Source organism: Leopardus geoffroyi, chromosome D2 (genome assembly GCF_018350155.1).
Source record: "Leopardus geoffroyi isolate Oge1 chromosome D2, O.geoffroyi_Oge1_pat1.0, whole genome shotgun sequence".
In the NCBI taxonomy this organism is placed as follows: domain Eukaryota; kingdom Metazoa; phylum Chordata; class Mammalia; order Carnivora; family Felidae; genus Leopardus; species Leopardus geoffroyi.
The window spans coordinates 88,087,150-88,138,427 of record NC_059334.1 but is presented as its reverse complement, the minus strand read 5'-3'; the positions used below and the strand labels follow the sequence as shown (position 1 = coordinate 88,138,427).

Genomic DNA, 51,278 nt, shown 5'->3' with positions numbered 1-51,278 from the left:
CTTCTTATAGGGTTCCGCGGGCGGGGGTGCCGCCAAGCCCGGGTCGATCGCACCGCGAGCCACCTTCTCGGCGCGCCGGCCGGGCCTCGCCAGCCCTGCGCCCGCCTGACGGCGCATGGCCCCGGCGTCGCTCGGCATGAACCCCGCTGGGCTCCAGACGTTCGGCGGGGGGCGCGCGGGGCCCGGCCCGCTGCCCTTCAGCGTCGAGTCGCTGCTGGAGGCGGAGCGTGGGCTGGACGCGGGGCCCACCGAGCCCCGGGAGGAGAGGCCACGGGGCACCGCGGAGCCCTGGGCCTGGTTCCCGCCGGCCGCCCGCTCGTCCTCCCCACGTAAGTGCCCTGTCTCTCGGTCCCAGGCAGCCAGGAGAGCCCCCGCCCCGGCCCGCGCTGGGAGGACGAGGGCGGAAAGGCCGCCGGCACCCCTAACTTCGCCAAGTAGCCACTAACGCGCCTGACCTGCGCGCAAAGAAAAGACCGAACCCACCCGGGCCCCCTCGCGCGCGCCAATCCGGACGCGGAGCCCGAAGCCCTTGAACCCGCGGCTTCTTGGCTCAGAGCTTTTCCGGCGCCAGCGCCCCCCGCCCCCGTCCGTCCCCGCGACGGTTAATTCCCGCTTCGCCAACTCCTCGCCCCAGTGCTCGCCGCTCAGCTCTTGCGGCCGCCTCCCGCCCAAGCCCCTCGCTTCTCGGAGTGAGCACGGTCCCCCCTCCCTGGAGGGCAGACCCCGAGTCCAGGGCCCCCCGCCCCGTCCCCCTGAGGCCTGCCTCTCTTACCCCAGGGCTTTCTGGGTCTCGTCGTGCCTCAGGGCCGCGACCGGCACGCGTAACCGGGCTCTGCCGGGGTTCGGAAGCGTGGGCAAGGGGCGCGCGCTGCTGGCGTCGGGGCATCCGCTTTGTGCTTGTCTCTCCTCCCAGGCGCCCCCAGCCCTCCGCCCTGCGCCCTCCGAAAGCACAGGACCAACCGCAAGCCGCGGACGCCCTTCACCACCGCGCAGCTGCTGGCGCTGGAGCGCAAGTTCCGCCAGAAGCAGTACCTGTCGGTGGCCGAGCGCGCCGAGTTCTCCAGCAGCCTGAGCCTCAGCGAGACGCAGGTCAAGATCTGGTTCCAGAACCGCCGCGCCAAGGCCAAGCGGCTGCAGGAGGCCGAGCTGGAGAAGCTGAAGCTGGCGGCCAAGCCGCTGCTGCCCTCCTTCGCCCTGGGCGCGCCCCTGCCCGGCCCCCCGGCCGCGTACGCGGGCGCAGCGGGCTCCCCGCCGCAGGCGCCAGGACTCGTCGCCGCGCCCGTCGCTGCCTACCGCATGTATTACCTGTCCTAGGGCAACGGGGGGCTGCGACGTGGGTCCCAGCGCCAGCGCGCCGGCCGCGTCCGTCCGGGCGCGGAACTCGGCCCTGGGTGGCCTTCCGGTGCCTTTGTGTCTCATTTTTCCGTTTTTGTGTTTCCGCCGTCGTCGATACACGTGATGACCGATGCCTCGAGCGCACTCGTGGGCACCTTACGCACATTTTAAAACGGGGGTGAAAAACCCCGTGCCTCCCACACTTCCGTGAAAAGCGGTGAATGGTTTCGTGCGGCGCCCTCGGAGCTTCCCGTTTTGTGCAAACCGTGAGGCGTCGTGGGGTTTACTCCGTGGCGCGCTCCTGCGCCCCTAACCCGGCCAGCAGGGCGCTCAGAACTGGCTACGAGACTGAGGCCCGAACCGCGGGGGAGACAGTTTGGAGCCAGGGCCTTCAGGTGAAACTCCCCAGCTACGTCCCCGGATGAGGTCTGGTGCCGTCCCGACCACATGGAAACCCGCACGCCCACTTTAGGGACCCCCCACACTTACGGTTTTCGTAGGGCGCGCCCAGCAGCCTGCAGTGAACTACTGTCTGGGGGCGTGCGTGGGGTCCACGTGTGGGGGTGGGTGCGCGCGAGGGCGCTCGGCCGGAGTGGGGGAGCCCGCGGGGCGCGTCTGAGGAGGCGGGATGAGAGGGACCCGCGCGGCCCAGCCTGCTGCTTTCCCACCAGCAGGGTTAACTCGGGAATCGGGCGCCGAGTGAACGCAAGAGGACGGTCCCCCGTTTGGACGGACTGCGCGGCGTCCCCAACACTCCGCTTCGCCTGGTGGTGGCGCGAAAACCCACAGGGCCCGCTTTCCGCTCGCTGCGGCGGGGCGGGGGGGGGGGAGGGGGGGGGCCGCGGGGGCAGCCCCCCGCCCGCCCCCCCCAACCCGCCCTGCAGCCCGTGGGGCCCAGACCGCGGGCGGGGCTCCAAGCCCTGCCCCCTGCGAAGGCTGCCCTGGAAACAGCGCAGGAACCTGCCCAAAGTCCCTTTACCTGAACCTGCCTGTCAGTAGCCATCATCCTCCCTAGGTTTCTGGGAAAACGAGAACTCACGATGGATTGAAAACAAAAAAAATTTTTTTTTACATTTATTTATTTTTGAAAGACACAGAGACAGAGTGTGAGTGGGGGAGGGGCAGACACACACACACACACACACACACACACACACAGAATCCGAAGCAGGCTCCAGGCTCCAAGCTGTCAGCACAGAGCCCGTCGTGGGGCTTGAACCCACCAACCATGAGATCGTGACCTGGGCCGAACGAAGTGGGACACCTGACCGACTGAGCCACCCAGGTGCCCCACAATGGATTTTAAAGGGACACCAACCCAGTTCCTGAAGTGCCAGCTGCTGAGGTGACCAGTGGCGACCAGACAGGGCCAGGAAGCCCCTTCCCCTTCCACCTTCCCCGTGTGCACCACTGCCCCTGCAGTGTGCTGTTTACACTCACAACCCAACTCCAGGCACCATCCGCAAGGACACGGGTCTGTAAATACACCGGAGAGGGTGGCTGGGGGCCATGGCACCCAGGGAGCTCACTGAGGGGCCGAGGGGCCATGCCCCCCAGTCTGGACACTCCCTGCGGGCCAGCACTTCGATCTGCTCAAATCTGAAGTACAAGCCAAATCGTACAGCCAGACGAGGCTCACTTAGCAAACAGTCTGAGGATCGTGGTGGTCATTTGAGATACTCCAAGGCAAAGCTGACCAAGACACCAACACAAGGAAAACCACCACGAGGTGCCCACCGCCTGGCGTCTGTCCACCGTCCCCCGGTCTCCACTCCAACGGCGCTCTCGCCACAGAGCACGGCTCTGCACACGCAGCTCCCAACACCACCCACACGGTCTGGCTGAGCAGCCCCAACCCGGTCAGGAATGCTCAGTCGGCTTGCTAAGGTGTCTCTCCGTAACCATTTCCGACCCAAGATGCCTACCTGGGAGGTTCTCTGCCCAGGTCCCCTCACTGAGCTGGTCGACGGCCCTTTCATCTGACCAGGGCTTGGCACACAGACCACCCAAAAGTGAGCAAAGCTCTGTGGCTCCCCCCGGCCCCAGCCAGGTGGCCTTGTTCCCGGGCAAGGCTGAAGCCAGCTTGTGGAGACCAAGACTTTCTGCCCTTCTGGAAAGGGGTACTGCCCCGGGGCAGACATCTGTCCCTCCTCGAGACTTCTGCTGCCTGTCTGCATGCCCAGGGAGGACTCGGGTCCCTGCATGTCCTGGCCCGGACCCCAGCTGTGTGGACCTGAGGCCCTCCTCCAGCCAGTGTGTCCCCCATAGGAGGTCTTGAGCTTGCCAGAGCAACTTGGAAGGGCTCATCCGTCGGGAACACGCACAGAGGCCTAGGGCTCAGGACCCACATCCCCGAACTCCAGAGTCGTGCCCCACCCCTGTCTGTGCCCTCTCCGTGCTTCACACCCAGGCGCTGCTGGCGGACTCAGAGACAGCAGCCCTGCCTCTGGGAGGCCAACTGGACCAGGGGGACATGCCCCTTTGAGGGTGCAGGGGACAAAGAGAGGGTCGAACTGTGCAATGGCATGGACTGTGGGTGACCCCTGGTAGGGCCAAACCAGGGGGTGGGACCATGGAGACCGCAGACGGTGACCCAGCCACCAAGCCTGGGTGTCTCATCAGTGTCATTAAACAAGTGACATAACAAATAGGCCTGGCGGTCTGGGTGACGCGAAGCCCTCTGAGCCCCGGGAGCCAACCCTGAGGCTCCGAAGTCAGGGTCCTGCTGGCGCAGTGACGAGGTTCCGGCCCAGGCGCTCTCAGAGCCCCTGCTGGGCACCTACAGCAGCTGCAGGCACCCCTGCAACAGCAGCGCCTGCTGGGGTCAGAGGGCGCTGCTCCGGCCCGGCCCCCAGGTCCTGTGTCCGTGACCCCCAGGGTGGAGCGGGTCAGATCCCAAGGATCACAAGGAAGCAGTCTGGAGGGCAGAGGTCCCTCGTGGGCTTCCGAAAAGGCAACACTGGGCACTTCTCAGGCTGGGTCATGGGCCTGGTGTCCACTGTCCCTTCCAGGACATGCGATCTCACATGTGCTTTTGTCCCTATGAGCTGGTTCCTAACAAGGAAATGCTATTTTCTGTCAAGTAAAACGATGGACATGTAAATACTAACACAACTTCTGCATCGCCTGAATTGCCCTGTGACCTGCTCCGTGGACCCATCCTGGTGCCGGGCAGGCTCTCCTGGACCGGGGCACGGCCCCAGCACGGCCCCCAGGCTCCGATCTGCGCGTGCTCCCCGGCTCCAGGATAGTATTTCCGAGGATGTGGGCTGTGCTGGTTTTCTGATGTGATAACACACAATGCTAGTCAGATGGTCTAAAAGTTCTGGGACTTTCATTTTGACTTTTACTGTTTATTTATTTATTTTGAGAGGGAGAGCACAAGCTGGGGAGGGGCAGAGAGAGAGACTCCCGAGGAGGCTCCCTACTGTCAGCTAGAGCCTGACATGGGGCTCGATCTCATGAACTGTGAGATCAAATCCTGAGCTGAAATCGAGTTGGACGCTCAACTGACCGAGCCACCCGGGTGCCCCTTCATTTTGACTTTAAAAGAAGTGTCGTCTCCTTCACCAAAATACGGGGTTTTGGTATTTCTGATATTCTCCATTATGTGCTGTATTCCGTGGATGAGGCCATTCAGAAAAATAAGTGTGTAGCAATTCGCCTGACGTGACCAGCACTGCAGGACAGCACGGGAAGCAAGGGGGAGGGAAGCGTGTCTGGGGTGCGTGTATGAAAACCACACCAAACAGCTACACTCTTCCTTGAAACACTGAAGGTGCTATTTGTTCTGAAGGTTGTACTTTGAAAATTTGTAGACTGCGGAACGATGCACTCACCCTGCCCTCGCTGAAGCCATTTTTGCAACTCGGGATGGTGCGTGCAGCTCCCGGAGGGAGGGCCCCACGACCCCAGGAGGCCACGGAGGCCACGGAGGCCACGGGGCACGAGCCGTTCCTACTTTGTTGAAGCAAATGTTTGGGCTTTCTGCTAAACGGAGCTGAAACTAAACACCGCACACACCTGACCCTTTTCTTGTTTCACTGGGCAGGTGACCACCTCCAGCATAAGGGTGCACAGAAGTTGCCAGAAGGGGTATCTTTGCCTCATTCTTGATTTAAAAAAAAAAATTTAACGTTTGTTTATTTTTTGAGAGACAGAGACAGAGCATGAGCTGGGAAGGGGGCAGAGAGAGGGGGGATGTCACAGATTCTGAAGTGGGCTCCAGGCTCCCAGCTGTCAGCACAGAGCCCGACGTGGGGCTTGAACCCTCCAACTGTGAGATCGTGACCTGAGCCAAAGCCGGCCGCCTAACCGACTGAGCCACCCAGGCACCCCCACCTCATTCTTGATTTTTAAAGGAAGTATTTTTTTTAATTTTTTAAATTTTTTTTTTTTTTTTTTTTTTTGAGACAGAGAGAGACAGAGCATGAACGGGGGAGGGTCAGAGAGAGAGGGAGACACAGAATCCAAAGCAGGCTCCAGGCTCCGAGCCGTCAGCATAGAGCCCGACGCAGGGCTCGAACTCACGGACCGCGAGATCATGACCTGAGCCAAAGTCAGAGGCTTAACCGACTGAGCCACCCAGGCGCCCCTGAAGGAAGTATTTTTAACCCCACCACAAGCATGCTAGGTGTGGTGGGTGTCTCGAAATACCTCTTCCAGGTGACTGTGGTTCCATTCCGCAACTAGTTAATACGAAGTTTTTTCCTCCATGAGTGTTGTCTTTTGTCAGATGCTTTTTCTGCACATATTGAAATGATGATATGATTTTCCCTTCAGGCTGTTAACGTGGTGTATTACAGTAACAGATTCTCCAGTGTTGAGACAAGTGTGAACTCCTAGAATAAACCCGTGGAGGGGGGAGCTTTTGACACTTTAAATTAAAAAAAAATCATAAAGATAATAAAAGACTGACCACATAACTGTAAAGAACTTACGTACAGCAAAATACCGTAACATGAAGTCCACAGCAAACCAGGAGAAACACGTCAGGTGATCTGCTTGGGGAGAGGCGGCAGGGTGATGTCCTGTCCTCTGGAAGCCTGGCCTGCTTTGCGGTGCCGCAGGAAGCCTCTGGGGCACGCCCCCCCCCCCATCTGCCTGCCCACTGCCCACCTGCTGTGGTCTAACCGGACCACTTCATGGAGAGGCTGCCTCATCATCTCTCCAGGGTCGGTGCTGCTCCCTCCCACTCGCCCGGGGGCTCAGTGCACTTCCCCTGTAAGCACTCACTATGCCCGCCCAAGGGCCTGATCTCGGTTCTGTCTTTCAGAGTCCAGAAAGAAAGCTGTTTGCCTCATGCTCCTTCCAAGCAGCCGGGGACAAGGTTTGGGTGGGTGTGAGCTTCTCACCAGTTGCTGTGCTTGCGGGAGTGTGAGGGGCTGCCCTCGGGACACGATGACCCGGAGCTCTGGTCCTTGAGGCTGGTCCTGGCCACACCTGCCTTGGCTTCCTTTTCCTCCTTTTTACTTTACTTGTCGAAGGGGGCGAGTGCGTGTGCACGGTTAGGGTCATCGTGCCCCTGGCTCCTGGTTTCGGCAGCCATCTACCCAGGGTCAGCCTGGTTTCATCTCAGCCCCAAAGAGTCCTCCCTCCCAGATCATTCTGAAGCAGACCCCAGACATCCTGTCATTGCCTTCACGAATGTTTCGGGAAGCACCTTCTAAAGACTACTTAGGAAAACAGCCGCAGCACGACCACCACGGAAGAGCGCTGGTGCCTGTCGAGTGTCCAGCAGCGTCCAGGTTTCCCGGATCGCCTCGCGATTTCTTTGTTTTACTTACTTGTAAGACTTTTAATTCTTCTACTTAAATCTCTATACCCAATGTGGGACTTGAACTCACAACCAGGGATCAAGAGTCGTAGGCTCTCCTGCCTGAGCCAGCCGGGTACGTGTTTGTTCTTTCAAACAGCTTTATGGAGACAAACTCACACACCATACGGTTCACCCATCTAAAGGGTAGGATTCAACGCTTTTCAGCAGATTCACAGATGTGTGCAGCCTTCACCATGGGCAACTTCAGAGCCTTTCCATCATCTCAGAAAAAAGCCCTGTATTTTCTGGCTATTCCCCCATTTCCGCATAATCCCCAGCCCTAAGAAGCAGTAACCTCCTTGCTCTGTACATGTCCGCACACTGGGCATTTCTAGAAATGGAATCATAGAATACAGGCCGTGTGTGTGTGTGTCCTTTGTTCACTCAGCATGATGCTTTCAAGGTTCGTCCACGTTGTAGTAAGTGTCAGTGGTTCATTCCCTTTTCTGGCCAGTGTTTCATTTTATGAATACACCACGTTTTGCTCATGCGTTCCTCACTTGAGGGACGTGTGGGTTCTTTCCATCTTTTGGCCATTGTGAATGATGCTGCTGCAGGCGTTGGTGCACAAGTTTTTGGGGGGCGTGTATTTTCAGCTCTTCCGCGTATACCACTTTCTTTTGCGTGTGGATGTCCAGTCATCTCGGTTCCATTTGTTGAAAAGACTACTCTTTCCCCGCCAGTTGCGCACAAGTATGTGGGTTAATTTCCAGATTCTCAATTCACGGGGAGGCCAGCCCTGGCCGCAGGGTTCTCCCAGCGCCTGACACCCCACCTGCGGCGCAGGAGCCCCTCGGCTTCTCACCCCACCATCAGCTCTGAGCTGATGGCCACTGGGGAAGGCGGCCCTGGGACCCCTTGCCGAGCCAGGAGCGTCGGCGACTCAGGTGCCACATCCTCACCCCCCAGAGGTTCTGTGGCTTTGTAAATCTTTCCGAAAACCGAGCCCTGCAAACAGATTCCCCACGGAGAGCTGCTGCCCGTTTCCCTACGCAGCTCGACCACAGAGAAGTCACGGCTGGAGACCGTTACGGCAAATGTCTACGTATTTATATGGCACATCCTCGGGACGGCCCTGCACAGGGAGGTGGCATGGCGGGCCATCTCATTCACCAGAGCGTGTGTCGGGAATCCGTGGGTCTGTCACCGCTTCTGCTGTCACACAGTTGTTCGGCGACACGGAGCTGGGCTGAGATGGAGGGTGGCAAAGGCCTGAGTCTGAGGGCGGCCGCACCAGAAGGCGACAGAAAGTGCAACACTGACGCCCCATCCTGCGAAAGGCCACCGCTCGCTCAGAGTCGGCTCAGAGTTCTGTGGCTCTCCGTCCACGTTGTCACTGGTGTCCCTTTTTTTTCTTGGTGCTTTTAAATCCTCGTGATGCACCTTGACCGAAACAGATGGTAGAAGGTATTCTGAAAGAGAAGAGTCGTCTCCGTACTAAACCATTTTTTTTCCCAACAAAAACCCAACTCATAAAACAGCGTCGTGAGTTTATTCTGGCGAGCTCCTTCTCTTCCACTTTGAGGAACATTTAGGACAGCGCTGTCCCTTCCCAAGATGCCCTGGGCCCCGGGGTCAGCTCCCTTCCTACACCTGGCCATCCACCTCAGACCCGCTTCTACCAACACACTCTCGCCTGGGAGACTCAGCCAAGAGGGCCGCTCCTGACACGGGTTCCAGGCCCAGGCTTCCTGTGACCCACCATCTGGAAGGAACCCTGACTGCCACGGCATCCGGGACCCACTTGCAGGCCAAAGGCTGGGCGGCTGCGCGAGGGCAGCTGGGGGTAAGAGTCTACCTTCTTATCGGTTTGCACTTGGCAATTTCTTTCCTTCTGTCCTGTGTCCTTCCCAAAATTAGACTCGAAAACAAGTTTAGCCCAATAAGAACACAATTAGCAACGGAAAAACAGATCAGTAGATTGTAACTTCGGCAACGACAGCCAACGTTCCTTCCATCCCAGTTTAGGCCACGATGCAAGGGGGGCGATGGTGCCTTCCCTTCCTGTGCCTCGGGGCCCAAAACAGGGTGTGCGCAAGACACAAAGTGACTCAGTCGGGCTCTCAACTCCTGCTGAAGCCAACACTCCAACCCCGCATCCCCTTCTCTCACGGAGTCTACTGCCCAGGGCCCAGCCCAGCATTCTCCTCACAAAGCACACGCTCACAACCTGCCTCAGAAGGATGCCAGGCACTGACCTGTGGCTGGAGGTCCGCCGCTCGCCCACAGGCTCTGGGAGGGAGGCCGCGTGTTCAGAGCAGACTTCCATGGCATCCCCTCCTGATTGCTCCCCGTCATCCCCCGGAGCTTCTGCGGATGCTCGTACAGCGGCCCCGGGTGTGGCTGGGCTGTGGAGACAGGGTGAGTGGTGGCTCCCGTGGCCCTGTCTTCCCCCCCAAGACTGACCACAAAAACACTACTTTTCTTGCAAAAAAACGTTTTTTAACTGTTTTGGCAAAGCGTACTTTCCAGACTATTGGGACAAGCACAAAGGTTACAACAAAACCTTAAGTGAATGGTCACATGACAGATGCCACGTTTGCAAATTTAGTGACAGTTACACCTCATGTTTTGAAAAAAGTATTTTTGTGGTGCCACGTGGTAAATGCCTCCCAAGGGTGCCCACTGTCTTTCCACAACCAAAAAAAGTTTGCTAACGTTAACCTTGCTATCGAGTCTCGTCCCCAATCCCTACGCAATCCAGCATTGTAGGACTCCTTTCCTTGAAATGGCCCCTCCGAGAGGAGAGAGTCACCTTACACTCAGAACCTCGTGACTCTCCTGTGTTGCAGTGGGCTCTCAGACTCACAGTACTTTAAGAGCAAAGTCCTGCTGAGGACTACTAGCCTGGTAATACTTCGACACGATTCCCAGGATGTTCTGACGGACTCTGCAAAGGAACCGGTTGCAAAAGGCAAAGAGATACAAGTTTGAGACTGACTCCTGATGCATTTCCCCAGGCTGTTCTGAGCAGCGGTGTGTAACAAAATGGCTTTACTGTCCAAGTTACCAACCAGACGAAGAGTTGGAGGGTCTGCGTGAGGGGAGGGCCTCCCAGCCTGGGACAGATTCCCAGAGGGCCAGGTCAGCAAAGCAAGTGGGGCTGCAGCCCCCAGGAGGAGATACAGGTAGAGCAGAGAATCAGGTGACATTCCTCGGTGCCCCAGGGCAGACACCAAGATGAGATCCCAGTCGTTCCCAACAGGGCCAGCAAAACCATCCCCTACTGGTTTCACTCCTCCTGCCTGAGAACTCCCCACCCGACAGCACCCTTAAAGTCCACACACTCAACACGCTTTTCTAAATTCAGGGGCCACATCCTGAAGCTTGGCACATGCACCACCTCGCGTACCCTCTGCTTTTCTTTGGCTTATCAAATCGGAAGTCCGCAGGGTAGAGGTGACATCTCACCAGGTGATCTTTCCTGTCTTTGCTGGTCTTGAACTTCTCTGCACAGCCTTCCACCAGGCACTGATACTGAAACAGAAACAGCGTCACCTCCATCCTGACCCACAGAGTCCCCCCACACCTTGCCCCTGACCTCCAGCTGGGAGCAGTGTGCTGACCCCCCCCCCCCCGCCAGCTAGGCAAACAGCTTGCGGACAAACCCCTCCTCCGCCCGAGATGACTGCCCTTGGCCCCAAGGAACATGGACGCATCACCCACCATGTCCTGCCTTTCGGACAGGATCTGGAACAGTGAGTCATGCCACTCCAGGATGTGGACGTCCAGCAGGTGTACTGAGGGGAAGGCCCGTCTGCAGAAGGAGCAGACGTTTCTGTGCAGAGTGTGGTAGTGGTGCTCATAGTCCTCCAGGCTGTCAAACACCTGGCAGCAGCCTGCCACCTGACAGGTAAACTCAGGCACCCTGGCAAAGGAAACCACCTTGTGGGAATGCCGTCCTGCTGATGACCGAGGACCTTACGCTTCCAACTGACGCCTTTCCTTTAAGCAGCCTGATAAACGGTAAAGCTCTGATGTTTCTTTGGCAATCCCAAATTCTAGTTTCCTAAGAACTAAATTTTCACAGACCAGCGAGGAGGGAGTGAAGCCAGAACAGAGGAGCATGGACGGTGGTCTGACAGAGGGTAGGGTGGCGGATCACCCAGGAGCGAGCGGGCTGGATCCAGGGAGGGGGCAGCGCTGGGCCCAGGGGCGAGTACCTGGGCCTCTCCGGCGCCTCTGTCACCTGCGTGAGCACGTCCTGAAGGTAGAGGTGTCGCAGCACGTCCCCATCCTGCAGGAAACGCACATCATGGGCGGGGCCGGTCTGCCAGCCCCGCCCCCGTCCGCCCCGCCCCCATCCGCACGCCCCATCCACGAGCGCCCCGGCCCGTATCCCCCGCCTCGCCCGAAGCCCCAACCGCCAGCGTCGGCTTCTTCCCCGCCCGACGGTCCCGCCCCCAACCGCGAGCGTCGGCCCCGCCCACGGCCCCCCGCCCTGCCCGCCGGCCCCGCCCCCGCCGACAACCGCCCTCTCCCTCCTGGGCTCACAGACCTCGAAGAACTCGTGCTCCCGCGGGAAGCGTACCCGGCGCGCCGCGAAGCGGAAGGGCGGGGCTCCGGCCGCGGGGTCCCGCTCCACCGGCAGCGGCTCGGCCGCCCCGGGTCCCCCCGCCAGGCGGGAGTGCAGCGCGGGCGGCAGCTGCATCGCCCTGCGCGCTGGCGGCACCACAGCCTGCCGGCCACCGTCCGCGAGCCGGCCGGGGCGGGGCCGGAAGTGACCTCGCGCCACTTCCGCTGCCGCCGCGGGTTTCGCTGTGAGCAGAGGCGGACTGGCGCCCCGACGCGCGGTGAGTCCGGCCGCGGGCGGTGGGGCCTGAGCCTTGCGGGGGGGGGGGGGGAGGCGGCGGGGCTCAGTCTCCCTTCCCCGCGCTCCGCCGCCGGCCGTGCGCCGACCGCTCAGGGGCGCACGGCCGGCGGGCGTCTCGCCCCCGGACCCCGCGCTCGGGTACGGAGCTGGCCTGTGCGCTGCCTCACCGACGGTTCACGTCCCAAACTCTAACCGTGCGGCTTCCCTGCTGTGGAGACTCCCACCCCTCCTCCGCCCTCATTACCCTCACCCTTGTCCACGCCGCGTTTGCCTCCCACCTGAAGGGCTGGCGCGGCCTCTGGGTCGTGCTGGTCTCCAGACCAGTAACCAAACTGGAGCCAGAGTGGTCTTTGCAAAATTCACGTCCTACGGCAATGCTTCCTTGTTTAAAGCCCTTCGGTGGCTTCCCGTTACCTTAGTCCAGCGGCTCTCTCGTAGCCTGTCAGGCCCTGCGCGTTCCGCCTGCCTTTCTAGTCTCCTCCCTCCCATCAGCTCCTGAGGTGCGCAGGACTCTGTGCCCGGTGCTCAGTGCCCGCCGGTGAAGAAAGCAGAGGACGCCTCTGCCCAGCCGCGGACACGGCTGCCTACCTGGTGAAAGTTACCTAGTTAAAACAGCGATGGGTGATCCAAGGGACGCAAGGGCGCTTGAGACTTACTGTGGGGGGGTGGGCGGTGTGGCCATGGCCGGACTCCCCTCCTCCCCCAGATACTTCGGCGTTGATAGGACCTGTACACCCATGCGTGCAATATAGTCAGGAAGGGGGGTACTGTTTCTTTAAAAAATTAGAAGATAATTTTAGAGCTGTCATTTAAAGAGCATAATAAAAATCTTTTGGCTCCTTCATCCAGGAAGTAAAGGCTTGTGGCCCCATCCCCAGTCCGTTTCACAGCTAAGAAGAGCCCTGGACAGAGTCATCGCTTATGCTTTACTTTTCTGTCTCTGAAAAAGCATCAGGGCTCTTGACCTTTTTTTCACAAATTTTGTTTTACAAGCCCATTTGTGCAATTAGTTTTTTTTTAACTTTTATTTTTTAACATTTATTTATTTTTGAGACAGAGAGAGAGAGACAGAGCATGAATGGGGGAGGGTCAGAGAGAGAGGGAGACACAGAATCTGAAACGGTCTCCAGGCTCTGAGCTGTCAGCACAGAGCCCGACGAACTCACTGGCCGCGAGATCGTGACCTGAGCCGAAGTCGGATGCTCAACCAACTGAGCCACTCAGGCGCCCCGCAATTAGTCTTGAACTCTCAACGAAGACTGTTTTCCTGAAATGTTCACTGGGGGGGGTTCGTGTGTGCCTAACTCATGGGTGAGGGGATGTGGAGGAGGCTTCTGGTAGCTCACACTCAATGCCACGAGGAGGGAGGTTCTGTTCCGCCACAGAAGTCTGTGTCTGTGACGACTGAGAGAAGGACTCCGGAGCATCAGGAAGACGGAGTGGGCTGTCGTGAGCCCCTCCGAGTTGTTTCCAGCGGGGACGCTGCTAGCATTTTTGGTGGGACGCTTCTGTTGACGTTTAGGCGCTCTGGTCTCTTGCCCACTACACACCAAGAGCACCCTTCTAGGCACTGTGACAATCAGAAGCGTCCCTTACGCGTTTCCAGAGGGCCTCTAAGGAGAGCTACTGCCTGCGGGTGAGAGCCACCGTTCTTGCAAGAATTGTTCCAAATCCCCACAGAGGACCAGCTTCCTTGGAGTATTAACACTTGTAGTGGGAGGATGTCTGCACTTGTATTTTTGCCACAAATGTAAGGTTTGGTGACGGTAGCTTTAAAGTTTATTTATTTTTGAGACAATGCAAGAGACAGAGTGCAAACAGCAGAGGGGCAGAGAGAACGGGAGACACAGAATCCGAAGCAGGCTCCAGGCTCCGAGCTGTCAGCACAGAGCCCGACGGGGGGGCTCGAACCCACAGACTGCGAGATCATGACCCGAGCCGAAGTCAGACGCTCAACCGGCTGAGCCACTCAGGTGCCCCGCGTGAGGATAGTTTTAGAATAAATGTTCACGTTGGGGCGCCTCGGGGGCTCGGTCGGTTAAGCGTCCTACTTTTCAGCTCAGGTCATGATCTCACGGTTCATGGGTTTGAGAGCCACTGTGCTGACAGCTCGGAGCCTGGAGCTGCTTCGGATTCTGTGTCTCCCTCTCTCCCTGCCCCTCCCCTGCTCGCTCGCTCGCTCTCAAAATAAATAAATATTAAAATAAATACACATTCGCTTAGATGATCTTTCTTCTGAAGCCCTGTCTCCACCTACTTGTGTCTGGGGGACAGGTGTTGTCTTTCCACGGTAAACGCAGTGCCCTTGCCGTCTAGCATGGCCTTGTGGTCCATCCATCATAGGACACCTAGTCTAGCCATTATAGGACAACCCACATTCCTTAGGAACCCTTGTAGAATGTAGAATGTGTGTAAAACCGACTGCCCTGAGATTCAAAGAGGCCTCAGTGGGAGAGTTCTGTGTTGTCTTTTCTGTCTCGCTTGTGGTTGGCAGTGCCTCGTTCAGGCTCTTCCATGATCACTAGGGTAACTGATGGTGACTCAGATCTGGTTTTCCTTGGGTAAAACCAGCCATTTCTCCAGTAACGTTTCCTCATGGTCGGCCCTGTGTGGGAACGGAATTTGTTCCTGCTCGTCTAGTAACAATACCATGGGAACTTATCCGTATGGGCCCTTTGGTGTTTTAGAAGGATGATTTTATTTGATCTCCGCAGTACCTCTGTGGGTAGGATTTACCACTCACCCCTTGGCAGAAGAAGCCTAGAGAGATCAGGCTCCTTGCCGAGGACCTTACAGCCCAGAATTGGCCAAGTCAGGGTTCAGATGCCTGGGACTCCGCAGCCCATGCCCTGCTGTGCCTCATGCCCATAACTGGTTATTGTGAACTCCTCCTGATTTTAAAAGTGTGTGCTAGTGACTTACACACCAGCTGACGCCTAACCGTTCTGCTTTTATGTTTGAAGATTCCTGACTCTGGCCAGTTTTCGATGTTTAGCATGAGTGGATGAAATTCGTATGTGCGGAACTTGTTTTCTGTCGCACAAGATAGAGTCTCCCTTGCCCAGTTGCGAATTAATATTCATTAGTTAATTAGCATATGGGTTGTGTGCTATGTCTACTGCTCGTTTACCTCAGGCCTCGTCTTCACTAGAGCTGTTAGCACAGTTTTGTTTTTTGTAGACGGCTTTCCTTTTAGCTTTAGGAGAACATATTGTTGATGTTGTTTCAGAGCCAAAACTATGAGTGAGTTTCGGATTCACCACGACGTCAATGAGCTGCTCAGCCTGCTGCGTGTCCACGGAGGGGATGGTGCTGAGGTCTATATCGACCTGCTGCAGAAGAATAGGACCCCATATGTCACTACCACTGTATCTGCACACAGCGCCAAGGTGGGCCCCGTCCTGGTGCCGCACTGTGTGCACTGAACAAGGTGGGCCCTGTCCTGGTGCAGCGCTGTGCACTGGACAAGGTGGGCCCCGTCCTGTTGCTGCACTGTGTACGCTGGGTGAGGTGAGCCCTGTCCTGGTACAGTGCTGTGTACTAGGTAAGGTGGGCCCTGTCCTGGAGCAGTGCTATGCACTGGACAAGATGGTCCCCGTCCTGGTGCAGTGTTGTGCACTGGACAAGATGGGCCCTGTCCCTGGGACAGTTTGTGCACAAAGTTCATAAGCTTCCTGACTGAGCAGCCACAGCATTACCGGTGCAGATGGCAGACGATACTTGTCAAAGGCTTTTCTTGGACCAAGAATTCTGCTCAACTCCATGCTTCTGATGCTTCCTCATAATGGCCCTTGTTCCTCAGTCTGTTGTACAAATGAATAAATGGTGGCTCAGGGAGACTGCTGGGCTGTCACCCTGACCTCAGAACCCAGGTTCTGAGTCCCCTGAGGAAGGAGACTCAGATATTCCTCTGGATGGAAAGGAAGCTCCTGTATTAACTGCATTGCAATCCCTCTAAAGCAGGTTTTTCTGTTTTTATTCAAATAGCATATAATTCAAAATTACGGATCTTCAGTACGAGATAATTTTGAAATTTGTTTTTAGAAACACTCTGTAAAGCTCGTATTATTTAAATAGCTTGATAATGGGGTGCCTGGGTGGCTCAGTCGGTGACGCGTCCGACTTCGGCTCAGGTCATGATCTCGCGGTCCGTGAGTTCAAGCCCCGCGTCGGGCTCTGTGCTGACAGCTCGGAGCCTGGAGCCTGTTTCGGATTCTGTGTCTCCCTCTCTCTCACCCTCCCCCGTTCATGCTCTGTCTCTTGCTGTCTCAAAAATAAATACACATTAAAAAAAATTTTTTTTAATAAATAGTTTAATAATGGCACAATGATAATTAGAAAAATTCACTGAACAGACAGACTGGGAACACAGAAGTGATCTTAATTTATTACAAGGGGAGCACCATAAATCAGTGAGTGAACATAACCCCTGAGCCTATCCCTGGTTCCAGAGGGAATAGAGTTAAATGCGTAAACTTAAAAAACATTTTTTTGTAATGTTTATTCACTTTTAAGAGAGAGAACACGAGCTGTGGAGGGGTAGAGAGCCCAACACAGGGCTCGAACCCATGAACTGTGAGATCATGACCTGAGCTGAAGTTGGATGCTTAACCTACTGAGACACCCAGGTGCCCCAATGCATATATATTTTTTAATGTTTATTTATGTTTGAGAGCGAGAGAAAGAGACAAAGTATGAGCAGGGGAGGGACAAAGAGAGGGACACAGGCTCCAGGCTCTGAGCTGTCAGCGCAGAGCCTGACACGGGGCTCAAACCCCCGGACTAAGAGACCATGACCCAAGCTGAAGTCGGACACTTAACCGACTGAGCTACCCAGGAGCCCCTAGAGTTAAATGTGTAAAGTGAATGCATAAACTGGTAGAAAGATCTAAATGGTCATTTTTTTCCTGACCTCAGGAAAGATCTAAATGGTCATTTTTTCCTGATCTCAGGCTGAGGAAGCACACAGGAGGGAAATTGTGGGAGATCACGGGTAGGTTTAATGAGATGTTTTGTTGAGTTTAAGTTTTATTTCAGGGGTGTATGATTATTTAACCTACCTAATTTCACTGTTTTGGTTTTCATGTTTAATTTTCTGGAAGATTTAAAAAAAATATTTAACATTTTTTTAACTTATTTTTGAGACAGAGAGAGGCAGAGCATGAGCAGGGGAGGGGCAGAGAGAGAGAGGGGGGGAGACACAGAATCCAAAGCAGGCTCCAGGCTCCGAGCTGTCAGCACAGAGCCCGACGCGGGGCTCGAACTCACGGACTGCGAGATCATGACCTGAGCCGAAGTCGGACGCTTAACCGGCTGAGCCACCCGGGCGCCCCTGGAAGGTTTTTAACAGTTGTTTATTATTGTCACTAAATCTTTCATGTTTATGCTTTTGAGGTTAAAATAGCAGAATTTTCTCGTACTCCAGAAGACTTTCTAAAGAAATATGATGAACTGAAATCTAAAAACACAAGGAACCTTGACCCACTGGTGTACCTGTTATCGAAACTCACGGAAGACAGAGAGGTAATGGCTGGGGACTCATCAAGAGTGTGATGCGTGCTCCTGACGGAGCTTGTGTGTGGAGCTGCTCTGATTAACCTGTTCTACGCACGTGGGTTGGCTCAGTTGCGATAACACATCGTGAGTCTGCTGTCGGACGGCACGTTTCTGCTCGCCTGCAGCACCCAACACGGGGCTCCTTCCCCGCCTCGTGCTAGCAGCACTCTGACATACCGCAGGGGTGTGTCGGTGGTGCATCAGGAGGAACAGTAGCTCATGTTGGCGGTGCCCCTGGGAAGTTTGACCGCGGTTACCCCTGTGGTTGGAGGGTTTTGTGTTTCGTAGTCTCACGCAGGGGTTTTGTCTGTTTTGAATGGGCATGTTACTTGTGACCCTAAGAAAAACACCTAGCGTCACGTTAAGGCCGGAGATGCTGTCGCACCCGAGGGCGTCTGGGGATGTGCTTGGGCCTCTCACTCGCAGGCCCAGGGTCTGGAGAAGGTTGTGGTGCCACACCAGGCATGTTTGACCGTCACACGGAGGGAAGAGCTCTTGCCACGTGCGGGACGGGAGACTGGCCGAGCGTAGAGAAAAGGCTGAGTCGGGAACGGGGTTTGGGAGTTGGCTGTCGAGCATCCGCGGGATTATCTTCCTCTCTGAGGATGTGACACCTCACGGCAGAAAACACGGAGAGACTGACTGCGGCCCCCAGACTCGGGAGTTGCCGCTGCCCTCCGCGGGTGGCTGGGGTCAGGAGGGGAGGAGGGGGCCTGGCCGTGCCCAGCAGAGCACAGGCGTGTAAGGTAGGGTCTCGTGTGTTTTCAGACCCTGCGGTACTTACAACAGAACGCCAAAGAGAGAGCCGAGCTCGCGGCCAGCGCTGCAGGCAGCAGCGCCAGCGGCTTCAGCGGCCCCGCCACGGCCTCCAAGATCTCCATGCAGGAGCTGGAAGAGCTGAGGAAGCAGCTCGGCAGCGTGGCCACAGGCTCCACGCCGCAGCAGGTACTGCACCCGCCGTCCACGGGCCACGCCTGCTGGAGCAGGTGCGTGCGAGCTCGAGAGGAACGTGGACGCGGAGGGGTCGCGGCTCGCTCCCGGTGGGGACCTAGCTGCGTAGGGACGGCAGTTCTGACGCACGCTGCAGGTCAGAAACACGAGGCCCTGCGTCACCCGCGCCGGCTCGCCTGTTCTGGGCTCGCGTGTCCGAGGCACTCGTGTGGGTCTTGCCCTGCACGCTGTGATTCTCCGTTTGCATCCACTAGGTTTTCACAGTTTGTTTCTTAAGGTTGTGTTTTGTAGATGATTTCATCTACGTCGTGTTCTATCTTCTGTGCTTACTGTTTTTCCTTGCGCTTGATTTCGTGTCCTGCCCTGGTCACTTGAGGGACAGCTGTCTTCTCAGGCTATAACTTCTGCGGCTCTCAAGCTCCCTCAGAGCTGCGTCCCCACGAGGGTCTGAGCAGAGCACGTGCCTGTTGAGCACCATGGCTCTGACACATGACAGCCAGTGCCGGTGGGCGTGTCCTATCAGCACCTCCCGTGTCCCCGCACTGCCACCCTGTGCGATCGACGAGAAAATGGTCTGCACCTGCCTCTCTCCCTGGCCACCTTGGAGCTGGCTCTGCTGACAGCCGGGCCACCTCGGCCTGCCCTGGTCAGCTTCTGGCGGCTGGTTCCGCAGGAGGACTGCCGCTCCAGGCGTGTTGGGGGTCGGCCTTTCCCTGGGTGGATCTCTCCTCTACGCCCACCCTTCTCCAGCTGGCTGGGGGGGGGGGGGGTGGCCACCTGGTTTCCTTGACCCATCCGTGACCCATCAGGTCGTGACTAGACCTCGTGTCTCCGGGAAAAGTGACGGGGTCCGTGTGAGTTGTCCCCAGAAAGGTGCAGCCTGTTGCTGGTGTTGCCGGTTTACCTGTGGGTTCTGCACACACTGGGACCCTAACAAGAGGCTGGGTTCCCGTCTCGTCCCCAGCTCCTCACACTGTGACGGGCGTGGAGACAGTCATTCCGCTTCCTCGTTTGCGTTCAGCGGGCGATCTCTCCAGTGCCGTGTGTGTTAGCGTTAAGCGTTTGTACTAAAAGTATGTATTTTTTTTGTTTTTTGAAAACACCCTCGCCAGTCTCTGGAACTGACAAGAAAGTTGCTTCGAGATAAGCAGAACAAAAAAAACTCAGGCCAGCGCCTCCCCGTCTTTCCACCGTGGGTATACGACAGACCCACCCTCCTTGGGGACTTCCTGCCTGGCTCAGGCGTCAACACGGACATGGCTGTGCCTATAGGTATGCAGTACGTCTGTTTCTCACATCTGGCGTCTGTGAGCGGCGTGGGGCACCGTTCTTCCTGTGCTTTTGTGCTCAGGAGCGCCGAGCTCTTGTGTCCTCCCTGTGTCTGCCCTCCCCCGCCCCCCCACCCTCCTCTTCCAAGCGGTCCCCTGGTTTGCTCCTGGGTCTTTTCTGATTGTTTCCCTCTCCACAGTGACCTTTTAGTTTGAAGGAATCATGCCCCTGTTGTGATCTCAGGTCTCTATCCCTAGGATGTCTCCCTGAATTTTGGCTCATGGGGCCAATTGTCTGCCGTTTGTGTCTACCGCGGGGCTCCTGACCTTCCCTCTGGTGTCCCCACTCCTCTCGTGGCGACCGCTGTCACTGTTTGTCAGGTCCTGGAGCTGGGGGTGGCCCCTGTGTTCATTTCCTTCCCGCTGCCCCAGCCTGGTCCCGGGCCCAGCCTTCACCAACCCTTCCTGCTCACACTGTCCTGCCCTCACTGGCTTGGGCCTCTACCTCCCCAGAGTTTTCTGTGCTGAGGGAATGTTCTGGATATGCTGTATCCAGAACGTATGGTGCCATCAGCTGAATGGAGCTCATGGGCATTGAAATGCAGCTAGTGTGGCTGAGGAACAGGTGTTTTGCTTTCTTTACTTGGCCCAGGTGGCTGGTGGCACGGAGCCTCGTGTCCTGTCCCTCCTCCCTGGGGTGCTCTCCACAGTCCCAGAGCTAGCGGCTTTGAGCGGCAGGGCTGTGCCCCACGTCGCCTCTGCAGCGACTCCCCAAACCCTGGCGAGCCACAGAGACCCTGCTGGATCGTTCTCCTGGCCGCGGTTCGCGGTGCAATGTCCCCTTCGGAGCAGTCCCTTCCTATCTCGCCTGCCTCTCAGCACGGCTTGCGGTGCTCTCTCCCACACATGGGCAGGGTGCTGGAGGGGCAGGGTGGCATCTGCCCCCTGAGGCCAAGGTCTCCTCCCTCAGGACCAGCTGACCTGGCACTGCACCCCTTAACCCCACTGAGAGCGTGCGCCGGGGCTGTAAGTGGGGTGACGCTCAGGTTTCAAGTGAGCGGCCTCCGAGGCTGGTGGCCATTCCCGGAAGACAGCCCTGCTCGCGAGGAACGGGAGCTGTGGGTGATCTTGTCGTGACGGGGTCGTGGGGAGGAGCCAGAGCTCAGGGTGCGCCTCCGCCTGCTGGGTGACCCGGGCCACAGACGGCGGCTGCCTGCTCGGAGCCCGTGTCTTGCGTGTGTGGTGCAGCACCACCCTGAGCCGCCAGGCCCCGGTTTGGGGCACTGTGGGGCCGACGCAGGCACGCGTGGGGCCGGCTGTGCGAGGCTGGGGTGGGGGGCGGCTTCGTGGAGACACCTTTCTGCCGCTGCTGCCTCTGGCTGCCCGCGCACGGCGGTCTCTCCCGGCAGGTGTTGCTGGGGGGAGCAGTGGGGGTCGTGTCAGGGCCCGTGAGCCGAGAGAGGCAGGGGGCTGCCTGGGTCACGAGGTGTTTGGCGGGCGGCCCTGGTGATGGCTCGCGACTGTCCTTCGGTCCGTGGTGTGGTTGTGAGGGGACCGCCTCATACTGCGCATACCTGGTTTTAAAGTCTTTGAGGAAAATCTTTTTGTCGCGCCGCAACCCAGACTTGCTGGCCGTGACCAGTGCTGTGAGAACAGCTTACGGCAGAAGTGCTCCTTAATTCCTAACCACGTCCTTTTAAGGCCGGGTGTTTATCTGAGTGGGAGCTTTTCTCCGCCGGGGGCTTTAAGGCTGTGGCGCACCGCTCCGGGGCCAGTCGGGTCCCCGTCAGCCTGGTTCTTGTGCCCGGGAGCGCTGGAGGGCGTAGCACCGGGGAGCCGGTTGGGGGGTGGTGCCGAGGAGATTCCGTCGGGAGCGAGGTCTGTGGGAGCGGGGACCCTGGACGCGAGGCCACGGCCCAGCGGTGTCCGCGGCCCGCAGGCACGCTGCCCCTGACCGCCCAGGAGTCGGCTGTGGTGGAGGACCTGCTCTACGTGCTGGTGGGTGTGGACGGCAGGTACATCACCGCCCAGCCTCTCACCGGGAGGCAGAGCCGCACCTTCCTTGTGGACCCCAACCTCGACCTGTCCATCCGGGAGCTGGTGAACAGGGTCCTCCCGGTGGCTGCCAGTTACTCCACGGTGACCAGGTGGGCGCCCGCCTTCCCAGGTGCTCCCGATCCCTGCAGCTCAGTCCTCGTGCCCCAAAACAAAACCCCAAGAGCGCGCTTGTCTTGTCGTGACCGGGTTTCACTCCTGGCACGGTCCCGAAGGGCCTGGGGACAAGTGCAGGGGCCTGGTGTCTACGGGTTCCCTTCAAGGGTAAGAGCTTGAGTGGGGAGGGGACCCAGAGCTTGTGCCATCTGATCTGAAAACAGCCTCACCTGCTCAGGTGCCCTCTCCCTCCTAGGTTCATTGAAGAGAAGTCTTCCTTCGAGTACGGGCAGGTGAACCACGCCCTGGCGGCCGCCATGAGGGCCCTGGTGAAGGAGTACTTGATCCTGGTCACACAGCTGGAGCAGCTGCAGAGGCAGGGCCTCCTGTCCCTGCAGAAGCTCTGGTTCTACATCCAGCCAGCCATGCGCACCCTGGACATCCTGGCCTCCCTGGGTACGTGCCTGCCCTCCCGCCCCCGGGGACGTGCCGGCCCTCCCGCGGGAGCCTCGGCAGGCCCGGCGTGTTGTCTGGCCAGAGCCCACGGGGCGTCAGGTGTTAGCCTGTGGCAGGAAAGCTCTGGAAGCTCTTCCTGATAGGCTTTAGTTAGCGATCACAGCGTTACGGTTTGAGTGTGTCCCGCGAGAGTGGCACCTGTCCCCGGGAGACCGGAGATGAACTGAGGCCCCGGCCTCTCGTGACATGGCCTCAAGCGCCAAGGGCACCCCCTTCGCCGCACTGAGCGCCACCTCCACCTCCTTGCAGCCACCTCGGTGGATAAAGGCGAGTGTGTTGGGGGGTCAACCTTGAGCCTTCTCCACGACCGGAGCTTCAACTACACGGGGGACAGCCAGGCCCAGGAGCTGTGTCTGTACCTCACCAAGGCTGCCAGCGTGCCCTACTTCGAGATCCTGGAGAAGTGGATCTATAGAGGGATAATCAACGACCCGTACAGGTAGGGCTCGCGGGGCCTGAGGAGAACACCGGTGAGGTACGCGAGGGGCAGACGCCCACACGAGCCCCGGGAGGCTTTATCTTGTCGAGCGGAGGGCGTCGGAGTCGCCCGGAGCTCCTGGCCTGAGCTTCCTTCCTTCCCAGTGGTGAGACTTGAGCGTTCCTTCTCCACATCACGCATTTAAATATGTAAACGGAGCTTGGGTAGCTCACGAAGGGGTCTATTGTGTTGAGGTAGATTTCTTAAAATACTTTAAAAATAAGTTTGTGGCTGGGGTAGTGTTTCTCTGCTAATGGTGCAAATAACAGTCTGAGGGGAGGGCCTTACAAGGAACACGATTTTATTTTATATTTTATTTTATGTTATTTTATTTTATTTTATTTTATTTTTTTATTTTATTTTTGTTATGTTTTTTAACGTTTATTTATGTTTAAGACAGAGAGAGACAGAGCATGAACAGGGGAGGGACAGAGAGAGAGGGAGACACAGAATCTGAAACAGGCTCCAGGCTCTGAGCTGTCAGCACAGAGCCTGATGCAGGTCTCGAACTCACAGACTGTGAGATCATGACCTGAGCCGAAGTCGGACGCTTAACCGACTGAGCCACCCAGGTGCCCCAGGAACACGATTTTAAAATTGTGCCTCACGCGGGACGCCTGAGGGACTCGTAGGTTGGGCGTCCGACTCTTGGTTTCAGCTCAGGTCATGATCCCAGGGTTTGTGAGTTCGAGCCCCGCGTCAGGCTGACAGCACAGAGCCTGCTTGAGATTCTCTCTCACCCTCTCTCTTTATTCCTCCCCTGCTCGCACTCTCCCTGTCTCTCTGTCTCTCGCGTAAAATAAAGTTTTAAGTAAACTTGGAAAAACAAGTTTTAAAATCCCGCCTTGCAAGAGTGGTGTCTGAAGCAGGTGTGCTGGGGTCGCGCCCCTGCTGTTGGGGTCGTGCGTTGTCCGTGTCTGTGATGGAGGGAAGTGCCGAGTTCCCCTGGGAGGGGTGGAGGTAGAGGTCCCCCTGTGGCCTCGTGGCCCCGGGTCTTCTCCGAGCCCCCGGGGGTGTGGGTGGGTTCACTGTTGCTCATAGCCGGGGACCGACCCGGGGGGGGTGGGTGGGGGCTCTGGTCGGCCAGACCCCGAGAGTGTCTGCTGTGCCTGCAGCGAGTTCATGGTGGAAGAGCACGAGCTGCGCAAGGAGAAGATCCAGGAGGATTACAACGACAAGTACTGGGACCAGAGGTACACCGTCGTGCAGCACCAGATCCCCTCCTTCCTGCAGAAGATGGCAGGCAAGGTCCTCAGCACAGGTGAGCCTTGCGGCCCTGGTGTGCCTCTGCCTGTGGCCTTGCCGTCACGGCCCTGTACCCGGTGGTGCCTTCCCTGCCTGGCGACCGTCCCGTCCGACTCCTGTGGCTCTGGGTGCTGTTGCTTTGTGCCCTGACCCTGGGGGTTTGTCTCACAGACGCCTTTTCTTTGCCACTTCGCTTCTAGAATTCTGTTATCACTGACAGGAAAGTTGCTTCCCTGCTCCCAGCTGACCCCAGACGCGGGGCTTTTCCACACTGGCATCCCGCTCTCCTGTTCTCTGTGGACACAAGCTGGGCGTCCTATAAATTAGCCCTCATCCCATCCACCCGGGGTTTGTGGCGGGCTCCTTGGTTGAGGCTTAGTCCTTTGGGGCGGCCCCCACATCAGCAAGTACTGGGTCCTGTCTGAGTGGCTGCAAATGGGAGGCTCCCATGGCCCCCTCCTCTGGTGTGATCATTTGCGAGGACGGCTCACAGAACTCAGGGAAACGCTTTACTCTCTAGATTACCAGTGTGTTATAACAGATACAAGCAAACAGCCAGGTGAAGGGTCCGTGGGGTGAGGTCTGGTGAGGTCCCGAGCACAGGGGCTCCTGTGCCTGTGGATTTGGGGTGCACCATCCCCGTGTGGATGTGTACCCCTCCCTGGAAACTCTTCAGACACCTTGGTTTAGGAATTTTATGGAGGTCCCATTATGCAGGCATGATTGATGAAATGATTGACCGTTGGTGATTTATTCAGCCTTTCCCGATCCTGACCTCAGTGGGCAGTGATGACGGGGTTGGGTCCCTGGCCACCAGCCCTCACCCTGAAGCTGTCTAGGGCAGCTGCCGAGAGTCCCTCGCTGGCCTGAACTCAGGTGTGGTCAGAAGGGGCTTCATGAGTAACAAAATCCCAAGAGTTTTAGGAGTTCAGCACCAGCAACCAGGGACAGAGACCAAAGATCTGTTTCTCACTGGGTTGGTCTCATACCATGACAGGAAAACAGCCAGGGATGCAGGCCTCACTGGGCCAGTGATGCTCCTGTCACCATCACATGGACCGACATACCTGACACGCTGCTGGCCAGGAACTCGGCACTTTGGTTCTGGGAGCTGTGCTGTCTAGGACGGGGTCGGAAGAGGATTTAGAATCTCCTTCTCTGAAATATTTTTGAAATTATTTCTGTGTTCTTAGGAGATCTGGAGAGTCCAGCCTGTTCTAGCACTTAGCGCTTCTGTGCTCCGTGGGTGTCAGTTGGTTGTGTTTCTCTGCCACGTGTAGAGGGTTGTAGGCTGTTCTCAACCTCTCTTTCCGGTTCTCTAGCTACTGTTTGGGTTACAGCATCCGAGGTTCAGGTCTGTGGTTTATTGTACTTATGGTGAAACTTTTAATTTGCTTTCTCCTGTCTTTTCAGGAAAATATCTGAACGTAGTCCGAGAGTGTGGCCACGATGTCACCTGCCCAGTGGCCAAGGAGATCATCTACACTCTGAAGGAGCGGGCATATGTTGAGCAAATCGAGAAGGCTTTCAACTATGCCAGCAAGGTCCTGCTGGCCTTCCTGATGGAAGAGAAGGAGCTTGTGGCGCACCTGAGGTGTGCCGTCTGTCCTTGGCCTCCTAGCTCAGCATGTGTAACCATCGGGGGTGTCTGACCAAGGCCACGAATTAACTTTTAGTGGCTCTGTCCTATTCATGTAAAAACCAGCACACTGCCAGCTTGTCCTGCCTGAGAAGACAGCCTGAGAACCTTGCACATTTGTGACCCTGCCACTGTGGTCCTAACTCCCCGAGGCCCAGCAGGGCCGTGTCTGCCTGTGTCACCTTGTCTGCAGTGACACAGCCTCCCAGTCTCGCCCCCGGCCCCACCAGCCCCTTCCAGGCAGCGCAGCCGGGCACTGAGTTCTTTGCCCCTGCCTAAGAGCTGTTTGTTTCCGTTTGTTTGAAGCTGACCGCTGGTCTCCCCTTTCTAACATGTTTCCTGGTGTGGGGCGCTGGCAGGCCACGTGCTTGACACGTCCTTCCTGGGCCGTGTGGCCCCTCCTGGCTTCCCCCTGTCCCCCCGCCGCCCCCATCATCAAAACCGCTGGTTCTGGTGGGAGCCCTTTGCAAGCACGCAGCTCTTCCTCGTCAGACGCCTGCCTCTCTCCGAGTCCGGGCCGCTGTGCGCGTCGGCCAGTCTTCCCGATGACCTTGCGTCCGCCCGCAGGTCCATCAAGCGCTACTTCCTGATGGACCAGGGGGACTTCTTCGTGCACTTCATGGACCTCACCGAGGAGGAGCTGAAGAAGCCGGTGGACGACATCACTCCCACCCGCCTGGAGGCGCTGCTGGAGCTGGCCCTGCGCATGAGCACTGCCAACACGGACCCTTTCAAGGACGATCTCAAGGTGGGCTGGGGGTGAGGGGGTGGGGGGGAGCACCTTTCAGGCCTCTCCCCGTGTCCCGAGAGCTGGAGCAGCTGCCTGAGAAAGACATTTGAGGTAAAGTCACGGGAGGAACCAACTCTTGACAGTGATACCCGCAGCCCGGGTGTGCGCACGTGGGTGTTTTACGGTACGTGCAGCACAGGGACGTTTCCTTGTCTCTAGCTTTCTTTGTTACGAGAACGCACTGTGTATGGCGTACGACACGCAAAGCGTGCGTCCATCAGCTGTCCCGGAAGGGCTTCCGGTCGGCAGTAGGCTATCGGTAGTCGGGGGTAGGGGAAGTCAGAAGTTGCACGTGGATTTCCAGCTCAACGGCGGGTTGGCGTCCTGACCCCCGACGTTGTTTAAGGGTCAGCCGTACTGTGTTTTCAGACCCACATACCTTCTCTTTCAGCCTGAGCCTGGCACCTGCGGTAAAGTTGTAAATCTGGAGGGATTTAGGCCTTTCTGACTTCATAGTTTTTCATTTATATCGTCAGGTATATTTTAAATGATGTCTCTGTACGTTTGTTTTCCTACTTTGGTGGAGGAAAGACGCCTCCTTTTTGAGCGGGGGTCTCTTGGCAGGCGCTTGTTTTGCAAGCTGGGCTCGGAGACGGAGTCCACCGCAGGGACTTGCTTCTCCGGCCTGTGCTGCAGCTGGATTGGTGCCGTGGTCAGGACTCGACGCCATTCTCTCTGTCTTTCCCAAGATTGATCTGATGCCTCATGACCTCATCACCCAGCTCCTGCGGGTTCTGGCCATCGAGACCAAGCAGGAGAAGGCGATGGTCCATGCCGACCCCACCGAGCTCACGCTGAGTGGCCTCGAGGCCTTCTCTTTCGACTACGTCGTCAAGTGGCCCCTGTCGCTGATTATCAATAGGTGAGCGTTGGTCCTTCCTGACCCTTGCAGCACTAGCTTCTCTAGACCTTACAGCAGGTCTGCCAGGAGGAAGGGACTGGATCCGCCCGGCACCTGCCTTGTTCTGCAGAACGTCCAAGGCGCCTCCACACCCATTTGTGTCCAGGGTGGGCTGCCTGGCGCCTGGTGGCCGGAGCGCAGAACCGCTTCGGTGCCGCCGAAGCCCAGGCCGCCATCTGCTGCGAGCCTCGTGGGCTCTGGTGCCGCCCAGAAGCCTACCTACGCGCCTGTCTCCTCCCGCTCCCTGCAGGAAAGCCCTGACCCGCTACCAGATGCTCTTCAGGCACATGTTCTACTGCAAGCACGTAGAGCGGCAACTCTGCAGCGTCTGGATCAGCAACAAGGCCGCCAAGCAGTGCTCCCTGCACTCCGCTAAGTGGTGCGTCTCGTCTGCGCGCACGCGCTCCCCTCTTGCAAAAAGGCAGTTTGTCGCACACCTTTGTAGCTTATAGATCCGTGACATGTTTCACGTTGCGGAGCAGGGCCACTGCCGACCGCGGCGGCCACTGGCTCTGTCCCTCAGTCGTCTGTGCAGACTTGGGGGGTCGGGCCCGTTAGCGTGAGCCCTTCGAGGTTTGGGGGCGTGTGCTTCCTCCTGCTGGCTCACATGCAGCTGCTCACTGTCGCCCAGGGGTGCCCCACACGCTGGTGGTGTTCGTGCCCGCGTGTGGGCCCCCGTGGAGGGGCATGAGCCCGGAGCAGACGCCCTGACGACAAGGCGGGTGGCCCCCCCATGCTGTAGATGCGCCGACTCCCTGTCCTCTGCGCTGAAGCCGTCTCTCGCTCAGGTTTGCCGGCGCCTTCACTCTGCGGCAGCGGATGCTCAACTTTGTTCAGAACATTCAGTACTACATGATGTTTGAAGTCATGGAGCCGACCTGGCACGTCCTCGAGAAGAACCTGAAGTCTGTGAGTCGCAGCTTGGCGTGTCGGAACGTTGAGGAGGCTCCGGCGGGTTCTTGAGGAGGGAGCGTAGCAGGTCAGGGGTCGGGGGTGAGAGCAGCGCCGGCCGCAGGCTGATGGGGAGGAAGCGGAGCCCTCCGCACACACGAGAGGCTTCCCTACGAGCACGGTGAGGGTGTGCGTGTGCGAGAGCAGGCGTGTTGGGGGTGATGTTGTCCCTCAGAGGGCACAGGGTCATCTGAAAAATGGCGACAGACCAGAAGCGTGCAAAGCTGCAGCCGGAGCCAGGCCCGCGGAGTCCATCTGCTTGCGAAGTCGTTCCCAGAGTGAAGGCCGGGTCCCTCTCTCCGCACAGGCGTCCAACATCGATGACGTGCTGGGCCACCACACGAGCTTCCTGGACAACTGTCTGAAGGACTGCATGCTGACCAACCCGGAGCTGCTCAAGGTGTTCTCCAGGCTCATGTCCGTGTGCGTCATGTTCACCAACTGCATGCAGGTGCGGCCACCCCACAGCCCACTCGCCTCCTGCCATCTGTCTGCAGGGGTGCTGCTCTGAGTCCCCTTCCGCCGGCGTGGGCCTCTATTCTGGGCCTTTTTCTGGACACCTGCTGTTCTCTTTGTCCGACTTGAGTTACTTGATTCAGTTACAAGCAGCTGCCCCGAAGTATTGGCACAAAATATAAGTGTTGGAAGGCAGAGGGGGTGAGGTGGGGGTTCGCTGGGGCTCCAGGGCCTAGGGGGTCTGAGTCGGTGGGGCCAGTGGAGAGCGTGCGAGGTGTTGGCCAACCTCCAGAGGACAGGAGCCCGGGAACTGGTTCCTTAGACCTCTCGCAGTCACGTGGGGCTCCATCAGGGGAGAAACGTTCTTCAGTCAGTCAGTGGACCAGCCCTCGGGCAGGCGCCCGTAAGGTCACATGGGCACAGCAGACACCGCCTGGCTGTGCAGAGGCACACCCTTCACTTGGGCCGGGTGGGTTGACGCTAACAGGAGTGTTTCTTTCTGACCCCAAGAGATTTACGCAGAGCATGAAGTTGGACGGTGAGCTGGGCCGCCTGATGTTGGAGCATGGCACAATGCTGGGGCCGCCCACGGAGGCCGAGCGGGCAGAGGAGCGCACCCGCAAGGAGCTCGCCAGGAAGGTGTGCTTCGTCCGGCACCGCTGGGCCTGCAGCTTAGCAGGCGCGCCTGCTGCCGCCCTTCATTCTTCTTTTGGTTAAAAAAGTTTGCTTTGAATTAGATGTTAAGTAAGAGTCCCAGAGAATCTTCTCGCTCGACTTGTCCAAACCTCAGCCCCACTGTGCTTGAGGGCAAGGCCACGGTTCCCCCAAGGGGAGGAACGCCCAGGTGTGGGCGCCCCTTGGAGGGCCTGGCACACAGCAGGCGTGGGGCTGTGGGCCCTGCCGTCCTTATGGTCAGAGCCCGGCCTTAACTAGAGGGGCCTCCTTGGAGAGGATGTCGGGGCATAGGCCCTGCAGCACCAGCCCAGGCCCCTGCTCCCGGGCCCCTGGGTCCATTCCCTCCACTGAGAGGGAGCCAGGAGAGAATGCTGCATTAGCTCGAAAACCTGAGTTGCAGAAAAAACACCCCAGGCGGGTGGGAGCAAAGCAGGGTGCCAGCTGCCCAGACTGTGTCTCTGTCCTGTGGTCTCAGGAAGCTTTATGTTGTCCTCTTTCACCTTTTATCACGCAAAAACTTGCCCAGATCCTTTCTTCTATTAGAGATAAAGGGAAGGGGAAGCTGAGCTGGTGGGAGCAGTGCCAAGGCCGGGCTGGGGGTGCTCACGGTGCCCAAACTTGTCTTCTAGTACCTGGCTGAGCACGTGGACGCCCCGCAGCTGGCCTCCAGCTTCGAGGCCACCATCAACAAGTTCGATAAGAATTTCTCAGCACATCTGCTTGACCTTCTGGCCCGACTGAGCCTCTACAGCACCAGTGACTGTGAGCACAGCATGGCCAGCGTCATCTCCAGGTGGGTGCGTCGTCTCCAGGCGGCTTCCCGCGCGGCCACGGGCGCCCTCCTGTCCCTGCCTGATGGGACTCCCGGGTGTCCCTCGCCGGCTCCCCCTTCACCATTGCCACGCAGCCTTGGGCCACCTCAGGAAGGTGTCACCGAGGCAGGGTCTGCTCGGGTGTGAGGGTGTCTGTCCTTAGCCTCCTGTGCGTCACCCCCTGAAGTCACAGATGGGTGTGCGTAGCGGTTTGTGTTCACTCGTGTGTGTGCGCCAGCGTGTGTCAGGCTGCCCCGTCAGTGCCCCCATAGCCCTAGGCTATGCACGGCAGCCGCGTCACCCCCCACCCCCGCCCCCATTTTCAGAGGAGCAGCCAGGGGGTGGCCATGGGAGGCAGGATGGGAACGGGGATGCCATTTCTGCCGTGGGCTGTGAGCACACAGTGAGGGTCGTGGCGGCACGTACTAAACCCGCCCCGTTTGGGCTCCTGAGGCTGTCTGTGCCTTGTCACTCTCGGGTGGTGGTGGTGGGGGGGGGGGGGGTGGTGTGTGGTGGTACATTCCTGGTGACTCTGGGAGGGGCCCCATGGGGAGGGGGACCAGCAGGCCGCTCAGCCAGTTTGTGGTTCTGGGGCTGTCAGGTTCCCACTGCCCGTGAATCCTGGACACACAGCTCTTCCGAGGGGAGGCAGTGGCTCAGCTTCTTTCCAGGAGACTGAGGGGGTGTCCCTGCCTGGGAAGGTGTCCTGTGTTGGGCATCGGATGTCCTAAGGACAGGGCCTGGGACGCTTGTTGTTGTTCAATTTTCGTGTGTGTTTGAGTTCTGGTGTCAGTATTGCTTGAAAAAGCGGAGGCCGGATGGAGCCTGAGGCCCTCGTGTGGGTGCGTGTCCCTCGCACCTGGTGCAGAGACCACCCTTCCCCCTTTGTGGGGCGGACGGGCTGCCCCGGGGAGGGCGCCTCTGCACCTGGGGGTGCAGGAGCCCAGCCCCCCTCCTCCCGCAGACTTGACTTCAATGGCTTCTACACGGAGCGCCTGGAGCGTCTGTCTGCAGAGAGGAGCCAGAAGGCAGCGCCCCAAGTGCCCGTCCCACGGGGCCCCCCGGCATCTGCGCCCAGGGTTGCCGTCCCCGCCCAGTGAGGCCAGCAGGTGCGGCAGAAGAATGAGTTCAGAAGCCATCACGTGAATGAAGATTGCTGAACCCCGTGTGTTTGTGTGTGTCGTTACCGTTTAAGTATAAAATCCGAGGGCGTCTTGCCAAGCTGCTGTCATTGCTCAGGGCGCTAGGTTCCCTTCACAGCAGCCACCCGCACCGGGCCGGGTGCCTCCAGAGGTGTGTTTGTGTGAGTTCTTCTGTTGAATAGGGTGAGTTTTTAAAAATGTTTTTGTTCTCAAATAAAGACAAAGTGAAGGACGCTTGGGTGGCTCGGTCCGTTAAGTACCTGACTTTGGCTCAGGTCGTGATCTCACCATTGGTGAGTTTGAGTCCCACATCAGGTGGGGACGTGTCCCAGCTCTGGGTGAGCTCGTGTCCCACTCCGGGTGAGGATGCGCCCTCTTCTCTCTCCCTCCCTCCCTCTCTCTGCCCCTCCTGGGATTCTCTCTTTTTCTCTCTTTCTCCGTCTCTGCCCCTCGCTCACTTGGGCATCTTCTTTGTCTCAAAAAAAGAAAAAGTGAAAACACGGAGCATTTGAGCAACTTCAGGATGATTATCAAGGTCTCACAGGGGACGAAATCCAAGCCTGGTGTCCAGCTGTGCACACCTGGTGTCCCAGCAATCAGCAAGGCTGGGCTCCGGGCACCAGGGGGCAGCACAGTCCTTGTCCTGCCGCCAGACTGGGCAGGAGGGTGGGGGAGTCCTGAGGAGCACCCGCTGAAGTGCAGAGTGGAACCCATAGGGCGGGTTCAGCCCTGGGTGGCACAGCTGTGATCCCCCCACCCCACTGCTCCCCACTCCAGCCATGCTGCCCACCCGCCAAATGTCCTGTGTTGCTGTCCAGACTCGGCTCTGCCTGCCTGCTGCAGGGGGTCTTGGGGGGCAGGTGGAAGGGGCCGGAAGCAGGCTCCTGGAGGCAGGGTGGTGGGCACTCAGTCCAGCTGCTGCCTTGAAGAACAGGTCCAGCTCACAAGCCACAGACGGCTTTCTTGTCCGGGCCGCTGTGTGTGCAGTGGCAAATTTGCTTATTTGCTGCCAGCGTTACCAGAGCCCTGGTGTCGTGCTAACCTCTTCCCGAGCTGAGGAGCCCGCTGGCCCTGGGCTTGCCGCCCTCGTGCCCTGCCCTGAGACCCGGAAACTTTGTGTCCCCGTCCTGGGCTCTGGGCAACAGGCTTGCCTGCTACACCCTAGGGTTGCCAGTAGTGAGGGTGGGACAAGAGGAGCCTTGGCGGCAGGGGGGAGGGGGGGTCCTGTGTCGGAGGAGGAGCAGACCCCTGCTGGTCTGGCTGCACATGGGTGGTCTGGTCTGCTGGCCGCGGAGCGAGTGCGTCTGCGGCAGCTCTGGGTTTTGCCTTTACGGGGACTGTTGCCTTTTAATTTTTGTTCCCAAATAATTGCACAGCTAAGGAAGAGAAGTGAGCTCACTGGGAAGGGGGGCTCACGAGCTTCCCTGATCCAGCTGTGTGTGAGCACAGGGACGGAACCCACACATCCAGACCGTCTCTGTGTCTTGCTCTGCTCGCGGGGGCACGGGCCCCGCCGCCACCTCTGCCCAAGATGCCTCAAAGCCCGCCAACCCCTGCTGCTTTTCCTTTCCTTTCCATTTGCTTTGGGGTAACTACTGGGCTGTGAAATTTTTATCTCTGGTCTGGGACTGCCTGGGGCACCACACCCTCGCCCGAGGTTTGGACTTGCATTGATGTGCATCACTTCAGGAAGCCTGTCCAGAACGTGGCTCCAGGGCCACTGAGCTGAGGGCAAACCCTCTTGGATTAGCGGCAGGTGACAGGGACAGCCCTCCCCGCCGCCCGGGGGGCCAGGTCAGCGTCGGGGCCGGCAGGGCAGGAAGTGGTACTGGGTCCCGTGTGGGCTTCTGTTCCCCAGGAAGTCCGAGGGCACATCCGCACCTGAGCACCCCCCAACCTCAGAGAGAGCCTTACTCAAGCCGCTGCCCCGCCAGGCTGCAGGACGAGCCTGGGCTCCTCACCTGCACCGGGGAGGGTGCAGACTTGCAAGGAAGGGCCCGGCTTGGCCCGTTCGCGGCCCCCTTCGTTAGTGCCGTCCGCGTTTACGACGTTCCTCCTTGTGGACACCAGAGGCCGTTCGGGAGCCCCCCCTCCTCGTGGACACCAGGGGCCCAGGAGTAGACGCCGTCCGGGCGGGGGACGGGGGCCTCCCCCCGCTGAGGCCCAAGCCCCGCCCCTCCGGCCGTCAGAGGGGCCGATAGGCTGCGGGCCGGGGGCTGGGCTCCGGGGCGGGGGAGGTCCCTTCCAGCGCAGAGCGCCGCGGCCAGACGGAGTTTCGAGCGCAGGGCCGCCCCCAGTTCGCGCTGTGTCCTGGACCTGGACCCTGGACCCCGGACCCCGGACCCCCGACCCCCTGTACGCTCCCTGTTCCCGCCCCGGACGCCTGTGTGCGTCCCCCATGCGCCGCCTCGGACTCCCGCTGTTCGCTCTGTGGCTGCAAGGTGAGTGCCAGGGCGAGGGGCTGTCCCCAGGGCGAGGGGCTGTCCCCTGGCCGTCTGCACCCCGCCGAGCTCTGGAACAGACCCAGCGGTTGGGCGCTTGGAAGGGAGCCCTCAGCTCAGAGCCCTCAGGTGACAGGCGGAAACTTCAAAAGGGAACCAGGGAGAAGTAGCTTAGGGCGTGTCGCCAGCGCTGGTCCCGCCAGCGCTGGTCCCGCCAAGGATTCAGGGCAAGGTGGAGAACCCCATGGCTCCCCACCCACCCCTGGGCCTTGGGGTGAGTGCCCACTCCCACCTGGACTCCCCAGCGTGGCAAGGAAGGGAGGACCGAGGAGCAATGGCCTGGGGCGGGGTATAGGTGGTAGTCTACCCCGCCCCCCCCACAGGGGACCCACCTCTGGTGTGGGGAGAAGCCAAGTGTGCTACTGGCCCCAGCCCTCACCGCTGCTCCTGGGAGCTTTCTGGGCTGGGGTGCGGTGCTGTCCCAGACCCAGGCTGGAGGGGGTCACTTCTCTGGCAGACAGGGCCCCTTTCTTCAGGAGGTTTGCAAGATAACGGTTATGGAAACACTTGGCCTAACACTTTGAGGGAGACACAGAAAATGGTGTGCTGGTGCTCCAATTCTGGGCCTCACCTCCACTCCCTGGGCTGTTTGTTGTCGGATACCTGGGAGCTTCTAGATCTGGGCTGGGTGAATGGCCTGCCCGGCAGGCCGGTGGGCTCCCCAGTTAGGCGCAATTATGGGAGACATTGAGATGGCAAGGAGGGCCCTTGTGCGCCCTTGGACCCAAGGGAGGGGAGGGGACGTCTAGGTCAGCCCTGGGCTCTGAGGGAGGAGCTGTCCTGGCAGCCAGGGCAGGGTCCTGTGGCCTCTGAACCCAGAACCTGACACCTGGGCCTTGGGCAGCAGAACTGGGTCTCCAAATCTCTGGTCCCTGCGCTGTTAGAGGACTCCCCCAGAGACAGAGATACAGACCCACCACAGGCCTGCTGACCCCCTTCTCTCCCACAGTGGCCGCCCCCAGTGTCCCCCTGCCCCATGTGGAACAGTACGAGGTGGTGTGGCCCCAACGTCTGCCACGACCCCGTGCTCGCCGAGCCCTGCCCTCCCACTCGGTAAGTCTCAGCCAGGGTAGCTGGCCTGGGCTCCCTCCTGTAGTTCCCAGTGGGCCCGGCCAGTTATGAAGAGGCAGCCTGTGGAGCTGAGGGCCAGGTGGGCTTCTGAGAGGGCTCACAGCCCTCCTGGGCTGCCTGGACTGCCTCCACCCCCAGGCCTCACCTTCCTACTTCCTGCCTCGCCCTGCCCTCTAGTGGGTGGGGGTGCCTTTCAGGAACCCTGCTGGCCCTGGCCACGCCCCAGTTTCACTCGAGGGCTGGATCCTCCAATCCCTCCTAGGCTAGAGAGGATGGCTCACCAGAGGCGTGTTTATGGTGACGCACCTTTGTGAGGCATCTGGGGCTGGCCTGGGGTTCCCCAAGGCTGCCTGGGGGCATTCTTAAAATCCACGGGGGTGTGCCTGTGAGTGTGGAGACCGCCCTCTCCTGACCTCAGTATCCGGGAAAAGCCTTCCCCCACCCTGGGCCCTCATCCCACCCTGGGGGCGGTACACCCTGGGGGCGGTTCCAAGGTCAGCGAGGTCAGCGGGCCGGGGCTCTCCCCTGGGGTGCCCCCTCATGGGCCCTGCCCCCACCTCCTCTGCTGCAGTGGTTCTAAGGGCAGCCTGGCGGGGCCATGTCTCTGTCTCCCCTCCCCCTGCTTCCTGGGGAAGGGGATCCCAGTCATTACCCTTGTGTGGACCGATGGGGAAAATGAGATCTCGTAATACCGGCCTGACTCTGAATGACCCCAAGGCCTCCTCTGAGGGTCTTTCGGGTTTCAGAGTACTCCGGACTTGGGCAGCATCCCCACCCAGCCAAGCTCCACTGCCCCCAGGTTTGAGGTGGGGTACTCCCCTCACCCTGGACCCCTCCCTCTCCCCTGCCTCAGGACCGGTACCCAGAGAGTGTGAGCTATGTCCTTGGGGCCCAAGGGCACAACTTCACCCTGCACTTGCGGAAGAACAGGTAAGTGGATGCCGGGCCTGCAGGGTCTCAGCACCCCACGCTGGTCCCACCCGTGCCCCCAGCACCCGGTGGCTCTTTTCCAGGGAGCTGGTGGGCTCGGGCTACACGGAGACCTACAGCACGGCCAACGGCTCCCAAGTGGCGGAGCAGCTACAGAGGCAGGTACAGGCCCCTGGGCGGCATCCCCCAAGGACGGTGGTGGGCCGAGGGAGCACAGGGCTGAGCACCACTTACCCTCCCATCTCCTGCAGGATCACTGCTTCTACCAGGGCCATGTGGAGGGGCATGAGCATTCTGCCGCCAGCCTCAGCACCTGTGCCGGCCTCAGGTGGGTGGGCATTGCACACCCGGGGAGGGGGGGGGGGGCTGTCAGCACCTCAGTGCCTCAGCCCTCCCCCACATGCCCCAGGGAGGTAAACCGAGGCCAAGGAAAGCGGGGCTTCACATGGCAGCCTTTCTGCACACGGGTGTCTGTCCTGTTAGAAGTCACGGGTCCCCTAAGCTACGCAGCTCTCCTAGGGCTGTGGGTGCTGTCCCCAGTGTACCACTTCCCTGGGGGGGCCTGTGTCCTCGGGCACCAGAAGGAGGCCTTCTGTCCTGCAAGGGTTTGTCCTCCCCAGATGGGCATGGGGTGGGGGGGGGAATGTGCTAATTTGGAACCTGCTGGCTTCCTTCCGCCCTCAGGGGCTTTTTCCGGGCTGGCTCGACTGTCCACCTGATTGAGCCCCTGGATGGGGCCAGTGAAGAGGGGCGGCATGCGCTGTACCAGGCAGAGCACCTGCAGCAGAAGGCCGGGACCTGCGGGGTCAGCGATTCCATCTTGGAGAAGGCCTTGGGGCCTCGGATCTCAGCAGCCTTCAGGCCCCGGGTGAGCGGGCGCCCCCCCCCCCCCCCCAGCTTCATCATCTCCTGTCTGCTGGGGCTGTGCGTCCCCTAGACTGCAGTGTGGTCAGCTGAAGCTGAGTGAGGGTTCTGTCCACCATCCCCATAGTCAGGGTGTCTCCGAGCAGTCCCCGTGGCCAGTGGGCCTGGACCTGGCTCCACCAGCAGCTGCAGAGATAGCTCTAGTCTGCACTGGAGCCTCCTGGACGGTCCCCCCAGGAGTGAGCAGGGGGCTGGTGCCAGCTCCAGGTCCCTGGGACAGGGTCGGTATGTGAAGACTGGGCCTAGGTCAGCAGGGCGGTGGCTGGGGCGGCTGACCAGCTTCTTGTGCCCCCAGAACTGGCTGCTGCCCCGGGAAACCCGCTACGTGGAGCTGTACGTGGTCACGGACAGTACAGAGGTAGTGCGGGGTGGGGCGCGGGGGCGGGGGCGGGGGCAGGCCAGTGGGCTGCGTGGACCTGACGGTCTGCCGTCCTTCAGTTCCAGCTGTTGGGGAGCAGAGAGGCTGTACGCAGGCGGGTGCTGGAGGTGGTGAACCATGTGGACAAGGTGGGGGCCGCTCCCTCCCAGCTCAGTAGAAACCCCGGTTGTAGAGATGGGGGGGCACGGCCAGCGGGTGAGACCGGGGGCAAGGTGAGCGGGGAGTGGCCTCTGTGTCTTTGGCCCTTGCCGTCCCTGAGCTTGACCAAGGGGTTCTCCGCCCGAAGCTTTATCAGGAGCTCAATGTCCGCGTGGTCCTGGTGGGCCTGGAGATCTGGAACCACAGGGACGGGATTCACGTGAGCTCCCACGCCAACACCACACTGGAGAACTTCCTCACCTGGCGGGCGCAGAAGCTGGCGGGGCGTTACCGGCACGACAACGCGCAGCTGATCACGTATGTGGGCAGTGGACGCAGAGAGCCGGGCCCTCGCAGCCAGGGAGGGCTGTGTGAGCACGAGGGGCGCGTGGGAGGGGGGCAGCTTCCGGGGCATCCACGTCCACGCACGCCTCTTGTTTCCAGCGGGGTCGACTTCGCCGGGACCACCGTGGGACTGGCCAGGGTGTCGTCCATGTGCTCCCGGGGCTCAGGGGCTGTGAACCAGGTGTGCAGGGAATCTGGCCTAGGCTTGCTGGCTTCTGGGTGGGGAGCCCGGCTCAGAGCTGGAGCAGAGTGCATGAAGGGGAGCCCCGAGGACCTAGGTCCACACGCTCGTCCCCGAGCCATCCACACGGGCTGGAACGCCTGGATGGCCACCTCCCCTGGAGGATGGGTCGAAGCTTTAAGGAGCCTGGTCGGCAGGAGGCCGCGCCCAGCACCCAGCCTTACCTGGGGCAGTGGGGGTGGGGCGCGGGCAGGGGTGGAGGTGGTGCAGGCAGCACCAGCCAGCACAGCCTCTCCCTGTAGGACCACCACCAGAACCCCATCGGTGTGGCGTCCACCATGGCCCACGAGATGGGCCACAACCTGGGCATGGCCCATGACGAGAACATTCAAGGCTGCTACTGTCCCGTGCCGCGGGAAGGTGGCGGCTGCGTCATGGCGGCCAGCATCGGGTGAGGCCCAGGTCTGCCTGCGGAGCGGGGTGTCCCAGTGCCCCCCCCCCCGCACCCCCTGACAGAGTCCCCCCCCTCCCCCAGCGTCAAGTTCCCCAGAATGTTCAGCCAGTGCAGCCGTGCCGACCTGGAGCTGTTCGTGGAGAAGCCCCGGACGGGCTGCCTGGACAACGCCCCAGACCCTGACCGGCTGGTGGGCGACCCCGTGTGCGGGAACTGGTTCGTGGAACGTGGGGAGCAGTGTGACTGCGGCCCACCCCAGGTACACAGGCCCCCGTCTCCGTCCTGCGAGCGGGGGCGTCCACGCCTGACCCACCAGGTGCCCTGCGCGCCACAGCCACACGGCAGAAAACGCTCCTGTTCGCGGACACCCGTCACCACCCTCAGGGGCTGCTGGGGAGGGGGTCCTGGGGTCCACCTGGAGCCCGCTCTGACCTTTGCTGTGTCCGGCCCTGCCCTCCAGGACTGTCGGAACCCCTGCTGTAACGCCACCACCTGCCGGCTGGCCCACGGGGCCGAGTGCGCACAGGGCGCCTGCTGCCGGGAGTGCAGGGTGAGTGCGACACCTCCCGCCCCAGCCCGGCTGTGCCCGCAGGTCAGCGGGTGGGAAGGGCCCCGGGTACATGCCTGCCAGCGCGGGAGGCACGGGTCTGTTTCCGGGCCTGTGTTCCCCAGGTGAGCTCTGCTCTTCCGGGCAGGTGACACCCGCCGGTGAGCTGTGCCGTCACCGAAAGGACGCATGTGACCTTGAGGAGCACTGTGACGGCCAGCAGCCGGGGTGCCCAGAGGACGCCTTCCAGGAGAACGGCACACCCTGCCCGGGGGGCTACTGCTACAACGGAGCCTGCCCCACGCTGGCCCAGAGGTGCCAGGACCTGTGGGGGCCAGGTGAGGCAGGGGCCCCCAGGCCCACGGGCGGCCGCGGGTCCTGAGCGGGAGGACTGACCTCCTCCTGCCCCCACAGGCTCATGGGCTGCCGTGGAAACATGCTACACCTACAGCATCTCGCCCGACTGTAGGGGTAGGATCCCCCTTGGCTCCAGCAGGTGAGCGGTTGTAGCCTGACTGCCCTGGGTCCGGGACCACGGGATGTCCCTGTAAGCAGGGACCAAGTCAGGGGGTTCTCCAAGGGGGCCCAGCCTGCCTTTCGGTGGAGTACCCATCAGTGGACCCCACAGCCTGTCCAAGGGTTCTGGACCTCGTTTCCCGCAGCTCCCCCGGTCCTCCTAAGGGGGGTGGGGTCAGCACGCACCAGACAGGAGGCCCAGCAGAGCATGGCATGTTCCTCTTGCACAGGGTCAACAGGTGTGGCGTCCTGTACTGTGAGGGGGGACAGAAACCCCCAGAGCAGAGCTCCTGCACCCTCACCTCCTCCTCGGCTGCTTGCCAGGCCCTCGTCCTGGAGGAAGGTGTTGGCTACGAGCCAGTGCCCGAAGGCACCAAGTGTGGCGAGGAGAGGGTGAGTGCCCAGAGCCCCCCGACCCCGTTTGCTGGAGGGCACATCAGCTGGCTGCAGCTTTTAGGGGATTTTGAGGGCTGTGAGCCCGGACGTGTCCCACATGGCAGTCAGGCTGCTGGACCCACAGGTCCTAAACTTGTGACCCAAGGACTGTGCCCAGGGACTCTGTCTTTTGTTCATGTGGTTTGTTCACCTTTCTCTTGGGCAAGTCCCCCCAAGGCACCCACCGCACCCCTAGAAGGGTGGGGCCAGTCCTCTGGCCCTGGTGGGCTGGCCGGCCAGCTGGCAGAGGGCATATACGCCAAGCCCGGATGCCGGGACCACAGCCAATCTCCCCCAAAGCTCACCGGGCAGGCTGTGGGGCAGCTTCAGCCGACGTTAGAAGTTGGGGTGCAGGGGCTTGAAGCAGCCCTACAATGGCTGCCCAAGGAGACACTCCCTGCCCTCCAGATTTGCTGGAAAGGACGCTGCGAGCACCTGCAAGTTTACAGATCCAGAAACTGCTCCGCCCAGTGCAACAACCATGGGGTACGTGAGTCCACGGGACATCCCGCCACCTGCCTTTTGGGGCTGAAGGAGACTGGTGGGCGGTGCTCAAGATGAGCCCAGGTGAACAGGGGACAGGGCCAGCGCCCGGGGGGCGGTGCCAGCAGCTGAGGGACTGAGCTGGTGGGGATCTGGGCGTCCCATGTGAGCACTGAGGCCCAGGGCAGTCGTGCTGGGGAACCTGTGGGCTGCTTGTGGTTGCAATGACCCGCTGTGAAATGTGGCTACTGTGGTCAGTTCTCAGTAACCTGTGTGGTGATGCCGGGACCCAGAGCTTGAAACAAGGGGCTGGAGCGCCCCCCTCGGGGGCTCCCGTCTCAGGGAGGCCTGGGGGTGGGCCCCGAGAACGGCCCACAGGAAGCTGCCCGGCCTGCGCCCCCCGCGCATGCGGTGCTGGGAAGCAGGGCCCTCCTCTGTTGTCAGCACGTTCCCTCGGCCTTGGTCGTGGCAGCTCGTGGGTGAGCTCGGCCTGTCCTCCATCAGTGGGGGCCGCGGCAGAGCCCCTCCTGGGCCTGAGGCCTGGCCCTGACCCCCACTCACCCCCAGGTGTGCAACCACAAGGAGGAGTGCCAGTGCCACCCGGGCTGGGCACCACCCCACTGCACAGAGCTGCTGCCCTCCGTGCACACAGGTACGCCCGGCCGCCTTGGGGCCCGCATGCCTGTACAGCCTGACGGGGTCCAGACCACATGCGCAGGGCTGACAAGGACACCATGTGCCCACAGGTCCCTCCGGGCATTGTTAGATTCAACCCCGTGCTTTCTGGCCCCACAGGTCTGGGCCTGTGTGGCCACCTGGGCCCCAATGAGACAGACGAGAGGCCCATCCTAGAGGGAGGGCACAGGAGCAGTGACAGGAAGCGCTAGCCCCTTTGCTGGGTCCTCAGCCCCCTTCTGAGTCTGTGGGCCCCCACTGCCACCGTGTCTTCCTCTGCAGCAACCACTGTGCGTGTAGCCGGCCACAGCACCACCCCCTCCAGGGCCTGGCCAGACCTGGCTCATGTCACTGTGGGCCCGGGGCCAGCCACCACTAAGCCCTCCAACTCATCATCATCTGAGAGCCTGGAGTGCTGTTGTAATGTACTGGGTCTCTGGGCTGAGGGTCCTCAGACAGGCCCTGGGCTCTAGGGAGGGTCCCAGGGTTCTGGGTTCACTGGCCCTCCCAGCCCTCACTACCCTCTTGACATCTGGCCTTGTGCACCCCTCCAGGGTCCAGGAGCCTCCTGATGGTCGTGCTGGTGCCTGCGGTGCTCCTGGTGGCTCTGGCCCTCCTGGCAGGGGCAGTCATCTACCGAAAGGCCTCGGGCCGCAACCCTTGGGGGTGAGCCTGCTCTGGGGTTGCAACACACACGTTGTCATGTGCAGGGAGACCTTCTGCTCACAGTTGGGAAATGCCCGCTGCTGTTTGAGGAAGAAGAAACATAACCCTTCCCGGAGAGGGCTTTGGGGCCTCTGCCTCTCACTAGGTGGGGGGAACAGGTGATGACCTTTGGTGACAGGTGGATGGTCTGCCCCTCTGTGCCCCCACACAACCCCTCAACCCCTGCTGGCACCAGAACACGTGGGATGACGTGGGCTTGCAGAAGCCGGCCCGTACCAGCCAGGGTCCGAGCTGCCGTGGGACCTCACCCCATTTTGCTGGGTGCAGGACATGCCAGGAGCCCCTGGGTCCCTGGGTCAGACCCTGAGGCCAGGACACAGTGACCAGTCTTGCTTTCTCCCCAGGACTGCAGCACCCAAGACCGCCATTGGGCTCTCCAATCCCCTGTTCCACGAGGGGCGCGGTGTGCCAGCCAAGGGTGGGGCTCCGGGCCCCCCCCACCACCCCAGCCAGCCCGCCAGACCCGCGGTCCCCAGGGCGACCCCCAAGCAGCCGCCCCCTGCTGTAAGCACTGCATCCCGCTGTCCCCGATGGGCTTTGGAGGCCGCCCCATCCCTCACAACAGGGCTTAGAGCTGGCCCGCAGAGCAGAGGCAGGCTTTAGGGCCTGCAGTCTGAGAACCTACGTGAGCCAGTGACAGAACTGGAGCTTGAACTTGAACCTGAGACTCTTGGCCTCTGCACGGTCAGTCAGAAGGTGTTAAGGCCCAGATCCCCTCCATTGCTGTCCACCCCCTCCGAGCCCCCTACAAGGCTGAGGAAAGGGAGCATGGGAGGCACAGCCGGGCTCAGGCCTTGCTGGGCAGCGGGGTGAGGGAGAGCCCTCCACGCACACTTTATTCTTGCTCTGGGAGGGGCGGGAACCTTGGGTCCTGCGCTGGGAGCGCAGCTGGAGGCAGGCAGCCCTCCTGTGAGACCCAGGCTACCTGTCCGTTCTCTACAGCCTCCAGCCGCCACGTCCAAACCCCCCCCCACAGTTCCTGTGTATACCTGGCCGCCCCCAGACCAGGTGAGCAGCGGTGGGCCCACGCAGCCAGGCCATCTGGGGACTAGATCTGGTGGGCGGGGATCTCAGGAGGGCTGATGGCCCAGCCCGGAGGGACAGCACGAGTGCTAGACCTGGGGCCTAGGTGGGCCGAGCTCAGGCCTAGTCTGATCGCTGCCCCTCCTTCCCACCAGCTCAGACCTGCTCCGCCTGCCAAGCCCCTCCCTGAACTGAAGCCCAAGCAGGTGAGAGCCTCCCCCAGCTACACCTGTGCCCCTCCCTGGTGGCAGGGGCTCCGTGGCCAGTGTCTGCGGTTTCTCTGCATCAAGCCCTTGGTGTCCCTTTGGAGCTGACGTCTGGAGATGCTCTGAGATACATAGTCGATTACTCCTTCCACTGTGACCCCCGTGTCTGTGTCTGTCCGTGGGCCTGCCAGCAGCAACCATTACTGTGGCGTTTGCTTAATGGAGATCCTTTCTCTTTGTAACTTTTTAAACTAACTTTAGACTTGGAGTAAAGCTGCAAAAATAGCCTCAGGAGGGACTTTGACAGGAAAACGGGGGCAGTTGGGACAGAAAGGTTTCTGGCCAAGGAGTGGTGATGGGGAACGGCACACCCAGGGTCTCTCCCGGGGATGGGTGACCAGTGCCCACCCCTACCTCCCCAGGCCTCCTCCTGAACCTGACCAGCACACAGATGCAAGTTTTAGTGAATTCTTGGCTTTTGAACTTCCCAAGACCCACTTCCTGGCAATTTAAGAGCTTTTCTTGGGAAACACTGGGCTGGGAGGGGTGGGGGCAGGGATGTTGAGGGAGAGGGGGAGGTGGTGATGGGCCCAGGAATGGGGTTGTGCCACGTTTGGGCTTCATGCTGCCCGCGGTGGCAGCCACGGGTTGGGGGCACTCTGCAAGGTGCACAGCAGCAGGGCGGACCCGGGGAGCTTTGCACCAAGGGGCTGTCACATGGTGTCCACCCTCTGCGGTGCCCTCCAGGTTGTCAAGCCGATCTTCCCACCCCCGATGCCACCGGTCAAGCCTGGGGCTGGAGGAGCCCATCCTGGACCGCCGCCACAGGTGAGCCTCTCACACCCAGGGCTCTGGGTAGCAGGGTGAGCATCTCCCCCACCGCACTGCCCTGACACTGTCCCGACACTATCCCTGTCCGAGGAAAGGAAAAGTTAGGGGCCGTAGATATAACATCCACTTTATACTCGGTCAGAGGGCTTTTCCCTGACCACCACTCCTACTGGCTGCGAGTCTGCCTTTTCTTCCTGTTAGTACAAGTGAGAAGTCTAACGGCTACAAGACGTCAGCTGTCGGTCTTATGGCTTGCGGCCCTCACTGCTGTCACTGCACGGGAGCCACTGCATGTCGCATGAGCCGAGACCTGCATCTTAAATGTGAAAGGAAGTGAGATTAATTTGTGCTCCTGGCGAAGCTGGTGGATTTCGGCATCGGTTCTTTTTCCTCCTCCCAGAGCGTAGTCTGTCCCAAGGCTGCTCTGAAGCCACCCGTGCAGAGAAGGTGACTCGGGTGCCAGGCCCCGGCCGCAGCGGGGCAGATGTCCTTCATGTTGAGGGGACCGCTCTCTGTCCCAGGGGCCGGGTCGCTGTGAGAACTGCTAACTGGGCCGGACTCGCTCTCCACCCCCACCCCCACCCCGCCCGCCGTGCCCCCTGCCCGGATCCTCGCGCTCCCCCCACCCCCACCTTCGGGCTCCCTGCCCTCCGCCCTCGCCCTCGGAGGGGCCGGGTCCGCTGTGAGAAGTGCTAACGGAGTTGGCAGGGCCGGGACCCCGAGAGGCACCTGCGGCCCCCGCTGCTGCTCTGGAGGCCCCTGGCGCGCCTGCAACCGAAACCGCAAGGAAAAGTGTGTATTTTATGACAGTTATTGATCAAGTTCTCAATGACGTGAGATTCCTATTAAATCGATGAAAGAGTGTGTGCTCAATAACGTGGAATTCAACTGAGAACACGTAAGGGCCCTGTGCTTGTTAAAATAAAACGAACACTGGAAACGGAAAACGCCAAAATTCTACCTTTTCTCCCACCCAGACTTCAGCCGGAAGTCCGCCGCCCCCAGGGTACCGGCCGGGGGGCGTGGCTGGCGACCCCCACGGCCCTCCCCTTCCGGCCCCAGGCCCCTCCTGGGCGCCGTCTCCCGGCAACCGCCCCAACAGCCGGTCCCGCAGCCATGCTGGGCGCAGCCGGGCAGACCCCGCGGGCCTCGCCACCGCCGCTGCCGCCCGGCGCCCTCCGCGGCCTCTGCGCCTGGCTGGACGGGCTCCCGCTCAGCCGTCCCAAGCGCCACCTGGCCCGGGACTTCAGCGACGGCGGTGAGGGCCGGGGAGAAGCCGGGGACAGCCGGGGGTGCGGGCAGGGGGCTTGGGGGTGCCTGGCCGGCCGTCAGCAGGCTCCCCGAAAGGAAGGAAGACACCAGAGCGGGGGGCGTGACGGGCGCCGTGGAAGGGAGGGGCAGGACGGCTGCACTGCCGGCCCCTGGAGGAGGATGAATGTGGCCGAGAGGGGCCGCCTTTTGGGGGGAGGTCCCCTCGCCTTTCAGCATTCCTGGGGGAGGATGGGGGCAGCCTCAGGGTTCCCTCAGCACCTCCTCCGACCTCAGGCCGGCTCCTAGCCCGCCCCCCTGGGGCACCCACACCCTGCTCCGGAGGCCCCTGTGACCGCTCCCCCAGGTCGAGGGCCTTCCCCGGTTCTCCTGCCATGGGAGACGGATGTGTAAGGAAAGGAGGGGCGCTAAGCTCGCCAGGCCAGCCCACCTTGCACCCCCTGCCCCCTCCAGTGATGCTGGCAGAGATTGTGAAGCACTTCCGCCCCCGGCTCGTGGACCTGCATAACTATGTCCCCACCTGCAACACTGACCAGAAACTCAGCAACTGGAGCATCCTCAACAGGCAGGCTTCCCGCCTCCCTGCCTGTCCCGTCGGAGCCCCCCCCCCTCCCCCCGTCCTGCTCTGCGAGGGCCCTCCCCTCAAGGCTGGCCTGGGTGGGCCGCCTCTCCCCTACCCTCCTGGGCTCTGGGACAAGCTCTCGGGCTGTTTCCCTGTCCGTGTGTGTCCCCATGTCCCCTGGGGTCTCCCCATCAGCACAGACTCCCAGGGGCTTCCGGCCAAGAGGACTTGGCCGGCACCAGTCAGCTTGAGAGCCACTCAGCAGGGCGTCAGTCAGGCTCGTGCTGACCACACCTCTCACTTCCTGACTCCGCAGAAATTGCGGGTGGACGGCTGGCTCTGCTCCAGGCACTGGAGCCACTGAAGTGAATGGGCCCCTGTCTCCATGGGGCTGGCAGTACAGTGGGGAGACAGATAAATAAGGAGATGTAACCGGCATCAGTTGTAACGAGTGATATGAAGGACCAGGACCCTGAGACAATGAGAGCAGAGTGAGGTGTGGGTGACCTAGGGGTGCAGTGGGGAGCAGGCTGCGGAGTCCCTTAGCCCCTGAGGCTGGACGGGGAGGGGAGCTCAGGCTTCCCCGGAGACTCTGGAGGGACTCTGGAGGCCAAGGCCACGACCTGGCTCAGACCTGGCTCGGAGCCTGGAGGGCTAGAGGGAGCACAGGGCTGAGACCTGGGCAGATTCTGCTGGGATGGGGAGGCAGGGAGAGGCCGCTGCTCAACTCCAGGGACACAAGAGGTCGGTGGCTCTAGCAGTGTGTGTCAAGTCCCAAGTCCCAATTGGAGGGGAACCAGCAGGACCTCCTCACGGGGCCAGGGGGCACTCAGCCCAGAAGGCCAGCCCTGCTGCGAGGCCCAGGCTGGGACACACCTGGCCTGACTGCTCTGGTCCCTGAGGGGACAGCTGGGGACAAGATGGCTGCTGGACTCCTCTGGGTGCAAGGCAAGAAGGGGCTCTGGTCCCAGCCTCTCCCCTCCAAGGAAAGCCAGATCCCCTGCCTGGCCCTACAGGTGCAACCCTGAGGGCTGTGGCCCCACTTCCTTCGCAGGAAAGTCTTTCACAAGCTGCGTTTGTGGGTCTCAGAGACGGATATCCGAAAGGTGGTGGCCAACACGCCGGGAGCCATCGAGCCCATCTTGTGTGCAGTGAGAGAAAAAGTGACGGATGGTGCTGCCCACCAGTGCCTGCTTGACCCAGCCGTACGTGTTGGTACCTTTGTATGGTCTCCGACCCTGCTGTGTTTGTTGTGCTGGGATGTGACCCAGTTATCTGTCATGATAGTAAAATCAGGAACCAGGTGGTGATGAAGGCCCTGGTCCCCACGGCCCTGGCCTGCAGACCGCAGAGACCTGCAACCCTCTGGAGCCCTCAGGCCTCTTCCAGCCTCACCCACTAGGGCCATGATAACTCCCCGTGCAGAATCTCTCCCGCCCAGGCCAGCCCAGCCCGGGCTCTCTCCACTCCTGTTTGCCACCCCCGACCCCCAGTCTGAACAAGGTCAGCCTCTCCTCGGCCTGCCCTTACCATATGACCTTTAAAATGTTTGCAGGGCCCAGGACCCTCTGGCGGGATTGCTGACAGACCACGGGCAGAGCTCACCGCCTCTCCGCACACTGGTAGTATTCCACATCCCCAGATTTGGAGAACTGAGGCCCATCAGAGCCTTCCACGAAGGGCTGCGTCAGAGATGAGTTCACACTCCGGGAGGGCAGGGGCATCCTTGCTCCCAACGCCCCCCAGGCTGCAGCTTCCCAAGGGGGGCCCGCAGCCCTGTCTACACCCCACTCAGGTGCCGTGCCGTTCAGGGACATCCAGGCTGCATCTGGCTGAACTAGGCCAGACCGTGCCTGCATGGTGCCCTCTGGGGCTCAGTGCCCTGCCCCCACCCCACGTGCTGCCACGGGGCAGGATCTTCTGGGGGAAGGGGGGCGGACCCCAGATAAACATCTGCTTACCCCTTAGGCTTGCCGGGCCCCACGGCGCCCTCCAGTGCGAAGACCCCACAGAGTCCGAGGACTCCAGAGAAAACAGGCTGCTGTGTGTGCACGGGGTAGGCCCCTGTCTCTTGACCTGTCTGCTGTTCCACCTTTACCCCACCCCCCCACCCCCAGCCTGTGGGTTAAAGGCTGGGTGTTTGCCTTCTAGTTGGGACCCAGCTGGTGGACCCTGGGGGCACCCGGACTCCAGAGTGCAGCAGCTACTGGAGGAAAAGGAGGAGGCAGTGGCCCTCCTGCAGGAGATGGTCAAGGTACAGGGACCTGGGTGCCGCACGCTGCCCAGATACCCCCCAGGAAGGGGAGGGACTGGTTGTAAGCGTTCTAGGGAGGTGCCGCCCCCACCCCCGCCTTCTTGCAACTTGGACTCAGTGTGAAGTTTGGCAGTGCTGGGAGAACGTGCGTTTAGTTTTATTGTCTAGAAAACAGCTTAATCATGGAACATTCCAAACATACCCAGAAGCGCAGAGGAGTGTGGTGGCCCTCCAGCCCAGCCCTGCCGGTTACCAGCCCTCAGAGCCCACAGGGGCTTTGTGGACAGTCACAGGCGCCACCACCCAGAAGCGCTGGATGGCAGGCCCAGGGTCTGGGGGCACTGAGTCAGGTGGTAGGGCCGAGTCAGCGCAGGGCCGGTGGGAGGTGTGCAGGCCGCCCCAGTCGGGTCTCAGCGTGAAAGGGGCTGTCAAGAATTGTGAAGACAGCGCAGTTCCCTAGCGGGTGCCCAAATGTTGATGAGCTGTTTTCTCGAGGAAGCAGGAAGGTGATATCATCGTGCGGTTTGAGTTTGCCAAAGGGCAGCAGAGAGGGAAGTGGTAAGCAGAAACGAAGCTGCTGCCGCGGTGAGGTCACCCTCGTGCCCACACCCGTGGCAATGGGTGGCGATGGTGGATCCTGAGTGCCGCGCTGCGGGGCACCTGGAGGGGAGGTGGCTGCACCCGGCACGGTTGGACGCTGTCCCCGTGAGAGAGAGTAGACTCGGGGCGGGGGGTGCGGGGGGTCCTGGGAGCAGCAGCTGGGGGGCCGGCAGGAGCCCCCCGTGTCGGCCGGAGCAGGACGTCCGTCGCAGTGGACTGCGCCAGTCGGCGTGTGGCCCGGTGTCGGTGTGGGGCCGCCGTGGCCGGCTGCAGGGGATGATGGCGTGCCGCGGCGTGCTGGCCCACGCTGTCCAGCGAGCAGGGAAGGGACTCGTCGGCTGAGACGCCAGCTGCCCGCCTTGAGCGGCTGGAGCCACCTGTCGTAGTTGGGGCATGGGCTGTCGCGCCGTTGACCTCACTTTGGAGTTTGGGGGCAGACACGGTTTTTCACATCCAGCTGTTTCCTTTCTCTGGGCTGCTCGGGCAGGGTCTGTGCTTCCAGCAGGGAAGGTCTGTGATGTGGCTCGGGAGGGCACCCCAGGCGGCACAGCCCGGGGAGGGGGTGTGGAGCCTGGTGCTTCCTCCTGCACGAACACGCCCCCGAGAACGTTTGCTTGGCTATTTCTTGTTTTTTCAACTTATTCATTTTTTAAGTTTCATTTATTTAAGTAACTCTGCACCCAGTGTGGGGCTCGAACTCATGAACCTGAGATCAAGAGTCACCTGTTCTTCTGAGTGAGCCAGCCAGTCACCCTTAGGCTCTTAACATTTATTTATTTATTTATTTATTTATTTATTTATTTATGAGAGAGAGAGAGAGAGAGCGCGCGCACAAGGAGAGGGGGGCAGGACACAGGATCCAAAGCGGGCTCTGCGCTGACAGCAGCGAGCCCCACGTGGGGCTCGAACTTATGAACCGTGAGATCATGACCTGAGCTGAAGGCAGAGCTCAGCCGGCGGAGCCCCTCAGGCGCCCCTGGCTATTAACTTGTAGAAATAAACATTGCACACGCTCCCCAGATGCAATGCATACATTCAGTCAACATTAATTCCGCAAGCATGCTCTGAAAACCTGCCAGGGGACCAGACAAGGCTTTTCCGTTTGCAGAGGGGACAGGCTGGGGGGCTCCAAGAGGCCTTGCCAGCTCTGGCCAGCCGGAGCCAGGAGTGCTCCAGAAAGGGTGAGGCAGGAAAACCAGCCCCTCCCGTAACCACCCCCCTTCTTCTCACGTCCCGCCCTCCCTCACGCTGTCGCTACTGCCGGGAGCCCCCGAACGCTTGGCTCCCCAGCTCTGGCCCCCAGCGTGCTGCTTTCGGAGACGTGTGCTTTCCTGAAGATTTTGCAGATGAAGGTGGTCAGGCTGGAGCACCTGGTGAAGCTGAAGGACCAGCGGATCGGAGAGCTGACGAGAGCTGGGGGCGAGCCCCAGTGACCACGAGTGGCAGCGGAGAAAGGCTCCTCCGAGAGGCTCGAGGGGCCACCCCTCCCAAGTCCACCAGACCTTGAACTTGAGCCCACACAGAACTCCCCCAGACCAGGGGTCCTTCTGCTTATGGCTGTGCGCTGTCCAGCAGGCGCAGGGCGGGGACACCCATGTCCAGAGTGCTTCAGGGGACCTCGGTGTGTGGACGTCCATGCAGTGGAGGCCGGGGGTTCCAGCCCACCCCAGAGACCTGTTTGGATATGAAGACCTGGTCTCGTTCCCTTGAGCCCCTGAGGTGTCCTGTCCTCATTGTGTCTGTGAGCACAGAAAGTTCCGGTCTGTAGGGTGTTGCGTTGGTGTGGTGGCAGGGGAGGGGGGTGGCTGGGCCAGCCAGCAACATCCTGTGTCAGCCAAACCCAAGTCTCATGAAAGATTCTGGATCCTGCAGAAACAGCACACTGGGAAGTGTGTCCCTGGGTTCAATCCTTTTTCTCAACGAAGGGAGCACGTGAGTGTTGGGAAGGGCCATCCGAGCCGCTGTGCAGGCACTGGGTCAGGGTGCCTTGCAGAGACCCCCAGATGGACCGACCGGTTTCTGCACTTTGCTTGGGAGAGTTTGGGGGTCAGGGTGGAGCTGGAACTTGACCCGGCATCGCTTTGGCCTTCTCCCCATGGGATAGACCCGCTTCCTCCACGTGGGGCCCTGTCCCTGGGTCGGGGACTTCGGGGCAGTACGCTGGAGGGGACAGGCAGGGGGTTGCATTGTCCCGCCGGCTTCTGGGTCCCGAGCCCCTTCGGGGACTCAGGAAGCTGCGTCAAAGCCACAAACCACCTCCAGGGTTTGAGAGTCAGCAGAGCCCTGAGTCAGACAGCCCATGCCTCCCTGAGTCAGACAGCGTGTCTCTCGGCCTCTGAAGCACACACGGGTCAGGGCTTCAGGCTCAGAGGGTGGGTCCGAGGCTACTGTCGAGAGAACTGGGGCTAAACTGCTTAGAAGAACAACTGAGGCCAAGGATTTGCTCCCCAGCCAGGAGGCACGTGAAGACTCCTGGGTCAAGTGGTCTTGGCCAGCAACCAGGGCCCCAAGGTGGGCTGGGGCAGTGAGGGGTTGGGGGGCATACATCCAGGAGGGGAGCCGTTCTGGAAGAGTCCTCCGCTGCTAGAAGGGCCTGGGAGTGGCAGTCTCGGAGGTCTCCCGTGCAGCCTGCCCCTGGAGAACGAGGGTTTGGGGGGGTCCAGGCCTCAAGTAGTAGGGCTTCTAGACCTCAGTGTGGGGGCGTTCACAGCTCAGTTGCGGGGGGGGGGGG

General features: G+C 60.4%; 5 protein-coding genes across 14 annotated transcripts in view; 4 read left to right on the top strand and 1 right to left on the bottom strand.

Annotated features, from left to right (window-relative positions):
- Positions 1-2,480, top strand: part of LOC123577266 (homeobox protein MSX-3-like) — a 3,242-nt gene extending 762 nt beyond the window's left edge. The window contains exons 1-2 of the mRNA XM_045439354.1: positions 1-329; positions 914-2,480. The exon at positions 1-329 is cut by the window's left edge and continues 762 nt beyond it. Of these exons, the coding sequence (XP_045295310.1) occupies positions 116-329; positions 914-1,314 (615 nt within the window). The 5' untranslated portion in view covers positions 1-115 and the 3' untranslated portion in view covers positions 1,315-2,480. The remainder of the gene's footprint in view (positions 330-913) is intronic.
- Positions 2,481-8,185: 5,705 nt separating this feature from the next.
- Positions 8,186-11,804, bottom strand: ZNF511 (zinc finger protein 511). Of its 3 annotated transcripts, XR_006701793.1 has the most exons (7): positions 11,652-11,804; positions 11,317-11,390; positions 10,820-11,021; positions 10,506-10,630; positions 10,001-10,043; positions 9,352-9,501; positions 8,186-8,565 (listed from the first exon to the last, which is right to left on the bottom strand). XR_006701793.1 is itself a non-coding variant. In XM_045439350.1 (6 exons), exons 1-6 carry the CDS (start codon positions 11,802-11,804, stop codon positions 8,487-8,489), a joined length of 783 nt encoding a protein of 260 aa, XP_045295306.1. In that variant the 3' UTR covers positions 8,186-8,486. The 3 variants fall into 3 exon arrangements, 2 of the variants coding, with proteins under 2 accessions (XP_045295306.1, XP_045295305.1); XM_045439350.1 differs by lacking the exon at positions 10,001-10,043; XM_045439349.1 differs by lacking the exon at positions 10,001-10,043 and having other exon boundaries at positions 10,506-11,021.
- Positions 11,805-11,831: 27 nt separating this feature from the next.
- On the top strand, positions 11,832-31,730 carry TUBGCP2 (tubulin gamma complex associated protein 2). Of its 5 annotated transcripts, none has more exons than XM_045439336.1 (18): positions 11,832-11,946; positions 15,196-15,355; positions 17,361-17,489; positions 18,291-18,467; positions 19,586-19,745; positions 21,681-21,888; positions 22,149-22,348; positions 22,658-22,847; positions 24,002-24,147; positions 25,545-25,725; positions 26,338-26,518; positions 27,250-27,422; positions 27,712-27,840; positions 28,250-28,370; positions 28,720-28,863; positions 29,379-29,507; positions 30,173-30,336; positions 31,320-31,730. In XM_045439336.1, exons 2-18 carry the CDS (start codon positions 15,206-15,208, stop codon positions 31,453-31,455), a joined length of 2,718 nt encoding a protein of 905 aa, XP_045295292.1. In that variant the 5' UTR covers positions 11,832-11,946; positions 15,196-15,205; the 3' UTR covers positions 31,456-31,730. The 5 variants fall into 5 exon arrangements, with proteins under 5 accessions (XP_045295292.1, XP_045295291.1, XP_045295293.1 ...); XM_045439335.1 differs by having other exon boundaries at positions 15,196-15,435; positions 17,392-17,489; XM_045439337.1 differs by having other exon boundaries at positions 11,848-11,946; positions 15,196-15,435; positions 17,371-17,489.
- Positions 31,731-33,714: 1,984 nt separating this feature from the next.
- Positions 33,715-44,735, top strand: ADAM8 (ADAM metallopeptidase domain 8). Of its 4 annotated transcripts, none has more exons than XM_045439340.1 (25): positions 33,715-33,938; positions 34,948-35,051; positions 35,923-35,999; positions 36,083-36,161; positions 36,251-36,327; positions 36,684-36,867; positions 37,219-37,281; positions 37,362-37,430; positions 37,589-37,758; positions 37,885-37,966; positions 38,269-38,417; positions 38,502-38,679; positions 38,881-38,970; positions 39,116-39,305; positions 39,382-39,463; positions 39,714-39,876; positions 40,327-40,404; positions 40,969-41,053; positions 41,359-41,496; positions 41,631-41,742; positions 42,147-42,306; positions 42,745-42,810; positions 42,981-43,031; positions 43,779-43,859; positions 44,263-44,735. In XM_045439340.1, exons 1-25 carry the CDS (start codon positions 33,896-33,898, stop codon positions 44,311-44,313), a joined length of 2,622 nt encoding a protein of 873 aa, XP_045295296.1. In that variant the 5' UTR covers positions 33,715-33,895; the 3' UTR covers positions 44,314-44,735. The 4 variants fall into 4 exon arrangements, with proteins under 4 accessions (XP_045295296.1, XP_045295297.1, XP_045295301.1 ...); XM_045439341.1 differs by having other exon boundaries at positions 44,064-44,735; XM_045439345.1 differs by lacking the exon at positions 41,359-41,496 and having other exon boundaries at positions 33,716-33,938; positions 44,064-44,735.
- A 179-nt stretch (positions 44,736-44,914) lies between these two features.
- Positions 44,915-50,257, top strand: LOC123577264 (sperm flagellar protein 1-like). Its single transcript, XM_045439352.1, has 7 exons — positions 44,915-45,120; positions 45,585-45,696; positions 46,748-46,898; positions 47,249-47,315; positions 47,662-47,749; positions 47,845-47,947; positions 49,885-50,257. The coding sequence occupies exons 1-7, from the start codon at positions 44,979-44,981 to the stop codon at positions 49,978-49,980; spliced, it is 759 nt and encodes a 252-aa protein (XP_045295308.1). The 5' UTR covers positions 44,915-44,978; the 3' UTR covers positions 49,981-50,257.
- Positions 50,258-51,278: the final 1,021 nt, after the last annotated feature.

Excerpts from the sequence above, each read along its gene's own strand:
- ZNF511 (XM_045439349.1), bottom strand. The coding sequence starts at position 11,804 with ATGCAGCTGCCGCCCGCGCTGCACTCCCGCCTGGCGGGGGGACCCGGG. Across the intron at positions 11,391-11,651 it reads GGGAGCACGAGTTCTTCGAG|GATGGGGACGTGCTGCGACA; the intron begins GTCTGTGAGCCC and ends CGTTTCCTGCAG. Across the intron at positions 8,566-9,351 it reads CGGCGGACCTCCAGCCACAG|AATACCTTCTACCATCTGTT; the intron begins GTCAGTGCCTGG and ends CTTCTCTTTCAG.
- TUBGCP2 (XM_045439337.1), top strand. The coding sequence starts at position 15,237 with ATGAGCTGCTCAGCCTGCTGCGTGTCCACGGAGGGGATGGTGCTGAGG. Across the intron at positions 25,726-26,337 it reads GAGCTTGTGGCGCACCTGAG|GTCCATCAAGCGCTACTTCC; the intron begins GTGTGCCGTCTG and ends GTCCGCCCGCAG. Across the intron at positions 27,423-27,711 it reads CTGTCGCTGATTATCAATAG|GAAAGCCCTGACCCGCTACC; the intron begins GTGAGCGTTGGT and ends CGCTCCCTGCAG.
- ADAM8 (XM_045439340.1), top strand. The coding sequence starts at position 33,896 with ATGCGCCGCCTCGGACTCCCGCTGTTCGCTCTGTGGCTGCAAG. Across the intron at positions 38,971-39,115 it reads CCTGCTGCCGGGAGTGCAGG|GTGACACCCGCCGGTGAGCT; the intron begins GTGAGTGCGACA and ends TCTTCCGGGCAG. Across the intron at positions 41,743-42,146 it reads TCGGGCCGCAACCCTTGGGG|GACTGCAGCACCCAAGACCG; the intron begins GTGAGCCTGCTC and ends CTTTCTCCCCAG.
- LOC123577264 (XM_045439352.1), top strand. The coding sequence starts at position 44,979 with ATGCTGGGCGCAGCCGGGCAGACCCCGCGGGCCTCGCCACCGCCGCTG. Across the intron at positions 46,899-47,248 it reads AGTGCCTGCTTGACCCAGCC|GGCCCAGGACCCTCTGGCGG; the intron begins GTACGTGTTGGT and ends AAATGTTTGCAG. Across the intron at positions 47,948-49,884 it reads TCCTGCAGGAGATGGTCAAG|ATTTTGCAGATGAAGGTGGT; the intron begins GTACAGGGACCT and ends GCTTTCCTGAAG.